We start from the raw sequence: 72,089 nt of genomic DNA on the forward strand, positions 1-72,089 counted from the left end.
TTCAAATTTTAAACAACAAATTATTATATCTTTTATATGGGTACTAAATTGGTCCATTAGTTTTGGACGTAATTCTGTTTTAGTCCTTAACATTTAAAGTATTTTATTTAAATCCAAAAAAGTTTTATTTAGCTTCAATTTAATCTCATCGGAGGTCAAAGATAAATAATTAATGAAATGTTCTACATGACAGCAGTATAAGAACAAAGTCGATAATCTAAAGAATAAGTACAAGCTCCAGAGGCACAAAATCTACCGTGGATGTATCAATACATTTATTTATCATTTTACAAGCTCCAAAGGCACAAAATCGACTTTGTTCTTATACTGCTGTCATGTAGGACATTTTGTTAATTATTTATCTTTGACCTCCCCTGTTGGATTAAATTGAAGCTAAATGAAACTTTTTTTATTCAAATAGGACACTTTAAACTTTAAGGACCAAAACAGGATTACGTCCAAACGTAGAAGACTAATTTAGTACTTTACCCTAAAATATTTTAAATATTTTTATTTAATAAATAAAAAAATATATTAAAAACTTAATTTTTTTATATTTTAAAAAAAAAATTCAAAATTTATTATATTAATACGTCTCCTTAGGAAGACACAAGCTAGATTTATATATATAAATATCAAATCTCATATTAATTACCATGTGAGCTGGAAAATTAAATTACTTAAGTGTTAAATAGCTTAAAAACTCAATCATATTAAATATACACTAAAATTATTTATTAAAAATAAATTATATGATACATATATTTATATATATTTAGATAAAAATATATGATCGTTAATTTGAGTGTACAATAATATTTTTATTAAAAAATATATAAAACTATATAAACATTTTATTGGATGATAGTATATGAAAGATAACAATAATTGAATAATTCAGAATATAATAAAAAATACTAACATTACTCATCAAGTTTTCAAATAGACTCGTGTATGTTATAATGTTGTAGCAAAGGAAGATAGACATTTCGGTTAACCCAATGATACGTCATACGTTAATAATTTAAATATATATATATATATATTTGAAAAATAATTAACAAAATCAGTCTAAAAAAAGTCCAAAATTATTTTATTTTATATTTTTCAATTAGTATTAGAATAATTTAATAATATTAAATATAATAGATTGTAATCATAAATATTGTATATATAAAATTATAAATATTAAATTTAATAAAATATTTTTAAGTCAATAATTATATTTTTAATATTACCGAATATTTTATCAGTCTTTTCGTTAAAATTTTCTCTCTTTTTCTCTCTCCCCTCTCCTCTTTATCTTTATATATGTTCTATCTTTGCAAGCAAGTTAAGATGATTGAGGCAACATTGGTGATCTTATCCATCCGAAAGAGGAACAAAAATAATAGTGATTAATTGGATACTTGCTTTGAAAGGGGACTATTTAATTTGTTATTCTTCAATAATAATTAATTAGTAATATATATGTTGTGCCTCCCGTGACTATTAAAATTTACAAGTTTGTTGAACCGAAATTTAGAATAAAAACGTAGGGTTTGAGGAGCTGAAAATTGAAAGAAAAAGGGATCACCAATTAGTTAGGACTGCAGGGGAAGAATACGATAAAATTAATGAGACAACTTGTGTGTCCACTAGCCACCTTGTCCAATCAAATAAACCTAAAATTTCTCCTCATGGCTGATGCCATGTGAGGTCCCTATCTTTTTCTTTTTCTATTTTTTTTTTAATTTTAATTAGTTGATAAAAAATGATACTATACTTGAGCTACATAGTTGTTTGTTTAATAACTTAATCTTTCATTTCGTTTAATTAGTCAAACCCTCACATGTGAAGCTGCTTAGTTAATTGTGTCTTTTGGGATAAGCTTCAAATTAAAGTTAATCTTCTTCACCCAACATCATCACTATTTTTTATCATGGGTGTGTTTGATAATCCAATATAAGATGAGTCCTAACAATATATATATATATATATATATATATATATATATATATATATATATATGTATATATATATATATAATAATAATAATAATAATAATAATAATAATAAAACTATAACAATAATAATAAAGTAATAATAATAATCATAATAATTTCAAGGTATTGAATTTGCTATATTTACTTAAAAATAATAATACTAATAATAATTTTTAGTCACTAACAATATAACTTAAAGTAACATTATTGCACCAAATTTAGATAAATTTCTCTTGTTTCTTCTACTTGATTTTTGTATTAAAAATGGTTATAAGAAGTTGAGAAAAATAAAAAAAATTATATTATTAAAATTGAAAATTTATAAATTAAAAAATAGCATAAATATATATTTTTTATTATAACCTGTACATACCCAACTTTATGTTATCAGATAATGAAAATCCAAAAAAGATGAGAAATCACGGTAGAAAGGTGTGACTGTGAATAATTAATTAATTTGATTTTGGCACTTTAGTAAATTTTTTAATAGAAGTTTTTATGTAATAATTATGATAATGGATAATTACGTAGTATGATTTGATTTAGTGACGGATCCAGAAAATTTTCATAGTAGGGGCAAAATATATATAATATGATAATAATTTTTATAATAAAAATATTATGTTTACATAAAAAATTAGTTATCAAATTATTTACTATAAATTTGTCTCTAAATACATATATCATTTAACTTATTTTTAATGTGTATTTTATATTTTAAAATTTGTATTTTAAGATTTATTTTGTATAAGTGATTATTTTATGTATACGTAGTATAATTGTTGTTATAATTATATTTTGTTATTGTAAAATATGATTAATTTTCAAAATATCTAATTACAAATTAAAATACTAAAATAGTAATTTAAATAATAACATATAATTTAAAATTTAATTTTTTATATTTCATATTTTAAAACTTGACAATATAATTAAAATGTCTTTTTTTTATATGTCGTTAAACAATCATTTAAAATTCAACTTTCATACAATTAGCTCTTGATGATATTCATAGGTGAAAAAGCTTATTTAATTAGTGTAGTTATTATGAAAAAAACTAAAGCTAATTTAAAAAAAAAAAATACAAATGGATAGATAATATTCTTTCGAGTCAATTTTTAAGAAAGAACATCAATCTTATTTAAATTTAAAACTTGATCATTATAATAGACATCTAATATGAAGTTCTCAAATTGGCTATCAAGTGTCGAAAGTTGAATAAAAAAATTATTGTGGAATCAAATTTAATAATTTAATGGGAGCAAATAAATATTATTATTATATATTACTCAATAAAATTTTAAATTGTAGTGGGGGCGCCTGCCCCAATACTCTAAGGATTTAAAATAAAGTATTTTTTAGGGAATTAAGTTTTAAATTTGTTTTAAATATTTAAAATATTTTATTTTTGTTTTAAATATTTTATTTCGTTTTATTTTTAGTTTTTTGGTCGAAATTAATTTTTTTCAAACATATATTTTTCTCATATAAAATTCTTTTAAGTAGCGACAAACATTATAATTGTAGTGATTATAATAGTATTTGTAGTAATTTAGGAGTAAAAATGATAGAAAATAAAAAATAAGACTAATAATAAAAAAAATATTTAAAACAAAAATTTTAATTTAAACTAAATAAAAAATAAAAAAATAAAATATTTAGTATAAAAATAAAATATTTTAAATATTAAAGATAAAATTAAAATTTGACAAAAATATTAAGGACTCAAATAATATTTTACTTATCTATTTATTTGTAATGTAAAATTGTTTCGTATTCTCCTAAATAAAATAAAATAAAAATTTAAATTCCTTTAATATATCTAAGAATAAACTTTTATTTTTGTTTATGAAAATTTTGAATATTAATAAATGTACTGTAATAAATAAACAAAATTAAATACCTAAAAATATAAATTTTTATGTGATTAAAGTAAATAAAGATTAGTTTTATTCATAAATAAATTTATCTAAATTTTTATGATTAAAAATAATGAATTTGAATCTTTTACCTTTTAAATTTTCAATTGAAAAAAATATAAAATGTAATTATTTATTTTCAAATATTTTTTTTATATTTTTTTTATCTTATAAAATAAACGGTGAGAATCTGAAAGATGAGACTTTATTTTTTAAAATAAAATTTAAAATTTAAAAGATTTAAATCTAAAAATAATTTATTTAATTTTTGTTGAATAAGATTAATTTCGTTCATTTATGGATATTACTTATGCACCCTATTCTTGTAGAATTTTTTAAATGAGTATAGTTCTACTAAAATAGGTTGGATAAGTACTAAGTTATATAGTTCTATTGAATATTAAAAGAAAAAGAAAGGGAAAAATGGAAATTAAACGAATAAATAAATAAAATGGGAAAAAAGAAGAGAAAGAGGGCGCAATAAATGTGCGTAAGTGAAGAACACATGGTTCCCCGTGACACCTCAATTCCTTTTATACTCTTTTCTCCTCGCTCCTCCCTCCTCCCTCCTCCCTCTCCCCATTCTTAATTTCTTATTCAGTTCCCACTTCTCACTTCTTCCGCTTCTCATATATACATTCATACTTCCCCCTTCGTTATTCTCAAACCAAGAACAACTTCCATGGCATCCCTCGAATCAATTATAAACGCTCCGGAACCTTCCACCAATAACCCCGAAACTACCTCACCCGATTCTGATTCCAATCCCAACAAACGCCGCAAAATCGGACACCGCACTGTCGCCGCCGATGCCTCTCTCAATCATCTCCATTGGACATCCCAATCCGAGCAGCAGATCTACTCCATCAACCTCCTCCGCACCCTCCGCCACGTCCTCCGCCGCAACCCTTCCCCCTCCACCACCGCATCAAAGCCCCGCCAGGTCCGCTACGCCGCCGACAGAGTCCTCGCCGCCGCCGCCAAGGGCAGAACGCGCTGGAGCCGGGCCATCCTCTCATCTCCGCCGCCCTTCAATAACCGCCGGATGCTCCACAAGAAGGCCCCCGCCGCCAGGAAGAAGGTCACCGGATTGAGAAGTATGCGTAACGGAACGGAAAAGAAGAAGTTACCGGCCGTTCAGAGAAAAGCGCGCGTTCTTAGCCGGTTGGTTCCCGGTTGCCGGAAGCTCTCTTTCCCTAACCTTCTAGAAGAAGCCACTGATTATATCTCCGCCTTGGAGATGCAAGTGCGCGCCATGACCGCTCTCGCCGAGTTACTCGCTGGTGGTGGCTCGCCGAGTGGACTCGCCGGTGAATCGTTAAGTTGACCATCCCAGTTCTTTTTAGATCAATCAGATGCCTTGGCCATATCGTGCCAGGTGTTTCTTGATTTTTTTATTTTTTTATTTTAGTTTTTGTTAGTGTTATCATATTGGCTTCTTTTTTTCATTTTTAATTTTACTCTTTATTTTTTTTCTTTTTGATTCATGTATTCTATATAATCGTGTACATGCCATTTGCCGCTGTTTCTTTTTTTTTCTCCTCCTTTTTTTGTCCACTATCACCATTTTTCTTTCCTTTTAACTCTTATTTTTTTTTATTTTTTAAAATTTTTTTTATTGAATTGATTAATGTGAACGTGCTAGTGTGCTGCCGCCTACCGCAGTACTACCTAACTGCCATGGGTTGATTCTTTTCTTAATTATTTTTACGAAATAAATAAAATAAATAACTTAATAATCTTTTATCCTAGAGAAGTAGAGAACAAACGTGTTAGTTTCTATTTCTCAAATTAATTGTTAATTTTACTTTTTACATAATTGTTTATTTCAGAAGAAAAGAATATATTAGAATTGCTTGTATTTTTTTTGAAAAACCATATTTACATCGATCGAAGCTGGTTGTTTACATCTTGGTGAAGAAAATATTATTTCAGTTAACAAGAAATTAAACGACAATATTTGTTGCTTCCGAAACTTGAAAACTAATTTCCACACTTCAGGAAAATACTAGAATTTCACTAAAAAAAAAAAAAAACCATCTTTGACGGGAAAAAACGGTGCTTTTGACTGTTCGTCCACCTTAAATCAATGTCACTTTCAGCCTTTCATCGTTTGAAGCTTGAAGTTATAAATTGTGAATGATAATTGATTCTTCACCCTGTATCACTATAAAACATCACTAATACGCTAGTTTCCTTGGGATTTGGAATGCTTAGAAGTTACAAACTTAATTAAAAGGTAATCCACTGAAAATATCACAAAAGATTGACTGCTTCGTAAAAATGTTTTAAAATATTAAAATGACAAAAACATTTTAAGAAAATTTTAAAAACATGAAAAATTAAATATTAAATATTAATTTCTAAACTGTTTAGAAATTAAACTTTGGTATTTTTTTTATTTTTAAAATTTAGTAATTTTTACAAAATATTTTTATCTCTTAATTTTTTTTAATGAAAGATCGACACGTTTTAAGTATAAATAAAGGTATATGGCAAAAAAAATATTATATAATCAGTAAATATTATTATTTTAAATCAGTATTTAATTAATAATAATTTATATCTATATTTATAGATATTTATATATAAAAAATATATAATTTATACATATATTTATCAAAATTTGTATTTTTACTAAATATTTATTTATTTAAAATAATTTGATATTTATACAAGCTAAATTCGGACTAAAATTGCTAAAAATGACTAGCCTCGAAATTTTCTGACAAAAAATAAAAATTAAAAAAATTATATAAAATGAGAAGATTGTTAAAATAAAAAATAAAAAATTAATTATTATTAATTTTATACTTTTTATTATATATAAAATATATTATCTTTATTTAAAAATTATTAATTTTTTTTACTTTTCCAAATTTTTCATTTTAAAGGAATTAGATTCTTTTGCAATAATTATCTTACCCTTATTGCAAAAACATGTTTCGACTTTGAAAATATGTAGGGCCACTGTTAATAAAGTTAAGAACTGCGAAAGCCAAAAATGAAGGGAATGGCTGATTAGGCTATCAAGCACTGTAAGTGTTTCTTTGTTTCTCCACACACACTTCAATTTGATTGATTTGTGCCGCATCCATTGTAGTTGTCTCATCTAATGCTCTAAAATTTAGAGCTTCCTGGGTGAAAATTGTTTTTAAGCCAATATATATACTGATGAATAGTTGAACATACTTACAGAATAAGTATAAAATATAATAACTTACATATAAAATATATTCATTTATATTTGTAAAAACTGATAAAATATAAAAAAATTAATATATCAATTAATTATCAGGCAAAAGTTATTAAGCATATGAAATTTCAATTGAAGAAAAGAAAATGTGTCCAACCGCTACTTGTATCTATGGTTCATTTTACTCAAATTAGGGATAACACTATTCAAATGATTTGTCCAAATATGTATATATGCCATGTAAAAAATAATAAATTCCTACTGTTGGATTAACTAAAACAATGTGATTGTGATTCTTTATTAACCTCGTTAATCAAAGAAAAATATAGTAAAATCAGAAAAGAGAATAAAATCAGCACCCGCATGCTTTCGGCTAGCAATGATATTTCGTGAACAGAATAGAGAAGCAGTGACGACGTACGGTCCTGACGAGATCACATTCCAACTGAAGTAATTCACCCACCGAATTATTTATACAAATAAAATTTGACCACATGCGTCCTACTTCACAGTCAAAATTGGCACCCGCTATTTAACTTAAAAACAAATACTAAACTAACTTAATCACACACAAAAAAGTAAAATGTGGTGCTTAACCACCTGACATTATCCCATCATCCCATTCTCATTGCTACTCCACTTTAGTATCATATTTAGCGCGACACACAACAAAATTATGTTAAAAGAAAAAGATAGGAGTTCGATTCTTATCAAATTTATTATACATATAAAATAATTTTTTGAGGAATGCTAGGGCCAGTAATTTTTGTGATTTGTAGCCATCAATGATGGTTTTAATGGTGTGAGATTGGTGTGGAATTTCATCCAATGGTTCACTTTTCTTTACTGGTTACATGCTAGCCAAAATTTAACAAAGTTGCTGGCCTCCTAGACTTTTCCATAATTTTTAATCATATACTATAATATATCAATAATTATACTATTTGAGTTATAACTCGTTGGCATGTTTTGTTCTCAACTTATTACATATCTAATTGCTAATCTTATCCGAATGGCTTAGATTGGATTGAGTATCCGCGAATAAAATTAATATTGCCAGGTTTGTTTATAACAAATAACAACCATTATTGAACCACAATTTAAAATATTAAACCCTACTTCAAATTATAAGGGTGCATGCAACCAGTTAAAAAAGAACCCCACATATTAAAAAGTTATTGAAAGAGGCAAATGTTTTCAAAACAACATGAGGAGAGACTGATGAGGCTCATAAAAACATCATGTGCATTGGAGGACCCTACAAGTATGAAGTGCACTCAGCCTTAGCACATTGCTTTGCATGTGAGTGTGTGAGTGTGGAAGAAAGAGTTTCACATGGCATTCGCATTTTGAAAGGACTATAAGAGAAGAGCAAGGTGCTCTCATTCATTAGTAGTGGCTTGTTTGATTTTCATTGCACACCTGCATCCACTACCACCACAATATTGTTTATTGCCCTTTAATTCATTCTTTTTTTTTTTTCTAGTAAATAAACATTTTGATACTTAAAAATTTTAAATTTGACAAAACAACTTTGAATTAAATAAATAAATTTGTAGTTCTCAAAATATATTTGACAAAATACACCAACACTCATTTCTTAAGATTTTGTAATTAAAAATGTGAAAATCTTATTTTTTTGATAAATTTTAGTAAAGCATATTATATTATTTTATAATATTTTTAAAATGTATTTTTAAGCCACATGTTATCAATTCTTATATATATATATATCAAGAATAATTGTCACCAAAAAAAATATATCAAGAATCATGAGTTTGTTTCATTAATTGAATAGTAATTATACTTGACCAAATCCAAATTTTTCAGGTACTTAAATAGTGATGATTCAGCTCTTATTCTTTATTTGTTTGTCTCAGAAACAGACAGTTTGAGGGTCAGAGAGAGAGAGACAAAGAGTCTTGGTTTGGGACCCCAAGGGCTAAGCCCTTGCCCCCATTAGCGACTTTTAAGGGATGCCCTTTTCCTAATTAAAGGCTGACACGTGTGCAACCTTGATGACACAACTGTCAACTTTCCAGATGACTAGATCGTGACATGCCTCTGCCCATGTGGCAATCCCAGTTACCCTAATAAATCAATCTTGTTAATTCTCATCCATTCTAAATCAGATCAACTATTGATTTAATTCTTAATATTTAGGTTAAATTTTAATTTTTTAATATTTAAAATATTTTATTTTTAAATATTTTTATTTATTTTATTATTTTAGTCAAAATTTAAATTTTTCAAAATTATTTTTACTTCCATTATGAATCTCTTTTAAATAGAGACAAAAATGATAATTTTAGTGATCATAATAATTATAGTGATTTGAGATTAAAAATAATAGAAAAATTAAAAAATTTGAAAATAATAATAAAAAATGGTATTTTAAAAAATTTTAATTTTGACCGAAAAAAAATAAAAAAAAATTTTAAATGTTAAAGATGAAAGTAAGATTTGATCAAAATACTAGGAATTTTAAATTTTTATTTAATAATATTTGTTTTCTCATTATAATTATGTATTTGGATTAAAATTATTAATATAAAAAATAATAATTTCAAAATAATTTTTTCAAATTAGTAAGAAGTAATTTTAATTAAACCTTAGAAAATTACGTTTCAATTTAACAGTTAAACAAAATGCAACTGAATAGATGGTTAATAAGAAGGGACCACCTCCACATGTATCTTATATCATATCATATCTAATGTGTATTTGTTGGCTTGCTCCCTCCTTATTACTTCCACGGCATCACATTATTTGTGGGCTTTCGTTTTATTCTTTTTCAATCCCATTAGTAACCACATTTCACATGCATCCATGTGCTTCCATTTAAGAAGCCGTATCTTATTTCCTTTCTTTCTCCCTTTTCTTCTCTCTGTTGCCCCATTCCTTTCGGTATTTTCTTCATCTTTATCTTCCTTTCTTACTTTTCCTGACCAATGCTTGGCTCAAACTATAGTGGCCAAATAAAAGTCTCGTATCACTAATTTATATGTGACCTACCTCAAGGACAAATGCTACCTATTACTTATTTCTTTGGGGCTAAATTTTTTCCAGGAAATAAGATGAGTGATATTTTTTGGTGAACAGCAATTAAAAAAAAAGAAAAAAAAAAAACAAGAAGATAATAAAAAAAATAATCCAAAGTTTTGTATTAAGTATTAACTGAGGAAGTAATAGTCAAATCACTTCTACAAACTCAAGCCTCTCTTTTTGCGAGTTAATCTGCAGTTTTATTGGAATCTCTTGATATAAATTCTGATTCATTACTTTATAACTCGGTTTTTATTGTGTATTATGAGTTATAACTCGACTTTATTTGCCTTCATTCTAAGTTTATAACGGACAATTTTAATAACCATTATTCTGACTTAATGACCAACGGTCATAACATCAACTCTATTCATCACCCTATGCCTATAAAGACACCAATTTCTATATCTCATAGGGGTCAGACACATGACAAGTTCTATTTCATGTTTAACATTCTATATTCAAAAAATTATTATATACCTCTTAAATACTTACTGATTTGAGCGTCGGAGTGCCTTTTGTAAGTATCCACCCTCTGTGTTCTTCTTGCCGAAGTATACATCTTTTGGAGATGAAGAGACAAGTTCAATTTCCTCTAAAGCGAGATATACTTTGGAAGTTCATCCATACAAGAGCAAGTTCAAACCTTACTTTTCAGTCTGTTCTCATCTTCAAATGAAAGATCTTTTTAACAATCTCTTTTTCACGATGTTGATCAGGTAATCTCCACCCAGATACTAAGTCATACGCCTTGGGACAGTCAGACTCACGCACCACGAGCTTGACTCTAGATTCAGCAGCATGATGTAATCATTTCAATATGGTCCAAAGTTCTGCTGGATGACATTGTCACCATCAATTCAGCCTGTACCTCCCATCACCCAGTTGCCAGAATTATTGCGCAAACGCCATCCAAAATCAGCATTTCCAATAAACAATTTTACACTACCATCGCAATTAAGCTTAATTGCACCAGGTTCAGGGACTCTCCAATTAGAAAGTTTCATGTTAAATATTGAGTGGACTTCCAAGATCATAGCAACATTAAACACAACACTTTATGTTCGAGCTCTAAATGCGATCTTATCATAAAAGCTAAAAGGACCATAGAAAAGACCACTATTTCTGTCTTGCCAAATAGGCCACACCGTAGTCGCAAAGATATAGCCACTGTCATTTTTGAGACCTTGCTTGAACAAATTGAGCAGATCCTGGTAAAAAAAAATTGACATCTGAAAATCCCATATAACCCAATACCCGCTTCATCGCACTACAGCCTCGAAGGCAATGAATAATTGTCTCTAGAAGATGGTTACATCTAGTGCAAATATTAGAAGTAGAGAGATTTTGTCGAAAGCACAGTTGCTGAGTCAGCAGAAAAGATTGGAGACAAAGCCACACCAAAAATATCACTTTTTCTGGTATGTGAATTTTTCATAGCCAGGCCCAATTAATATCATCATCTCAATTAAATTTCTTTTATAGCAACCAATCATATCCAAATTTAGCTAAATATAAATTGGAAGAAGAATTTGTCCACATCCAACCTGAATCACTATTCATAGCACAAAAGAAAAAATAACTCAATAATAGGAATAAAAGAATAAATTTTTTCCAAATACCAAGAATCATTCTCATATATATCCTTGATTCTCATGTCTGATTCAACAATTTTTTAAAATTTCACTTTAGCACTCATTAGACCTGATTGCATCCAATTATCAAACCAGAAAGATTTATTACATGAGCTAACTTTTCATGCAAAATTATTACTGAAAATAGCTGCAACATGAGCAATTGCCTTCCAAATGTGAGACGAAGAACCATTGACAGTAGCCTTGAAAACATTTCTATTTTTGAAGTACTTGTGAAGCATGAGATGGACCCATAATTTAACATAGTTATTTGCTAATTGCTAAACTAGTTTCACCAATAACGAGTAATTCACTAAGCGAAAGTCCCTAATTGCAAGGCCTTTATATTTCTTTGGAGTAGTTAAAGTCCTCCAAAAACCTAAATGTAACCCCCAACTAGTAACACTACTATTTCAGATAAACTTTCAAATGGTCGCATCAATATTCGAACACACAGAGCTCAGAAAAAGACTTACTTGAATTCTATGGATAAGAATAGAAGATAAAACAGATTTAGCTAGGCAAACCTTACTAGTTCTATTGAGGAATCTCCCTTTTCAAGAAGTAAGTCTATTCCGAATCTTGTCCATCACATTATTGAAATCCACTCTAATAACTCTAGCATGCGTGAGAGGCACCCCAAGATATTTTTTCAATGAGTTAGAAAATCGGATAGATAAAATACTTGTAAACAGATCCTTCCATTGCCTGAAAACATTAAAAGAACATATGGCTCGAGATTTTGATAGACAATTTTCAAAACTCGGCAAGTGTATCGAATCGTATCAAGTAATACTACGGTGTGTGGATATTGTAACACCCTAACACACAGAACCTTATGCTTAAGTCGTAAAGCAGAGGTGACGAGGTATTACGACCTCTAAAAGAAAATACTTAAATAAATATAGCTGAAAATAATTTTATAACGAGGAGCCTTGAAGAATAAGCTAATCAAAAGCGAAAATAGAAAAGCGTATCACACTCGTGCGTATAAGCATAAACAGAATGGACAAGATCAATGAAAGCTAGAAAACGTAATGTATATATTAGAGTTCCAAAACACAGATATCAAGCTCCAGACTCGAGCTGCGAAGCTAAGGCCGGCCATAGTATATAATTATATATTTATATACAACCCAAAATAAAACTCAAACTACAAAATAAACACCTGTATCTCCAAGTCAACCTCTAAGAGGGACAAAATACAAAATATACATGTGGAGATTTTATAAACATATATACATAGCCTAAAACAAAATATGACAGTCCAAAAGATAGTTCTTCGCTTGTAAGGAGGGTCTCTAGATGCTCAACGAGGTGTCTCTCGACCTGCATCTGAAAAACAACAAAATATATATGGAATGAGAACCAGAGGTTCTCAGTATGGTAAAGGTGTCCACATAGATAATATATAAGGTCCCAGGAAAGTCAGAGGCGATCCTAGAACTCCGACACTCAGGTTTAAAACTTAAAGTTTATAAATGGAAAACCATAAACAGGATAGCTGTCTAAGGTTCTTATTTCTAATTCCTTTCTAACTTAAGCCCTAACTTCTGCCTTCCTCCAATCCTCCAAAACTCCGGTGCACAGACAAGTAGGATACAGATATAGCAAGTAGCAAATATAGCAGGTAAGCATAATAATCACATAGGCAAGCCCAATTAATGCATACTCAAACACAAGTAGGATACAGATATAGCAAGTAGCAAATATAGCAGGTAAGCATAATAATCACATAGGCAAGCCCAATTAATGCATACTCAAACAAAACACGCATATGCATATGATGTATGTCTACCCTATGGCCGATGAGTCTCATCTGTCGGTTATAAAGTCAAACCCGACATATCCGGTAGCTAACCCGGACACTGTCTCTATGTTGCGCATCAATACCATTAGAGGGGATACGTGCCCTGTCACCGTTAGAGGGATTATGTGCCCTGTCACCATTAGAGGGATTAGGTGCCCTATCACCCTTACAACCAGAGAGAAAACACAGATAAACTTGTCATCAATCATCCTCAACCATGTCTCATTTATTATATTTATTCAAATTTAATCATAATCTTCATACCTCTCATTCCGTCTACCAAAAATCCCAACTTAAACATAATTCCTTCTTTCTGATTAATTCAAACTCAAAACGTAATCCTTTTCTTAATAACTCAAAATCAAATTATAAAATCCTTAAAAATCTAAACCTTTCTAAATAACCACTTCCAAAGAGGTCTCATATTTTCATAAAAATTTCAACAGTATCTCCTCTAAAACTTGGACTTTTGCCACTCCTTAAGGGTTCCAATCACCAAATCAAACACCTCTCAGTTATTCAAATCATTCATAATATCAAATTATTTCAAAATCAAATCAATTCTAATATTAAATCTTTTTCCAAAACTAACCTACCCCAATATCAAACCGTTTACGAAATTGAATCACACATCACATACCATATCCCCAATCCATCAATAATTCATTCAGTTCATTCCTATCTTAAGGTTTTCTAGCCTAAGTTTTCACGTGATATTAAATATTAACTACGAGAAACCAAAACCATACCTTAGCCGATTCCTCTCTAAGCTCGGAACACCTCAAAAACCTCTCCTTTCACAAGCTCCAAGCCTCCAAACGTCAATTCTTCAAATCTAACTACTCAGATTTCGTTCCAAACCGCCCAATTAAACTCCAAATCAACTAGAACACAATCTATTTCACACAATATCACTATAATCATCATAGAGTTCACTAATTCAATGATTCACAAGGGTTTAACCATTTCTTACCTTACCCACAGATCTATTGGACAAAACCCAGTGATTATTCGCTGCTAGAGTTCACCTAAATCATAAAAATAATTCAATTTCTCAATACTCAAACCCTAAAATCACGAAATTAGGGAGAGGTAGAACTGGAAGAGAAACGAAAATTTCTTACCACTTTGTTGCGATAAAATTGAAGAGAATTCTAAGATGAACACGTAGTCACTGATGACTCGTCAATCGGAGTTTCGGATTGAAAGTTACGAGCGACGGAAGTTTACGGTGAATACCGTCTCCGTATTCCCAAATCACGCTCTCTCCTTTTTTTCCCTCTCTGTGCAGTCCTGATTGTCGAGAAGAATGGGAAAAGGGTTTTATATAAGTGGGCATTGGGTTCTTGGGCCCGGTTTGGGTCGGTTCAACCGGTTCGGTCTGTTGGCCCGGTTTTGGACCAAAATCTTTAAAATTAGTGTCAAAATTCATATTTTAATTATATCTACTTTATTAAACTATAAAATTTAATTTCTTAATTTTGTTGATTAAAAATTAATTTATTAATTAATTATTTACTAATTACCTGGGGTTTACAGTTATTGTTCTCACGAGAATTAATAGACTGAGTAAGCATTGATTACTTGATTACTTATAATTAGACAAATCAAAAAAAAAAAAGTCAAACGTGTAAACAGAGAATAAAGTAAATAACAAGGTAACAAATGAAAACAATGATGGTGAGAGTGTTAAGATTTCAGAGATGTTCACTCTCTAGGAAAATAATCCTTGTGTTATTTATTTGAGGTATGCAGAGATCAATTCACAACAAATCATAAATAATCAAATTCTAATTCCTTAGCACCTCAATTTCTCTTTAACCTAATTAATCACTAATTCTTAGTCAATTATTTAAGAAAAGAGGTGAAGCATAATTCTAATTCATATTCACATAAAATTTAAGAGTGATCCTATGTTGAATTATATGTCACTTATTCAAGCTAGTTCTAATCCAATTGAAGGTTATGAGAATTATAAAATCACACACTTTTTAACGCACTATTCCTAGTTAAATCAAAAAGTCATGTGAAAGAGTTTTTAAGTTAATTCCAATATTAAAATTTTCAAAGTAATATTAGAATCCAAAACGGAGTTAGAATATTTTTTAACAATTCTAATCTTTAGGGATGAAGAACAAAAACTCAATCATGAAATAGATCAAAGAATAAACCTCAAAAAAAAAATAATAATAAAACACTTAAATTGATAATCTATAAAAGAGATAAACAGAACTCCTAACCTTAACAGAGGAAATTAGTTGCTCATGGTGTAAAGAAAGCCAAAAATAGAGATGGAAAATAAGCTAAGGTAACATGTGATGTCCTCCAAATAATTCTTTGGACTTATTTAAAACGTAAACAAAAACCTAAAATTCAAATTCAAACTAAATCAAACAGAATCAAATCAAATCAAATTAAATCTTTTTCTAATCAATTTTAACCAATGATGATCTTCTCTGTGTAATTAAAATTCAAAACTTGGTAGTTGCTTGGGGTGTTGGAATCATGGGCCTTGCAATTGATCTTGGACTTGGATAAATTGGTGTGACACTTGATGCTTTGGTGGGAGTGGAGTGGCATGCTAAGGCTCTTTGTAGATCACTGGAAGTTGGCCCAGAGTATGGTAGCATGGGCGTGTGATGGGCGTGTAGTAGCATGGCACGCCAAGCTCCTTGGACGTTGGCTTGTGGAGAGCGTGTCTGAGCGTGGCACAACCGCGAAGGGACTTCCTGGAGTGCTCCTTGAAGTTATGCTCGGCGTGTACACACGAAGGTTGGGGCGTGGCAGCCATGCATGAGACTTGTTGGCGTGTGGAGGGCGTGTAAGGAGGCTACACGCCTTCAATGGAGGCTAGGACATAGCCCCTTGGAGTTATGCCTGGCATGTACACACCAAGGTTGGGGTGTGGCACGCCATGCATGAGGATATGGAGGTGTGCACGAAGGCATGTGGGAGAGGAAGTGGAAGTGGCATGCCATGCTTGGATGGTCTCTGGAAGTGTTGGAGATAGTCTTGGCATGGCACGCCATGCTTGGATGGGGTTTGGAGTGTTTCTTGGAGTGTGGGGGTGTGTTTGGGCGTGTAGGAGTGTGTTTGGGCGTAGGAGGAATGGCTGGGCATGTGGGGGGGGGGGGGGGGCGTTGCATGCCTTTAAAGGGCACTTCCAGGGGGTTTGTGGTGCATGGAGAGCGTGTAGAGGGTGTGGCACGCTGGGCTTTTCGCGCTGATACTTTGAGCTCAAAGATGAGGGTCTTTCGTGTCCCAAACCAAATATTCACTTTAAATATATGCATATCATTTTGAAATTCTGGATGTTAGCTTTCTAATGTCGCGAGAACTGCCTCATATGAACCTCTATAGCTCAAGTTATGCTCACTAGAGTATGAAGAGGTTAGGATTGATAGCATCTACGAATTCTCTTTGGACTTCCTTGGGGCTTGTTTCCTTTCTTGGTTTCATGTGGTTGATGCGTGATATTTTGTCGGTATAGAATTTTCCAATAGGATTATGTCGTGAGTATAGTCTAAACCAACAAGCTATAATGCATCAAACTTTGAAAATGTGTCACCACAATTTAAAATTAATAACCGGGAGAGAATCCCGAGTCGTTCTCCCTAGGAGTTGCCCTAAGATGCACATCATTGGTTAGGAGTTCTCTTGGTAGTTTGAAGTTGAATACAGGGAAAGTAAATGAGCATGAAATAAAGCAATGAGCAATTAACAATTGAACTAAAGAAAACAAGAACTTAAGCTAGCAAGTGAATGACAATCAATCAATGTAAAATCCTTGGCTAGGGTTGAGAATTGGAATTCCTATCCTCATTGCCTCCAACAATTGTGATAAGAATTGGTTATTGCTCCACTTAGTTAACCTCTAACTATGAAGGAAAGTCAAGTAGAGATAATCAATTTGAGTCCACAAGTCCTAGTCAAATCCTAAGGAAAGACTAGAGTTAGTGTCATTCAAATCAATTAGCAATTTCCAATTATCAATCAACAAAAGGTTTTGACAATTCAAGTGTCTCCAATCACTCAATCCCCAAGCCAAGAGTGAAAATCTACTCCATAGCTATAGTTGACATTTTCTCAAACATTTGGTGAGCAATAATGAAAGACATTGTAGAATTGAGAAGAGAATTTGAATTAAAGCTATCTACTACAAGTAATTAACAACAATCAAGCAATTAACAACAATGAACATGAAATTTCTCAATGCATTAATAGAATTCAAAGTAACAAGATCCAAATCCAAGAACTACAATGCTAGAGTAACAAGAATACTAAATTGAGAGTAGAAGAGTGAGATCTACAAATTAGAACAAAATAAAATTGAATCAAATTCAGATCTAACCAAAGGATCCAAGTGAAATTGGAATTGAGAAAGCCAAAACCTAGAGAAAAGTTAGAGTTTCTCTCTCCAGAAACATAAACTCCAAAACTAGCTAAGAAAGTGTGTAATGTGTGAATCTCCCTTTCCTCCTTGGTCCCTTAGGTCTTTTTCCTCCAGAATTCAGCTCAATTTGGGCCTAGAGCTCTGTAGAAATCGCCAGCCACGATTTCACTAAAGAAGTCACGTGCCGAGCATCACGCGTTCGCATGGGTCACGTGTACGCGTCGTCTAGGTTTTTGCGATCCACGTGTACGTGTCGAGCACGCGTACGCGTCGATGAAAATTCTGCCCAACCACGCGTATGCGTCCACTTTTGCGCGCTTATCCCAGATCCAAGCTCCCACGCGTGCGCGTCGATGCCAATGCTCCAAAGCTCCATTTTCATGCTCCTTCCACTTATCCATGCTTCCTTTCTCTCTTCTAGACCATTCTTGCCCCTATAAACTCTGAAATCAGTTAACAAACAGATCACGGCATCGAATGATAATAGAGAGAGATTAAAATATAGCTTATTTAGGGCTTAGAAATCATGTTTTCAATCATCAAGTAAAATTAGGAAGGAGACACAAAACCATGCATTTTATATGGATAAGTGTGATAGAATATTGATAAAACCCCCCAAATTCTATACAAAATAAACCCTAAAATTGGGTTCATCAGTGGTGTTGCTTTCTTTTGCATGCCACCTTCATTGGTTCTTCCAGAAGCTTCTTTGGTTGTCATTTTCCTCCTTTGTTCTTACGTAAAATCTTTCAACAACTTTCTAGACAAATTAATGTTCAAAGCAACTCCAAGAAATATTGATTAAAGCACAAAAATCTCAATTAAAATAAGAAAATCACTAACTTTATTCAAAAAATTAATAAAGAAAACAACTAAAGATGCTCATGCATCACAACACCAAATTAAGATATTGCTTGTCCCTAAGCAAGAAAAGAATTATGCACAAAGAAATTTCTAATTGAAGTGAGTTGAATAATTGTTCTATGAAGTTTTGGTGAGTGGAGTGATCAAGTGACAATGGGGTAAATTCCAAATTGTGTGATCATGTATTGATTCCAGTGCTTGCTAGGCCTACAATTGAAAGTCTTAGAGTTTAGGAATTTCATTCGGATGAAATTATAGAGGTCTCTTTATAAGTTTTCACCTTGAAAGCAACTTTTCCCTTTCTTTCTTTTGTTGTAATCTTTATTTTCTTTTCTCAACTATACTTATTTTTCTTTTCTTAGCTCTTTTTAAGGGATTATTTGCATTTTCCTTTGACTCTAAATGATCTATTTCAAGGCGAATTTTCAAGATGAGTTTTCAATTAATACTCCCGAACCAGTTGGTTCAAGGTATCAGGTGATAAAGCACTCCTCAGATTTACATCATCAAGTCTTTCTCCATGACACAGCAACACCACAAGCACTTAACTAGGAAACTCTTTGAGTTTTGTTTCTTTTTTAACCTTCCTAGCCATTAGTACTCAAAGTCTTGGGCCTTTTTCTCGAATATGCAAACATAGGTACATGAGCAGTGGGTAGTATATTTACTTGATTTTGTTTTAGCGGATCGGTGAGTGACAAATTTATTTTCTTATAGGTGTTGCTGATCCTGAAGATGAGGAGTTTAGAATTAGAATAGAATACGGTTCAAGAAAATTAATCATTGCAGCAATTCGGAGTTAAACTATCTCCAGTGAAGTCGATTATGTTGTTTATGAATCTGAGCCACAGATGTTCTATGCATAGTGCAAGACTTATGGACGTGGGTGTGACTGGCTTATTCGAGGCAGCTTGATACAAAAGAAAGCCTGTTGGAAGATTCAGAGATACAACGGGAGACACATGTGTTCCATGAGAACGATATCACAGGATCACTCCAAGTTAGAATCAGACACGATTGCGGAGGCTATGAAGCCATTGGTTGAATTTGACCCATCCATAAAGGTCAAATCTATAATTACAGAAGTCCAGTCAAGATTCAACTACACTATTAATTACTGGAAGGCTTGGCTGGAAAAGCAGAATTCGATAGCCAAGGTTTTCGGTGGATAGGAAGAATCTTACCAAGCTTTGCCGTTGTGGTTCTTGACAATGGTTCAGAAGATGCCTGGTTCACAAGTCCAAATAGAAACATGATCCTTGTATAACGGGAGTTAAGAGGTGGATGGTGTTAGAATACTTTATCGGGTATTCTGGAGTTTCAATCCATGCATAAGAGCTTTCAAATATTGCAAACCGCTGGTTCAGGTTGATGGGACTCACTTATACGGAAAATATAAAGGTTGCCTTTGTAACACCCTAATATTTTTAAACTAGGTTTAAGCCTTCTTTAAATTATATTGGTCGTTGATATTCAAACCTTGCAAAATTTTTAAAACAATATGGAATTTTTATATAAAATAATTTATATATATAAAAATAGTGAATAACTAGTTTTTATTAGAATTGTTACTAGTTGAAAAATATAAGTGGGTCTAAAGGTACTAACATGAAAAATAGGCATCCTAAACTATAATGGCACAAACAATGGCAAGCTTTACTCATACCAATTAATCAATAAAAGAAACACCATAGTCAGAATCGCAATCACTTAATAAAGATAAACAAGACACATAGAAAATCTTAATTCTCTTAATTTGTATAACTATGACTAAAACAATCGCTTATTCTTCCTCGTTAATGTGAATTTGGGTAAGCACTTAAAGTTTCGTATCTACGGCCTTGATATCTCGCTCCTAATAGTGCACTTGTCTTTCCTTCTCAACTGAGCAATGTGTTACTTTGTACTGCGTCGTTCTTGAAGATGGTACGAAAAGAAGGGTGAGAAACAAAAGTTTCTCAATAGTTTATCTATATGGTGTCATCGTCTCCATCCCTAGCCACTACGAGTTTTACAATAAAAATAGTGATGATGCAATATTGTTCAGTTATTATTTTCAAAAGTCTTTGTTAGTCGAAGTGGTGTGACTTTTAGATGCTTCTCATTTACTTATGTTATGACACATGTGACACATAACGAAATGGCTATGACGTTAAAACATATAGAATGCAAACTCATCAACCTTGATTTAATTTTATGGTAGATCATAAAGCAAGGCAAAATAAATAAAACAAGAATAGTAACATTAGCATAAATAAATCCAACAGAATGAATCTGAATAAAATAAAGATCTTAAACAATATCACAAATCAAACAAAAAGAAACTTTAGATAAAAGAAGGATCTTTGAATGAAATAATAAACATAATCATAAATCAAACAAAAAGAAAAAAAAGAAGAACAATCATAATTACACTTTTCATTGTGCCTTTCGTTACTTTTTCTTGTAGCTTTTATGTAAAGTATTGAGCTCAAACTGGTATAAAAGGTGGGAGTCTATTTCTCTTATCGAACGTTCTTATCCTAAACGTTTTGGCAATCACCTTCCCTTACCGAAGGATCATCTCCATCGATCACCTTCTCTTATCGAAGGATCATATCGATATCTTGTCTTGGGGGGGGGGGGAGTCAACTTTCCTTACCGAAGGATCATTCCCTCAGTTCAATTTACAATCAAGGTTATTTAGACATACACAAGAAGGGAGTTATGCCAACAAAGATATATTTTTATATAAAATTGATGGGAGTCCCCTTCCCTTACCGAAGGTTCTTATCCTAAAATTTTACCGATCACCTTCCCTTACCGAAGGAGCATCTTGATTCGATCACCTTCCCTTACCAAAAAATCATTTCGATTATCTTGTCTTTGAGGGTCACTTTCCCTTACCGAAGGATTATACCCTCAGTTCTTTAATGCATATAAGTTGGTTATTATAATGCATAATGTGTATAAAATAAAGAGACATTGTACCATGACATGCAATGCTAACATCTATATAAAAATAAAACATTTAAGACATGACATAAAAAAAGTAGTATAACCTACCTCGAGTGAAGTTCTTATATGTATTCTGATGCTAATGGATGCGATTTGTTAGCGAAGAGAGACTTATTCTATGTCTAGACTTTGTGTATGTTTTGATATAGGTATGAATCCTTGACTGGATAGAAAGGAAATCTTCATATTTCGTAGTTGTCATAATTCAAAAAGGAATATCTTCTTGAACAATATATGAGTGGACTTTGTGAATACTTTGGCAGAAGATTTAGAGTGAGAGTAACGAAGTAAGAAGAGATATAGTTTTTCTTATAAATGAGAAAATACATGAATGACAATTTATAGAGATAATAAAAGGTAGAGAGGATAGGTTACCTAGAATATTTTGTATAGAAAAAAAGAAATATAATGAGAAAGGAAGGACTCAAATAGCTTAGATATGTACAAATTATGTTAGGAGAATCTAATTTGCGTTTAGGTAAAATCTCCAATTTGAATTGTCACTTTGTAAGCCCTATAAAGTTTTCTACGTTTGGAATTTGAAAATAGCTATTAGATGCAAATTTATAGAGAATTGAGTTAGTTTAAAATGAATCTTAAACAAAGTCAATCAAATAACCATAGCTTGAGATATTTCTGAAATACTGTTAGTATATTAGGCTGGCTCATAAGAGCGCGATTTTCTACTATGGACTTGTAATAGATTTATCTACCTAATTTAATTTGAATTTGATTTTGTACTGAACTTAAAGAATAAAGCTAGTTTTCTTATCTTTTCATGTAACTAAAGATCATTCAAATCCCATAAGTATGAAATTAGTTATGACTATATCTTGAAAGGTGGTTTATTGTCGGTTAGGAATTCACTACAGCTAGTGTTTTCATATATTTAAAATTTAAATTAGATACGTTAGTTTTTTAAATGCATTATTTTCTACTTTTTTATTTTGAATTTAAATCTTAAATCATTATCATTTTAATTGATGTGTATTTTCGGAAAACGAATTCCTAACACACAAAACTCACCGGCAAGTGCACCGGGTCGCATCAAGTAATAAAACTCACGGGAGTGAGGTCGATCCCACAGGGATGGAAGGATTGAGCAATTTTGGTTTAGTGGTTGATTTAGTCAAGCGAATCAAGAATTGATTTGAGTGGTTTGTATTCGACAGAAGCTAAATTGCATGAAATTAAAAGGGAGAGGGACAATTGCAGTAAATTAAAGAGCAGAGAAGGTAAATGTGCTGAATCTTAAAGAGCAAGAAATTAAATGGCAGAAACTTAGAACGCAAGAAATGTAAATTGCAGAATCTTAAAGTGCAAGAAATGTAAATGGCTTGAATTGTAAAGGAAATTGGGAAGTGGATTTGCAGAATTTAAACAAGAAAAAGTAAATTGCATTAATCAGACAAGTAGAAGGTGACTTGAATTGAACCGGATCTAAAATGGAAATGTAAATGAACTTGAAAAGCTTTAAATAGAGAATTTAAAATGCAAACTCCAGATCTCAGGACCCAAGAGACTAGATAACCGAGTCTAGATCTCAATGCCTTCCTAGATCCAAATGTAGAATTCAATTGCAAGAAATAGAGAAAAGTAAATAGCAGAATGGGTAGAAGAAGAGACAATGAACAGAAATTTAAATTCAATTATGCAGTAAAGAAAACAGAGAGATCTCAGGATGAGATTGAAGCAAAATTCCTTCAATTCTCCAACCCAAGATCCAATACAAATGTAATTGAAATTAAAAACAAGAAAACTAAGAGGAAGAGAATTCAATTCTCCTACTCCGAAACTCAGAAACTCCAAACAACTCAAAACCAAAAGCTCTCCAAAAACTACTCAGCAAAAGTAAAAGGAAAAGCTCTTCTAAAAATTAAATCCTAAACTATTTATACACTTTCTTCAAATGGTCTTCAAGCCTTGAATTGGGCCTTTGAACTTGATGGAATTGGGTTGATAAAAGCCTCTGTTGATTGCTCTTGGAGTTGGAGAGAAACCCATTGTGAACCGGGCCAAGAATCATAAAAGCTTGAGTAAAAGTTTGAGGCAAACTTTTACTCAAACTTTTTATACCAGCTGCCCTCATTTGCTGCTACCAACGTTTGGGCTAAAGTTTGAGTCAAACTTTAGGCCAAACGTTGGTCCCCTTGTGTATATGTGTGGCGCCAACGTTTGCCAAAAAGCTTGAGGCAAACGTTGGCGCAAGCTTTTCTCCTCCAGGGTGTGCAAGTGTGGCGCCAACGTTTGCCAAAAAGCTTGAGGCAAACGTTGGCACAAGCTTTTCTCCTCCAGGGTGTTGGTTTTGTGATGCCAACGTTTGCCAAAAAGTTTGAGGCAAACGTTGGCTCAAGCTTTTTCCCCCAGGGTGTTTTCAACTCTTCCAAAAGTTTGAGCTAAAGTTTGAGGCAAACTTTGGCTCAAGCTTTTTTCCTCTGGGGTGTTTTCAACTCTTCCAAAAGTTTGAGCTAAAGTTTGAGGCAAACTTTGGCTCAAGCTTTTTGTTCTCTCTTGCTCCTAGCCATTCCGTCTTTCTTCAACCTTCTTCAAAACTCTTTTCACCTATCATCAATCAATCAAAACAATCAAAGCTATGCCCCAAATCATGAGATTGTGTTTCTTTCATAATATATGACAATTATAGCACAAAATCTCATGAAAGTGCATTAATTCATCCATGGTTGATTGAATCAAAGGAAACATGGAAATCTACCCAATTGGCTTGCTTATGGTTTAAGAAAGTGCATAAAATCAATTGAAAACAAAAGAAAAAGAATAGTGAAAATAGCTAAGATGACTTGTCATCACAACACCAAACTTAAAGCTTGCTTGTCCCCAAGCAAGAAAAGAATTAATGAGAAGAAAGAATGAAATGGAAGAGGATGTTCATGCTAGCAGAGTATTATTGGTAGTTCATGGGGTTTTATGTGGATATGTAAACACTCACTTCTTATTGACTTTTAGGCCTAGAAAGTCTCCTTCAAGCATCAAGCAACACACTGCTATGACCTCTCATTATTCCTTTGTCCTTGACTATTATTTTTTTTATAAGCTTTAGTTCAGTGTCATGTGTAACAAGTTCATTTATTTCTTTATACTTGACACATTATTCACTATAGACACTTGGCTCACATTCCTTCTTAAAACATTGATGCCCAGCACCTCTTTGGGTTACTAAATGCCTTGTAGTTAGGTTGCTCTTGATAGTGGACTTTCAGCTGATGATCCCGGGTTAGTTAACCCAAGTCACCGAGTGTTGATGCACTCCAAAGAACTTAATAATCCAAGCAGATCCTAGTACAAAGACACCACATGCATGTATTCTAAGGTTCAAGCTATTGGTGTCTAGCTTTGTTTCTTTTTATTTTCTTTTGTTCTGTTGCCACTCTTTGGCTATTTCTTTTCTCTTTTTGTTTTTCTTTTTAACCAAGGACTTTTGTGTGATTGAGATTCATAGACAATAGGCCACTTTATACTTAGAAGGAGACATCCTAGTTCTCTTATTCACTGAAAGTGAGCTATCATACAATCACACATACATACCACCACTTACTTTTATTGTACTTCTATCTAACAGAGAACTATCTTACTTCACATTCAAACATTTCTTTTATTGAATTAAAGATGTAGGGGACAAAGCATGTTTTTTTGTTAAGTGAAAGTAAACACACAAGCACACACTTAGACTAGCTTACTTATTTTAAGAAAATTGATTCTACTTGTACTAGATGAACACTTTAGCAAGATATAAATCATGGCATCTCTCAACAGCTGAAGTTAAGTATAGATACAACCTAGTGGTTTGCAGTTCTTTTGTCCTTCTTTTTGTTGATCCCCTTTTGAGTCATGGTGCATTATGTCTTCAATTGGTAGTTAGTTCCCTGCATAATTCTCAAAAGTTGCTTGCTTCTCAAGCCCTTAGGTGACTGGTTATTATGCATGAATTGAATGCGGCTTTTGGATTTAAGTTGGTGTGGGAACACCAAACTTAGTTCCTTGCCACTTCCTCTGATGCAACAGGTCAACTATATGTAAAATCTTGTGTTCTTGCTAAAGGTTATAAAGTTGAAATTAGAGAGCAATTAAGTAATTGAATAATCTGTTTGATTGCTTGGAGCTAGTGTTGTGCAAGAAATGAGAATATGTTTTTAAATGATGTTTTGGTGGAACACCAAACTTATAATCCTTCATTCTCCTTTAAATTATTTTGGTGTATAACACCAAACTTAGCTCCTTGCAATTCATACCAAATATTCAACATTTTATTGAAAAGGCTATGAAAAGAAAACTACCTCTGGTTGGGTTGCCTCCCAACAAGCGCTCTTTTAATGTCACTAGCTTGACATCCTTCAATTCTTTTCAAGAAGGTTGTAGGCTCTGAACCTCTTTTTCCTTATCCCATTGTTCTCCCAAGTACAGCTTTGCTCTGTGACCATTTGCTGTGAATTGACTCTTTGTTGCTTCATCTAGCAATTCAATACTCCCATAAGGAAAAACCTTTGTCACCAAGTATGGGCCAGTCCACTTAGACTTAAGTTTGCCAGGGAAGATCTTAAGCCTTGAGTTATACAGGAGCACTTGCTGTCCTGGCTTGAACTCCTTCTTTGTGATCTTCTTATCATGCCACCTCTTAGCTCTTTCCTTGTATATCTTAGCACTCTCATAAGCTTCTAACCTGAATTCATCCAACTCATTTAGTTGTAACAACCTTTTCTCTTCTGCAGCTTGGGAATCAAGGTTGAGGAGTTTAGTGGCCCAAAAAGCTCTGTGTTCAAGCTCTACAGGGAGGTGGCAGGATTTGCCATACAATAGCTGAAAGGGTGACTTGCCAATAGGAGTTTTGAAAGCTGTCCTATATGCCCATAATGCATCTTCTAGCTTCCTAGCCCAATCTTTTCTTGTGCTTCCACTGTTTTCTCTAGGATCTTCTTTAATTCCCTATTTGCTAGTTCAGCCTGGCCATTAGTCTGAGGGTGGTAAGGTGTGGCTACTTTATGGATTACTCCATATTTGTGGAGAAGTTTCTCCATCTGTTTGTTGCAAAAGTGACCACCACCATCACTAACAAGACCCTTGGGCACTCCATATCTTGTAAAAATGTGCTTTTTAAGGAATTGGAGGACAATCTGTGCATCACATGTGGTTGTGGCTATGGCTTCCACCCACTTTGAGACGTACTCCACTGCTACTAAGATATATCTGAAAGAATAGGAAGGGGGAAAGGGTCCCATGAAATCAATTCCCCATAGATCAAATAATTCCAATTCCAAGATGAAGTTTTGAGGCATCTCATTCTTTTTTGTCAGCCCTCCTGCTTTCTGGCATTCATTACATTGGTGAACATACTCTCTGGCATCCTTGAAGATAGTTGGCCAATAGAAGCCACTTTGCAGTATCTTTGCAGCTGTTCTTTCTGGGCCAAAGTGTCCACCATAAGCTGAACCATGGCAGTGCCACAGGATATCCCTCATTTCACTCTCAGGGATACACCTTCTAATTACTCCATCAGAACATCTCTTGAACAGGAAGGGTTCATCCCATAAGAATTTCCTTCCCTCATTGATTAACTTCTTCACTTGTTGCTTAGAGAATTCTTGAGGTATCTTCCTTCCCACTTTGTAGTTTGCTATGTCAGCAAACCAAGGTGCTTGTTGGATCTGCAAAAGGTGCTCATCTGGGAAGCTTTCATTTACGGGCTGGGAGGCTTTTTGAATTGTTTCTTGTGGTAGCCTCGACAAATGATCAGCAACCCGGTTCTCAGTGCCCTTCCTGTCCCTTACCTCAATATCAAACTCTTGTAGGAGCAATATCCACCTGATAAGTCTTGGTTTAGCATCCTGCTTTGACATCAAATACTTAAGGGCAGCATGGTCAGTATAAACCACAATTTTGGATCCTATCAAGTATGATCTAAACTTATCAAATGTATAGACTACAGCTAACAATTCCTTTTCTGTTGTGGTGTAATTTTTTTGGGCTTCATTCAACACTTTACTTGCATAATATATGACATGATGCAAGTTTCCCTTCTTTTGTCCAAGTACAGCACCAATTGCAAGGTCACTTGCATCACACATGAGTTCAAAAGGCAGTTCCCAATCTGGGGGTATGATGATTGGTGCTATTGTGAGTCTGTTTTTTAAAGTTTCAAAGGCATGCCGGCAGTTTTCATCAAACACAAAAGGATTATCTAGCATTAATAGATTACTCAAGGGCTTGGCTATTTTTGAGAAATCCTTGATAAACCTTCTATAAAATCCTGCATGCCCCAAGAAACTTCTAACAGATTTTACATTAGCTGGTGGAGGGAGTTTTTCTATGATCTCAACCTTTGCCTTGTCAACCTCTATCCCTTTTCTTGAAACCTTATGACCAAGAACAATCCCCTCGGGTACCATGAAATGACACTTCTCCCAGTTCAAAACCAAATTAGTTTCTTGGAACCGTTTTAAGACAAGAGTTAGATGGTTCAGGCAAGTGTTGAAATTATCACCAAAAACAGAAAAGTCGTCCATGAAGACCTCTAAAATTTTTTCAACCATATCAGAGAAAATGGAAAGCATACACCTCTGAAATGTGGCTGGGGCGTTGCATCGCCCAAATGGCATCCTCCTATATGCAAAAACTCCAAATGGACATGTGAAGGCAGTCTTCTCTTGGTCCTTGGGATCTACCACAATTTGATTGTACCCAGAATACCCGTCCAAAAAGCAATAATAGGCATGGCCGGCCAATCTTTCCAGCATCTGATCAATAAATGGGAGACGGAAATGATCTTTCCTTGTGGCATCATTCAATCTTCTATAGTCTATGCACATTCTCCACCCAGTCACTGTTCTAGTAGGGATCAACTCATTCTTCTCATTAGTGATGACCGTCATTCCTCCTTTCTTTGGTACAACTTGAACCGGGCTCACCCATGAGCTGTCAGATATTGGGAAGATTATCCCTGTATTCCACAACTTCATTACTTCCTTCTGGACAACTTCCTTCATTGTGGGATTTAGCCTTCTTTGAGGTTGAACCAGTGGTTTGGAATTGTCCTTCAAGAGGATCTTATGCATACACACTGCAGGGCTGATGCCTTTCAGGTCGTCAATGGTCCATCCCAAAGCATCTTTGTGAGCTTTGAGTACATCGAGAAGTTCTCCTTCCTCCTTTTTTGTCAGGGACGAATTAATGATCACTGGGAAGCTTTCCGATGTGCCAAGGAATGCATATTTGAGATGGGTGGGTAATGGCTTCAGTTCTTGTTTTCGTACTTCTTCCTTCTTGTCTTATTTTTCATCTTGCTCAATAGAAGTCTCAGCTACTTGTTCCTCTGTTGTCCCTTGATTTCCTTCTTGCTCTTGAGGACTTTCTTCCAGCATTTCTTCCACCAAACTCTCTATCATATCCAATCTCATGTAATCCTCTTGCTCAGGAATGTGTTGCATTGACTTGAAAACGTTTATGACCATTTGTTCATTGTGGACCCTGAAGATAATTTCTCCTTTTTCTACATCAATGATGGCTCTTGCTGTGGCTAGAAATGGACTTCCCAAAATGATTGAATTATTTTCTTCCTCTTCAGTATCCAAAATCACAAAATCTGCTGGGAAAATAAACTCCCCAACCTTCACCAACAGATTCTCCACAATTCCATTGGGTGTTTTGATTGATCTGTCAGCCATGACCAACGACATCCTGGTGGGTTTAAGTTCTTCTATGGCAAGCTTTCTCATCATTGAGAGAGGCATTAAGTTGATACTGGCACCAAGGTCACAGAGAGCTCTGTTGAGAACTATTCTGCCAATGGTGTATGAGACTACAAAGCTTCCTGGATCCTTGAGTTTTGGTGGAATGCCCCTTTGAATCACAGCACTGCATTCCTCAGTGAGTAACACAGTTTCCTTCTCAAGCCAACTTCTTTTCTTGTTGATAAGCTCTTTCAAAAACTTGGCATACAGAGGCATTTGCTCAAGTGCTTCAGCCAAGGGAATATTGATCTCCAGCTTTTTGAAAGTCTCAAGGAATTTGTGAAAATGTTGGTCCTTAGTCTCTTTGCTGAACCTCTGGGGATATGGCAGTGGAGGTGTGATGTTCTTTCCTACTTGCTGCTGTCCCTGAATCACTTCTTTTGAACTGTGTGGTTGGTTGTTCTTCTCTTTGAGTTTCTCAGTGCTCTTGTTTGGCATCACAACTTGATCCTTGGCTTCATCTGCCTTTGTTTGCTTTTCATCTTCTATTGGTTTTTTGCTGCTCTTTGCTTGCTTCTTTGTAGTGTCATTGTTGCTCATCAATGTTCTCCCACTCCTTAATTGTATCGCCTTGCATTCTTCCTTAGGATTTGGGATTGTGTCACTTGGCAGTGAGCTTGAAGGTCTCTCAACAGAAATCTGCTTGGAGATTTGCCCAATCTGCCTCTCTAGGCTCTTCATGGAGGCTTCATGGTTCTTGGTTGTCATTTCCTGGTGTTTTCACATTTTGTCTATCAAAGTTTCCAAGTTAGTGAGTCTTTGAGATTCAGGTGATGCTTGTGGTGGGTTGTGAGATGTGGATGGTGGATGGTAGGCATTTTGGTTGGTGGGTTGGTTATTGGATTGGTAATGGTTAGGGTTGGGGTAGTTGTTTTGAGGTTTTCTGTAAGGGTTTTGGTTAGTTTGCTGCTGGTTATGGTTTTGGTTGTTTCTTGAAGTGTTTTGGTTTGAGTTCCTCTGCCATGGTTGTTGGTTCTGGTTGTGATTATCTCCCAACCTGAGGTTTGGGTGGTTCTTCCAGGATGGATTGTATGTGTCACCATACACTTCATTCTGTCCAGAGTTTTGGTTATGCATGTACTGCACTTGCTCCTGTTGTTGCTCTTCTTGGCTTTCTTCATTCTGCACCCACACAGTTGATGGTTGGCTTGTGTTCACAGCTGCTACTTGAAGGCTATCAATCCTTTTGGCCATTTGTTCAAACTGTTGTTGAATTTGTTGCTGCATCATTTTGTTTTGAGCTAAGATTGAGTCCACTCCTTCTAGCTCCATTACTCCTCTCCTTTGTGATGGTTGGCGTTGCCTTTGATGCACAAAGAAATACTGATTATTAGCCACCATGTCAATAAGATTTTGAGCTTCTTCTGCAGTTTTTATCAGTTGCAATGATCCTCCAGCTGAGTGATCAAGTGCTTCTTGAGCCTTTAGAGTGAGTCCTTCATAAAAGTTCTGTAGCTTGTCCCACTCAGTGAACATTTCTGGTGGACATTTTCTCAGCAGAGCCTTATATCTCTCCCATGCTTCATACAGATTTTCAGCATCCAATTGCGTGAATGTCTGCACCTCAGTCTTCAACCTGATGATCCTTTGAGGGGGGTAAAACTTGGCAAGAAACTTGCTCACCAAATCATCCCATGTGTTAATGCTTTCCTTTGGAAATGTTTCTAGCCATTGAGTGGCCTTGTCCCTGAGAGAGAATGGGAATAACAACAGCTTGTATATGTCAGGGTGCACTCCATTGCTTTTAACTGTGTCACAAATTCTCAAGAAAGTGGATAAATGTTGATTTGGATCCTCCAATGGTCCTCCCCCAAACGAGCAGTTGTTTTGGACCAATGTGATGAGTTGTGGCTTCAGTTCAAAGTTATTTGCATTGACATTAGGGGTGAGAATGCTGCTCCCACAATGTCTAGCATTTGCAAAAGTATAGGAGGCCAGTACTCTCCTCTGTTGTGGGTTATTGTTAACCCCTCCTCCTGGATTAGATGGATCTCCTTCCATCTCGTGATATTCTTCCTCAGATTCTTCCTCTCCAACAATATTTTTCCCTCTTTCAGCTCTTCTTAACCTTCTAAGAGTTCTCTGGTCAGTTTCAGATAAAACAGGAGTGGCTCTCCCTGTACCTGACATACAAACAAAACAAAAGAAACACCACCAGTAACACTTCAATCTATTGCTAGAATGAAATTTAGTTAGCTTAAGCAAAATTTCAAACAGTTAGTGGGTTAGTCCAAAGAATGAGAAACAGAAAATAAAAATGCTAGATCTAGATCTCCACTTCACTTAATCATTGTCAATCTATTTCAATCCCCGGCAACGGCGCCAAAAACTTGATGTGTATTTTCGGAAAACGAATTCCTAACACACAAAACTCACCGGCAAGTGCACCGGGTCGCATCAAGTAATAAAACTCATGGGAGTGAGGTCGATCCCACAGGGATTGAAGGATTGAGCAATTTTGGTTTAGTGGTTGATTTAGTCAAGCGAATCAAGAATTGATTTGAGTGGTTTGTATTCGACAGAAGCTAAATTGCATGAAATTAAAAGGGAGAGGGACAATTGCAGTAAATTAAAGAGCAGAGAAGGTAAATGTGCTGAATCTTAAAGAGCAAGAAATTAAATGGCAGAAACTTAGAACGCAAGAAATGTAAATTGCAGAATCTTAAAGTGCAAGAAATGTAAATGGCTTGAATTGTAAAGGAAATTGGGAAGTGGATTTGCAGAATTTAAACAAGAAAAAGTAAATTGCATTAATCAGACAAGTAGAAGGTGACTTGAATTGAACCGGATCTAAAATGGAAATGTAAATGAACTTGAAAAGCTTTAAATAGAGAATTTAAAATGCAAACTCCAGATCTCAGGACCCAAGAGACTAGATAACCGAGTCTAGATCTCAATGCCTTCCTAGATCCAAATGTAGAATTCAATTGCAAGAAATAGAGAAAAGTAAATAGCAGAATGGGTAGAAGAAGAGACAATGAACAGAAATTTAAATTCAATTATGCAGTAAAGAAAACAGAGAGATCTCAGGATGAGATTGAAGCAAAATTCCTTCAATTCTCCAACCCAAGATCCAATACAAATGTAATTGAAATTAAAAACAAGAAAACTAAGAGGAAGAGAATTCAATTCTCCTACTCCGAAACTCAGAAACTCCAAACAACTCAAAACCAAAAGCTCTCCAAAAACTACTCAGCAAAAGTAAAAGGAAAAGCTCTTCTAAAAATTAAATCCTAAACTATTTATACACTTTCTTCAAATGGTCTTCAAGCCTTGAATTGGGCCTTTGAACTTGATGGAATTGGGTTGATAAAAGCCTCTGTTGATTGCTCTTGGAGTTGGAGAGAAATCCATTGTGAACCGGGCTAAGAATCATAAAAGCTTGAGTAAAAGTTTGAGGCAAACTTTTACTCAAACTTTTTATACCAGCTGCCCTCATTTGCTGCTACCAACGTTTGGGCTAAAGTTTGAGGTCAAACTTTAGGCCAAACGTTGGTCCCCTTGTGTATATGTGTGGTGCCAACGTTTGCCAAAAAGCTTGAGGCAAACGTTGGCGCAAGCTTTTCTCCTCCAGGGTGTGCAAGTGTGGCGCCAACGTTTGCCAAAAAGCTTGAGGCAAACGTTGGCGCAAGCTTTTCTCCTCCAGGGTGTTGGTTTTGTGATGCCAACGTTTGCCAAAAAGTTTGAGGCAAACGTTGGCTCAAGCTTTTTCCCCCAGGGTGTTTTCAACTCTTCCAAAAGTTTGAGCTAAAGTTTGAGGCAAACTTTGGCTCAAGCTTTTTTCCTCTGGGGTGTTTTCAACTCTTCCAAAAGTTTGAGCTAAAGTTTGAGGCAAACTTTGGCTCAAGCTTTTTGTTCTCTCTTGCTCCTAGCCATTCCGTCTTTCTTCAACCTTCTTCAAAACTCTTTTCACCTATCATCAATCAATCAAAACAATCAAAGCTATGCCCCAAATCATGAGATTGCGTTTCTTTCATAATATATGACAATTATAGCACAAAATCTCATGAAAGTGCATTAATTCATCCATGGTTGATTGAATCAAAGGAAACATGGAAATCTTCCCAATTAGCTTGCTTATGGCTTAAGAAAGTGCATAAAATCAATTGAAAACAAAAGAAAAAGAATAGTGAAAATAGGCTAAGATGACTTGTCATCATTAATTACTTTATTTGTTATTGAATAATGAACCTGATTCAAAAAGTTGGGATGTTACATCTTCACCCCTTAAAAAAGAATTTTGTCCTCAAAATTCGTGTCTTCTAAAAACATAATAATCAACCTCATCTTACCCTAGTAGATTTTATCTACTTTTTTCCTTTCTACAGAAATATATGATAGTCCTAACATAAGTAAAATCAATCCATACATTCAAGCAAAATAAGTAAAGTTACAAAATAATTCTATTATGATCTTGAGCTAACTAAGTGCACTAAATGTGATTTAGACATTCAAGTCTAATATAATTATATAAGATAAATTTACATGACAGATAATATCATTAATTTCTTTTGTATTGAGTTATCAGTCTTCATGTATTAGATATAAACCACAAAATATATCATAATAATTCAAACAAGTAGTAAAACATAATAAGACGCTTAAAAAAATATCTTGTTGCCATATTGAAGCTTTTACTTCTCAATGCCTCATACCCCATGCAGTCTTACTTCATTCTAACCTCTCAACTAGTCTATAGTGTGCCTTTTATTTAGGTCTCTTAGCTTGACCACTAAATATTTTACAAATATCAAATTCTAATATCAGTTTAGCCTTATCCAATAATCTCTTTTAGGTCCTGTCTTTTATGTCTAAGAACAACTTTAGTTCACATTCTAACACAACTTTCTAAACTTGTCATTAGACAATTTAAATATTCTGAATTCTATCACTTGGTAACCTCAAATTTGTGCAAACTTTGTAGCACATGGTTACTGTCTCAAAATGAGATCTTCTATGATTTGTAAATCATAGTTTTCTAAGTATATCTACTTTAGAAAATAAAGAAAAATCGAGGGTCACTGTTGTCTCAACACCCCACACCCTATTTCTTTGTGACTCTATACTAATTTACTTCTTTGATAGAGACATTATAGAGACACTTAACTTCATCTTGATTTTTGTCATATGTCATTTTGAATACTGTGAAATTAATTATAAATTTAGAAGTTAGTCGCATGCGTATAATATTCCTAAAAAAATTAGTTTCACCTTTCTAAAAATTAAATATAAATTCTATAGGCCTAATAATTGAGTTAAAAATTTTTGAAAATGAATTACAGAATCTAATTTCGATAATTGTGTTACATTTAGACTAATAATTTATAAGTAAAAAAAAGTAGTATATTTATGGACACAAACAAATTCTGACTCATAATTTTTACTTCACTAAAAATATTTATTATTGTCAAATAAAATTGTACAATAATTTAAATAAGTTAAAGAAAATAAATTTATAGGATATTAACATAATTTAAATATTTTAACAAAAATTTATGTTAATATTGTTGAATACCAATTGACTTTACAAATTTTAATTTTCATCTCAAAAATTCAAAATCTATCAAAATATGGTATATAAGTTATTTGATCTATAATATAAAATCAATAAGAATTGAATAATATTTTAATAAATAGAATTAATGAAAATAGAGTAAATAATAGCTAAATAATAAAAAAAGTTTTTTTCTTAAGAATTTGATAATAATATTAAATTTATTATTAATTAAAAGATGATACTAGAAAAAGTTATTAGATGAAGAAAGATAATAATAATAATAATAATAAAATTTTAAGAAATGTATAAAAATTACAATTTAGAGAAAGAAAAGGATAATATGAAAATAGGATCTTAGATAAGATATCATTTCATTTAAAAAAAATATATATGTATTAATTTTTTTATATATAAAAAATATAAATGATTTTAGTCCTTCACTGATCTGAACTTTGTTAGATAAGTTATTTGGTTTGGAATTTTGAATTTTTTCTATCTTAAAATTTTTTAGATAATCTTATTTCCAAAAATTATAAATCTCTCTAAAGATCTTGGATAGTCCTAAATTCTGGAGACAACAAACTAGACTTATCAAGTTTACACCCAAATTTTACCCTATTTAAAAAGGTAATGTATAGAATGAAAAATTGACTACACAATTTACTGTTTTTATATTATCCTAACTAAGAATCCGGATTTACAGCCTAATCTCTAACAAGCAATAAAGATTATCAATCATCAAGCAATATTTTAACACATCAAATTCAAATATTCAAATCATATAAATCACATGTAAGGGCATAATTAGTTACATATCGCCATTCATATGCATTCACTTAAGAAGAATTAGACAAGTTGTTAAATTCAGTAGATATATAACAAATTGATATGACAAATATATTGATTTGGGTTGATAAGTGCAGGCCCAAATTGTTTTGTTGCAACCCAGGCCAATTCTATGAGACAAAATAATCTAAAACTGCTAAATGGGAATGGAATCAAAACAAGCCCAAAGCAAATCAATCCAAAGGAAAAGCGACCTTAAGCTTCTGCTAAGTTCACTTCGGGTGTTGGTAAGACAAGAGAGAAGAGTTCACTTTTTTATTCAAACACCAAAGAGAAAAAAGGAAAAGCTATCAAGAAAGCTAATGTCAAATCAAGGTAAGTAAAAACATGACAAGCAGGGTTCAGAGAAGTTAAAGGTAAGTAGTTTCTTTTAACATGTAAGTTAATTGCTTCACATTTTCTCCTCCTTCTCTGATTAAAGAGATAGTAACAGTAACATAAATGGCATAAATAAAAAGATCATGTAGTATCACATTTTTAAGGAATATAATGATAATGGAGCATATTAAATAATAGAATAGAATTTATAAAAGTGCATGTACTCTTAGCTTAAATGGCTTGTAAGGTAGTGGTAGCAATTATAGGAATAGTATCAATCAAGAAAACGCAAAGATATGCAGCTACTCCCGATTAAGAAGCCTTAAACAATAGTGGGTTTTCTCATAGGAGAACTTGGATGATGAACATAATGTATACGTGTAAAAGAAAGGAAGAATGGAATAATGCCATAAAACAAATAATCACGATAACAGGACAAGGGCATCATACAGCAACAACATAGATGATAATGATAAGATAAACATAATGCATGCCAAACATATAAAGTGAGAAAAACATAATTCCTAACTTTTTTTTGAGAATGTCTGATGTGCATTTGGCTTTGTCTTTAAGTATGAGTAGAGTGTTCCTAGATGATCTATGTTTTGACATTAACACATGCATATTTTGACCAAACAATTACAGCGATAAGCCTCAAATAAAACAATTAGGAGCGCAATAACTTTTACTAGTAGTTGATCACATATTTCAAATCTAATTTCATCACATAGAAAATATTTGATTGTATGACAGTAATTATTACTAAATGATAATAAAATTAATCTTGCAAGCATAGAATATGACCCTATGGGATTAAATTATTCTGATACAAAAAATGTAACACCCTAATATTTTTAAACTAGATTTAAGCCTTCTTTAAATTATATTGGTCATTGATATTCAAACCTTGCAAAATAAAAAAAATATATAAAATTTTTATATAAAATAATTTATATATGTAAAAATAGTGAATAACTAGTTTTTATTAGAATTATTACTAGTTGAAAAATATAAGTGGGCCTAGAGGTACTAACATGAAAAACGGGCGTCCTAAACTGTAAAGTACAAACAATGACAAGCTTTACTCATACCAAATAATGAAAAAAAAAAACATCATAGTCACAATTGCAATCACTCAATAAAGATAAACAAGACACATAAAAAATCTTAATTCTCTTAATTTGTATAACTCTGACTAAAACAATCGCCTATTCTTCTTTGTTCATGTGAATTTGGGCAAGCGATTAACGTTTCGTATCTACGTCCTTGATATCTCGCTGTACACTTGTCTTTCCTCCTCAACCGAGCAGTATGTTACTTTATACTGCGTCGTTCCTGAAGATGGTACGGAAAGAAGGGTGACAAACAAAAGTTTCTCAATAGTTTATCTATATGGTATCATCGTATCTATCCCCAACCACTCCGAGTTTTAAAATAAAAATAGTGATGATGCAATATTGTTTAGTTATGATACATGTGACACATAACGAAATGGATATGAAGTTAAAATATATAGAATACAAACTTATCAACCTTGATTTAATTTTCTTGTAGGTCATAAAGCAAGGCAAAATAATAAGACAAGAATAGTAACATTAGCATAAATAAATCAAATAGAATGAATCTGAATAAAATAAAGATCTTAAAAAATATCATAAATAAAAAAAAAGAAACTTTGGATAATAGAAGGATCTTTGAATAAAATAATAAACATAATCATAAATCAAACAAAAAGGAAAAAAAGAAGAACAATCATAATCGCACTTTTCATTGTACTTTTCATTACTTTTTCTTGTAGTTTTTATGAAAGGTATTGAACTCAAACCGGTATAAAAGGTGGGAGTCCCTTTCCCTTATCGAAGGTTCTTATCCCAAACGTTTTGGCGATCACCTTTCCTTACCAAAGGATCATATCGATATCTTGTCTTTGGGGGTTATATTTCCTTACAAAAGGATCATTTCCTCAATTCAATTTACAATCAAGGTTATTTTGACATACACAAGAAGGGAGTTATGTCAACAAAAATATATTATTATATAAAAATAATGGGAGTCCCCTTCCCTTACCGAAGGTTCTTATCCCAAAAGTTTGCCGATCACCTTCCCTTACCGAAGGTTCATTTTGATTATCTTGTCTTTGGAGGTCACCTTCTCTTACCGAAGGATCATACCCTCAGTTCTTTAATGCACATAAGTTGGTTATTATAATTCATAATGTGTATGAAATAAAGAGACGTTATACCATGACATGCAATGCTAACATCTATATAAAAATAAAACATTTAAGACATGACATAAAAAAAAGTAGTATAAAACCCCTACCTCGAGTGAAGTTCTTATATTTATTCTGATGCAAATAGATGCAATTTGTTAGCAAAGAGAGACCTATTCCATGGCTAAACTTTGTGTATTTTTTGATGTAGGTATGAATCTTTGACTGGATAGAAAGAAAATCTTCATATTTCGTTATTTGCATAATTCAAAAAAGAATATCTTCTTGAACAATATATGAGTGGACTTTGTGAATACTTTGGCAGAAGATTTAGAGTGAGAGTAAGGAAGTGAGAAGAGATAATAAAAAGTGGAGATGATAGATTACCTAGAATATTTTGTATAGTAAAAAGGGAATACAATGAGAAAGGAAGGACTCAAATAGCTCTTAGGTATGTACAGATTGTGTTAGAAGAATCTAATTTGCGTTTAGGTAAAATCTCCAATCTAAATTGTCACTTTGTAAGCTCTATAAAGTTTTCTACGTTTGGAATTTGAAAATAGCTATTAGACGCTAATTTACAGAGAATTGAGTTAGTTTGAAATGAATCTTAAACGAAGTCAATTGAACAACCACAGCTTGAGATATTTCTGAAATACTGTTAGTATATTAGGTTGGGTGATAAGAGTACGATTTTCTACTATGGACTTGTAACAGATTTATTTACCTAATTTAATTTGAAGTTGATTTTGTACTGAACTTAAAGAATATAGCTAGTTTTCTTATCTCTTCATGTAACTAAAGATCATTCAAATCCCATAAGTATGAAATTCGTTATGACTATATCTTGAAAGGTGATTTATTATCGGTTAGGAATTCACTACGGCTAATGTTTTCATATATTTAAATTTTAAATTAGATATATTAGTTTTTCAAATGCATTATTTCTTATTTTTTATTTTAAATTTAAATCTTAAATTATTACCATTTTAATTAATTAATTAGTTATTGAATAATGAACTTGATTGAAAAAGTTAGGATTTTACAACCTTTTGGTTGATGGGACTCAGCCGGCTCAAGCTGGTGTCAGAGAATGGGCGCCAGCTACGACATACGCTCCCACCCCAAGCAAACAACAAATCAGTTGGGCCATTATCTCCTTACAATCGTACCATGTTGCACGACACAGTGACCTGTAAAGTTGCGCGAAACAAACTGACCCCCAACTGTAATTGCCGATCTGATAAGAATTCTAGAGCAGTGGTAGATACTTCGTGTGGGCATACGTTGTCGACTTATTCGCGAAGTGGGTGGTACCCAACAGATAAAAGATGTTACACCTAACATAGCTCTTGGAGGAACTGCTCACTTGAGGTTCGCTGCCGAATATCATGAGGCTCTGGGCGACCAAGAAATCGTGACTGCTATCGGTCCAACCAGTCACAACCTCTCTGTCGATCAGTAGGCTAAATAAGTGTAACACGTCCTCCAGTGTCATTGCAACCTCACCCACTAGCTTTACAAACGTATATATCTCTAGCCGCCACTTTTCCACAAGAGCAGCTAGCATCGCGGAAAGTCCTCTAATCACTCTAAATCTTGAGAGCTGGTAGAATCCGATAGTTTGTAAGGCAACCTCCAGATGTTACGTTTCTGGCTGGTCAAGCTTACGGGACAAAAGATTCCTATTAGCCTAGTAAAGTTCAACCACAAAAGAAATTAATTTAATAAATAACAAAAAGAATAAATTAATAACAAAAAATAAAATAAATAATAATTACAAAAATTCAAATTTCTTATTATTTCACATTCATATTTCTTATTAATTTCATTAATAAAATTATTTTATTTATTAAAACATAAAATGAAGTGAAAATAACATTAAAACACAAAACAACATATAATTATCTGTTATTCAATACCAAAGTATATCTTTATAATCATATTGATTATTACTTCTAAAATACTAATGTTGAAGCATAAAATGAAATAAATGATAACAATATAAAATAACAAAAAGAATTAATTTAATAAATAGTAAAAAGAATAAATGAATAACAAAAAATAAAATAAATAATAATTACAAAAATTTAAATTTTTTATTATCCACATTCATATTTCTTATTAATTTCATTAATAAAATCATTTTATTTATTAAACCATAAAATGAAGTAAAAATAACATCAAAACACAAAATAATATATAATTATATGTTATTCAATACCAAAGTATATCTTTATAATCATATTGATTATTAATTATAAAATACTAATGTTGAAACAGAAAATAAAATAAATAATAACAACATAAAATAACAAAAAGAATTAATTTAATAAGTAGTAAAATGAATAAATTAATAACAAAAAATAAAATAAATAATAATTAGAAAAATTCAAATTTCTTATTATTCACATTCATATTTCTTATTAATTTTATTAATAAAATCATTTTATTTATTAAAAAATAAAATGAAGTAAAAATAACATTAAAATTCAATACTAAAATATATCTTTATAATCATATTGATTATTAATTTTAAAATACTAATGTTGAAACAGAAAATAAAATAAATAATAACAACATAAAATTCGAATTTTTTATATAAATATTTTAGTTATTTTTCAAATTAATAACTAAAAATTTATATAACATAACAATAACCACAATATATATTATAATAGAAAATAAAAAAAATATGTGTCTTATTTATTTCGAAAATAAAAAAATAGCTTAACATTAATTTTGAAAAAAATTATTATTACTTATATTATGTATTCATATTAAGATTTAACAGTACATTTAGACAAAAGTTATTCAAATAAACAGTGACAAACTATTAAACTAATGTTAACTAAATAAATACTAATAAATTAACTGAAAATAATAAATTTATATAGTTAAGATGTTTCAAATAGTTGATATAATCTTCTACAGACATATAATTACGTACCATTTTAGATATTCTAATCCTACTCTCATCAACTCTTATTAATCACTCCTCACACAATAAATAAAACAAAATAAAAGAAAATTTTCAGTGTTGCTGGCTTGATGAGCTGAGAATGTATGGTGTATGGTGATAGTGAAAGGAAACTTAAATGATAAGCAGCCCAACCCCACTCCTCCTCCGATTTTATACATCAGACGTGGGTCTAAAGCTATAAATATCACCGGTTCCCAGAACAAGGTTGCCTCTTGCACGGAGACAGAACAACACATTACCTGTATGTTGCATAGCCGACACGTAGCCGAAGGAGCTTACCACGCACCCTACGTGCGTGTTGTGTAATACGGAACTTGCATGTTGCCTGAAAACAAGACACGTGGCGAATCTTTATTGAAAATTTCTCTGTTCCGTCAATACAGAACCTGTGTGTTGAGCAACATGTAACCTGCATGTTAAACAATATTTTTGACAACTCCACGTCCTTGTAAAACACCCAAAACACTAATATTTAAATAAAACATCACTTTTTTTTCTATATCTAAAATAATTTCTGACATATTAGTTAAACTCTTTTGAATTTTACTCGTAAATTAAAGCACGATAAACAAAAATAAAATTTTCTTAATATTCGCACCAACTTTTGTTAATCATAAGCGTCCTTGCACCTTCCCGTAGATGGAATAATCCTATAAAAATAGGCAGGAATTTTTATTTCATGTCAAAACGTGTTCTTTCGTATAGGGGAGAACCATGTTTCAGTTTTTACACAATTCAGATAGAAGGTAGTGTGGTCCATTTTATTAGCTAGTAACATAGTTATTCACTTTGTACGGTGCGAAATCGGGACATGTTCTCCATCAATGCCTATAAATTAAAAAACTTGTTTAATTTATGTCTCTTTGAAAATTGGCGCTAAACTCCATCATGGTAAATGGGGACCATTTAGCTTCTATCTTGAATCCATGTTTGAATTAGTTTCATTTTTTTTCAAAAATAAAATGAAAAAACAGCTTATTACCTTAATAATGTCATCATTATATTTTTGATATCACGGTTCCAAAATCTTGAATTGTGTTTCAAGCAGTTCACTTTTAATTTGGTGCACATGATGTTCTTCAAAGAAAGTGAAGTAATCATGTGCTTAAGGAGCTTTGGAGCCTTAGAGGATAAAGCACGATGAACGAAGCACGGACGCTAAGTTGTCGTGTCTCATGAACACATTTTAGTTATAATATTTATTCGATATATTTAAACGTATTTAAATATCACGACATGTGTCTAATTTTATTCTTAATATATTTTTTTTAAATGAGTTTATAAATAATATATATTATTATTTATTAAAACAAAAAATAAATATTTTATATAATTAAAAAATATTAAAAATAAAAATAATTTATATTATAATATTAATAAAATATTAAAATAAAATTATAATATATTTAAACAATACTTTTATTTTATATATACTATATTTCTGTGTTTTATAAAAATTTAAAATTTGTGTATCTGTATATATTTTATGTCGTATCATATTTTATATTTGTATAACATAAGTAAAGCATCATAATTTTGGGATTAACCCATGTATTTGGTTGTCTCTGACGACTCATTAAAACATATCACAGTGATAAAATTTCCTTATTCCATTAACGAGATTTTATAATTTTTTCTACTCATAGTTTTTAATTCTTTGAAATATTGGAAATGTTTCTAAGTGTTCTCTTAAGGGGCCTTTGTTTCAACTTTAAATATATGAGAAAATTCTACTTCTCTCTTATGAGAGATATTAAAATGATATTTGTGTTCTCTCTATTTATAAAATATATATTTTTTTCTTATAATTTTTAAAATTTTTTTTCTTTAACCTATTTTAAATTTTTTGTGTTAACTAATGTTAATTTTATTCTTTTTTTAAAAAAAGATAATTTTTTTTACAAAAATATCCTTTAAATTTTTTTTATTTTTTTGTTATTAAATTTTGCTTACTAAAATACTCTTTAATACATGATTTTTTATTGATTAAATTATATTTTTATCAAAATATTCTTTAAAAAATTTAATAATTAAATTATTTTTTCAATGATACCCTTCAATAAATTTTTTTATTATTAAATTGTGCTTTTACCAAAATTTTCGTTAACAATTATTTTTATATTTTACTATTAATTTTTTGATATCAATATATATTATTTTAACATTAAAGAAAAAAAATCTTGATAAGTTTATTTTTCGATTTCAATATATATTAATTTTTATACATATTAATGGTGGTAAGATTTTTTTATTTAATGTTAAAATAATATATATTAATATCAAAAATTAATAGTAAAATATAACAATAATTGTTAACGAAAATTTTGGTAAATTCATAATTTAATAATTAAAAAATTATTCAACGGTATCTTAGAAAAACATAATTTAGTTCTTAATTTTTTTAAAAATTTTTGGTAAAAATACAATTTAATCAATAAAAAAATAATTTATTAAAAAATATTTTGGTAAGCAAAATTTAATGACAAAACAATAAAATTTTTGCTAAAGAGTATTTTTTGTAAAAATTAATTTATTTTTCTTGAAAAATGGATAAAGTTAATATTAGTTAACACAAAAAGATTTAAAATGAATTAAAGAGAAAGTTTTTTAAAAGTTATAAGGGAGAAGAATGTACATTTTATAAATGGCGGAGAGGGGAACGTTATTTTAGCATCTTTTAAAGGGGAGTAAAATTTTCTCTAAATATATTTAATTTCTAAGAATATTACGCTCGGGAATATTACATCTGGATATTATAATTTTTTTTACTATTACAAATTGTTGGAAATTATTTTTAATATTTTCAAGAATAAATTAAGAATAAATTACTAATGTATTTGTTTTATTATAAGTTAGAATTAATTAAAACAAATGTCCATTTATTTATGTTAATTGATAGTTCATAGTACCAATTTTTATTTGATTATATTAAAAATATTGAAAATGTAATTAATTTTGTTAAAAAATAAATTTTAAATTTCTTATTTTACGTTTATGTATGAAAGATATTAGTAGTGTGTGGATAGTATATTAACAACTAACAAAGATAGAGAGGCAGATTAGCAAAGTGCACAAGTTGTCTTTGTAATGTAGTGCTTTAGTAGCAAAAAATAATCCCAGAAAACATAAAAAAATATGTCTTAATGCATGTTCTGTTTAGGTATTAAGAGAAAGGTACAAGAATGCTATGGCCTAATACAACATGTTTTTATCTCTATTTCTTATTTCAAACAAGATATAAACACAATTTATGTTTTTATTCTTATGAGTGATACTCCTAATTATTCAACAGGTCTGTGTAGTAACTTTTGCTTCAAACAAATTCATGCGTAACAAAAAATTATTGGTCCATGATATTTTAGAATATTAGTCTCTAATAATATACAAAGACAAATTAGCCTCTTATTTTCTAAAAAAATTCAGAGAATTACCCCTAAATCACACTATTTTCAAAAAAAAAAATTAAAGATTAACCTGTCTCTTTTTAAAAAAAATATCAAAAATATTTTACTTTATTTTATTATTATAGACTAGTATTTTAAAAAAATGGTAACTAATTTATCAATTTTTTTATTAAAAATAATATATCTAAAAAAATATTAGAAATTAATATGACGTATTACCATTTTTATATTTCTATTTTTACTTTTATATTTTAAAATAAAAAATCCTAAATCTTAATGAATTCGTATCTGATTATTCTTATAGCTCTCATTGTAGCCTCTTTAATTTTAGAAAAAATATATTTTTACCCATGAGATGTCAATGCTGACAAAACTACTCACATGAGCTCAAAATGAATTTTTTACCCATGAATACGGACACCGGATTCGATGGTCCCAAAATGTTTAGACCATTAAATGGTCCCATTACAAAATATGTTTTTTTAAGTTTTTTAATAACTGCTAAAACTTATCTAATTTTAATTACAAATTAATCTTTTATATATTATTTAATTATAAAATCTATTTTTTATTTTATAAATTATTATTTTGTCATTCATCTATCATTTTTATTAATAATAAAAAAATAATAACGAATTAGATCTTCCATTAATCGTAATAATCTTTTTGGTGATCCTAATCGATTAAAATTTTATCTTTGATCCATTACATCCATATAGGGTTGTGAAATCGTGTTTCTTAGAAAATCAATCGATTGGATTCACAAAACAATCGATTAGATTTTAAGTTTCCCATAATTCAATTGATTGGAATTCAGGTTTCCACAAAACAATCGATTGAATGTTGGACGATAGTATAGTTTTCCAAAATATCAATCGATTGTAACTTTTACACAATCGATTTAATGATGCTTAGAATGTGGATTTTTTCTAATTCGATCTATTGTTCATATTACCCAATCGATTGAAGGATTCAAAGCAATATGAGTCTCACAATTCAATCGATTGGTTGTGTTACCCAATCGATTTAAGTCTTCAAAGCAATATGAATTTGCACAATGTAATAGATTGGTTGTGTTATACAATCGATTGAATTGTGCACTACATTATATGTTATGCTGTTCCCAATTTTTCTGCTCGTGTTTATAAATTATTATTTTATTATTCATCTATCTTATCTTTAAAATTTTATCTTTAATTTTTAAGTTTTTATTTTGATTTAGATACTCTAATATTATCTTTTCTTTAATATTAAGATTATAAATTGATGAATAATCTATCATCAATTACTCAATACTATAATTGAAATCGTTTATCAATCTCCTTGATTATCAAAATTTTCATTGTTTTTGTTCCAGTTATCCATCTACTTAATATCCAATTTTTCTTCATTTTTTATCCATCTCTTTAATATCCAATATTTGTTCATCATTAATTGATAATCACAGTTGTAGCAATCAGCAAAGATCCAATCAATTTCTTCATTGTAGTGTTCAAAAAATAATCCACTGTTTTGATTACAAAATTGAGGTAAGTGAAAAGAATCTCTAATTTTGCAATTCTTCGTTTCGATTCTTTATTTGTGAAATTGATTGTGTAATGAAAAATGTTTTTTTTTTATCTTTTAGTAATTCACAGACATTGAGGAATACTAAAAAGTAAATAAATTTTATTTTTTATTATTAATTAGCTAGCAATATTTAAAAGTATGGACTTAAAATGTATTATTGGATTATAATACTAAAAGAATTTATATAACTTATATTTTTGTTTTGTCATTGTGAGTTCCACTATAATGAAACTTATATTCCATAGTAAATCGAATTAGATGAATTCGATTTATGGAATAGGTTGAGCGTCATAGCAAATCGAATCAATTAGCATTTGATCAAATATCTAAATCGAAGCAATAATTAGCTACGAATTATATCACGAGTATTCACCTTAGAAAAAAAAGGTATTAGATATTACTCAAAAAATAATAATATTTTAAATATTAAATATTTAACTACCAAGTCTAGCAATTCAAACACTTCCATTGGATACATTTATTTGTGCTTCTTATAAAAAAAATTAAAAAACAGCAGCAGTTTTTCAACGCTTTTTCTTTTTTTAATTTTCTTTTAGAATAAAAAAATGTAGTAGTATGTAGATTGTTATTAAATGACTGTTTTGTGCTCTCTCTCAACTTTTGTAGATTGTGAAACTTAATGGTTAAATCTTAATTAGTGTCACCAAATGTAGCAAGATGGTTATGTAGTATAGATTAGTGTCAATGATGAGAACAAAGAAAAAAAACACTAATTATACAAAGTTTTATTTAGTATTTGCAAGTAATTTTGCGAGTTCATTAAGAACAATAATTTTGTATGTCTAGCCACTTAATTTATAATATTTATTTTAATTTTTTTATTATTTATTGGTGAAGAGGACTACTCAACTTGAAGAAGCTGAGGATGAAGCTACAAAAATGCAGAAGAGGAGATCGGTAGAATTCTTAGATAGAAATGAAAGAAATACAAAGTTTGTTATGTTAAATAAAATATTTCTCATTTTTCTCTCATTTAATTTTTTTATTCTTCTCCTATTTTTACTTCTAATTTTTATTATAACAGGTAATCAAAATATCAAGAAATACATACTAATAATGTTAGGATTTGAGGAGAAAATTATTTGAATGTGATGATTAAATCCAATTGTCTTAGTAAACTTATAATCTGCAACTATTTTTTATGTTTGAACATTTAACATAAACCACTGTAATAAATACTAGATTTTAATTTGCTAGTTTACATTGACAATTCCAGTCGCATTTGCAGAAAGAATATTATACCTACGGTAAATAGATTTCATTTAATCCCTATTAGTTGAAATCTCTTCTGATTTTGGACCTCAATAAATTAAAAATACGCCTTACAAATATAAATAAGAGGATTTGAGAAAAAAAAAATTTTTATTGCTCGAAAGATCCTTTATCAAACTAGTTCAAATCTTGAATATATGGAAACATATAAATAGAATGCAAACAAACAAAAAAAAATGAAAAAAATCTTTTTTTCAAAACATTAATTGTATAAAATAAAATATAATTTATAAGACATAATATTTGTATGACATTGTTGTTGAAATAATAAATGAAAATGACATTACTTCATCATAAAAATATGAGTTCTTTTAAACTAAGATATTTATATAGTGCATAGAATTAGAGAAAAATTGTAAAGCCACCAAGGAGAAAATATCTATTTAAAAAGTCATTGAAAAATAACTAAAGAAGTACATCCATCAAACCTAACAAATAAATACTCAATAACTAAAGTATTATAATTTATTTAGATTATTAATATTATCTTTACATCTCATGGTTTGTGTGCATATTCCAAAATTCATTGTCCGACACTATAATTCGTGACTTCTTCTAGTTGATCCGACTCTTGAGTAAATGCACAGCGGTTATCATGCGAATATCATGATCCTCAAGCTGCAATTTAATTATTATAAATTAGTACCACAAAATAGAGTATAAATATTAGAGATTTATTTTGGCTGCTCACCTTATTATTACCCTTTGGTTTAAACTCAAAAGTCATATCTATCCACTTCATTACCCAAATTTGCCTGTCTTGACGCTGTCTCATCTCAGCAAAATGTCCCTCAATGTATAATCTTATACTTCGCAATTCATCCATCAAATTTCGCATTGTTGGCGAAGGAGGCGGTGGTGGTGAGGATTCTTGGGATTGTGCTTGCACCTCAAGGTCTTGTGGTTGTCCTTATACCTGAGGTTATTGGACATCCGGATCTCTTCCCATCTGTCTTAGAGTGCTGTCATCAATTTTAACTACATTACTCAAGACGATACTTTTCTCTTCACTCAAGTCAATTTCAAGCCATTTGAAAATCTTGGTCCATTGGCAAGAATTTCCTAAACCAACACTTGATTTTTCTCTCTTCATTTCAAACATATGATGAACCATAAAATAAGGCCAGTTTATCTCCTTTCCGGTCACCATAGCCCAAAGCACTAGAATATCTTCGTTAAACAAGATTTCATGATTATGTTTTCTTGAAATCAACACGTATGAAAACAAATACATCAACATACGCTGCTTATTACCCAAACCACGGCGACTTATATTACCTCTAGCATCCATGTGTGGATCCTCATACTATAGACTCTACAAACCAATCAATCTTTCATATTCACCCCATTCCTCATCTGCCGTAATACCCCCAGTAAATTTTGCCCCGTTATAAACTAAATTCCATTGTTCAGCTAATTGTTCCAAAGTAACTCTATAATGCCCTGACCCTAAATCAAACTCAATCAGTGACATTACTTGCTCATCCTCTTCATCACTTTCAGGAACAACATAATTTAATTTAAAGTACTATAAACAGCCCTAAACAAGTGAGGATAATATTCATCCATAGTTTGTACAAAATCAATCAAGTGTTGTGTTTGCAAAGCATTCCAGACCAAATTATAATGTCTACCATGAATGAAATTGGCTGTTATGTACCTAGGAGGAACAATCGCCCTAGACTTGAACTGCTCCACACAGTTGTTCAATGCCTTCGGAGACGACAACCACCTTGCCATGTAATGGGATGAAGCAACTAGTCTGGCGGATGCAGAATTTTCACCCTCAACCCTAGCTCTCTTTACATTTTTAGTTCTTGCCATTTTGGGATATTGGTTCTTTGGGTTTTGTAGGGATTTGAATGGGGATTAATAATATGTATGTAGTTTGGAGTGGGTATTGATGGGATTAGAAAAGATGAAGAGAGAAGTTTTCTGAATTTAGAGAGAAAAGAGAGGTTATGCAGAAATGTTGTTATATTTAAAAAAAAGGAGGGATACCAACCGATTGAATGTAGAAAAAATATTATTCATGACACATTTCAATCGATTGTATTGTCAGACCAATAGATTGAATTCGAAAATAGCATTAATCACGTAAAAACTTCAATCGATTATATTATCATACCAATTGATTAAATTTTGATATATCATTCTAATAGCGTAAGTCATTCGATTGGGTAACACAACCAATCGATTGAATTGTGAGACCTCATATTGCTTTGAAGACTTCAATCGATTGGGTAACACGAACAATCGATTAAATAAGAAAAAGCCCACATGTCTTGCAAAATTCAATCGATTGTGTATCAATTCCAATCGATTAAGTTATGGAAAACCTGAAATTCAATCGATTGATTTTCTAAGAAACATGATTTCACAACCCTATACGGATGTAATGGATCAAAGATAAGATTTTAATCGATTAGGATTGCCAAAAATATTATTACGATTAATGGAAGATCTAATTCATTATTATTTTTGTTTTTGATTATTAATGAACATGATAAATGAATGATAAAATAATAATTTATAATATAAAAATAGATTTTATAATTAAATAATATATAAAGATTAATTTATAATTAAAATTAGATAAGGACGATTTAGTAATTATTAAAAAACTTAAAAAACATGTTTTGTTATGGAACTATTTAATGGTCCAAATGTTCTAAGACCGTTGAATCCTTTGCCATGAATGTGTGGTTCTGTTTGTCCAAAGTACTCAAATGTCAAATACTCATTAGAAATGTGAAGCTACAATTCAACGTGGCACTTTAAGTGAATAGGTGGCTTATTAGAGGTATTGTGACATGTCAATGGTTATTGTTATTATTATAACACCATCTTTTTCTATTTGCTCTTAATTTGTTTCCAAATTGAAAACCCTAAAATGTCAAGAGGACTATAGATCTATCTCTCATGCTTCAAATGGAAGCTTTGTCGGAGATGGGTCTTTATCTCTTATGGAGAACGAAGAGAAAAATCTGTTTGAGAAATGTTTTTGTGGGTAGTGCATTGTGTTGCCCTAATTTAAAACTTTGACAGAACTTTGACATATTTTGTGAGGTGATTTATTTGCTGTCCTCAATGGAAGGTAAAAGATGTTTGTTTACTAAGTTATATTATTGATGATGTGTTGTAAAATCTTTTTTATTCCTCTTTTGTTGTATTGTAGAAAATATACTGCAAATATCTTATATAGGTGAACGAGATTGATAGAGGTTAGGAGGATTTGGCAAGAGCCCTAGTTAAAAGAAACAATGATAACTATTTCTGTATGCATGAGAATAATGTCGTTGTATCAGAAGATGATGAGCCTAACATGAAGATGATACTAAAGATGAAAAAAATTTGAGGTGAAATTAGAGTTGTTTGGGTGTAAATTGTAACTATCTTTTGTTTACTATTATCCTTAAGTTTCAATATATTTCAAGTAATCATGATGTAGTTCTTACATGTTGGACTTGTACACTATTTGTCATAAGAATCTATTTGAATTTAACTCTATTTTGATTTTGATGCCTCTGTGTGTTTATTCATTGTAAACTTGTTCATATGCATTCTTGAAGAATGGCCAAAGTTACTGTTAAGTAACAATTTCAAATATAAATTGTTGGAATAGGATTCTTCAACCTCAATATCATTTATGTTAAATCATTAAGAAAGAGAGTTAAGAGTAGAGAAGTATACCTAAATTTGTGAGTATAATTGAGAGAGTTTGATTCTTTAATCTTCCTCAACCAAAGCTTTTTATATCACTGATAGGGTTGAATCGCAACTCCTCTGATGAAAAAAGAGTTACTGAGACGACTTAGATGTGTTGGGTGTAACACCCTCACTATTAGAATGTCACGCTTCCGGTTGCACCACTCTGATAGCAAGAGGTATTACGACGACTTCATGTATTTAATAATAAAATATGAGCCTTTGACTCGAAGCCGTGTCGCTATTTTATTTGAAAAACTGGAAAAGAATACTTTTACAATAAAACAAACAAGCATATACATAAACAAAACTTCTTACTCAAGTAACTTAGACATATTATATACATACAAATCATATAACTCCTATCCCTCTTACAAAAATTATAATATTAATGGCGAGGGAAGAATAATAATAACTAAACTAATACATCTATATTGCATAAGTTAAACTAAAGAAAAAAACTCTTCATAAGCTTTTTCGTCCGTTTCCTGAAAAGAGAAGTCTTTAGGGGGGGTGAGAACATGATCCTCGAAAGGATTCTTAGTAGAGGATTTTTAAGAATTGTCATAAGAAGATATTGTAATTAAAACTATTTTTAAAACATAATGATTATCAACTTATTATTTAAATCTAAAATTCGTATTTCTCTTACAAAAGTTCCATGTAAAATAACATTTTAACCAAAACTTATCACTAATCCAGTCAATCATGGCCTCTGGCCCAAACATAATCAAATGTCGGCCTCTGGCCCAAATAAAAATAATTCATCATCGAAACTCAATCTCAACAGAATCAATCACAAACACAAACAAATCCAAGGCAAACACATAAACAGAATAATTACAGTAAGTATTACAGTTACCAGTTAAACAGAAGTCATCAAATAAGCAAACTAAAGCACTTAAGCACACCCAAACAAGGCACACAAATGCAACACAATGCATGGCTATCCCTAACTCTGGTAATGAGCTCTTTTTTCGGTTTCAACCCGCACCCGACACAATCTAACTTGCAAGTCAGATAAGGCATTCCAGCGGCATAACCTCTGCAAGGTTCCAAGCCTTTGCTGGTGCTGATTCTCTAGCTGAAGTATGCCGAACATGACCTCTGTAAGTACTTGCAGGTGCTAATTCTCCAGCTGAAGCATGTGGCCCTTTCTCCTAGAAGCCATTCCATATACACGGGCCTTCCTGCACAATCATTCACACATAAAGCCCACGACTTAACATTTTCACATCAGTACCTTAACTATTTACTTTCTGTCACCCTCTCATGACCTTTTAATCATTTCATAAATCACACGTGCCATGTTCTCTTTTCTCTTTTTTCTTCTCCTTAACAAACCGAACTCAAATCATAACTTAAAACAAAATCTCTCCTCAAAAGATTGAATTTAAAACATTATACTTTTCTTAGTAAATCAATTTGAAAACAAGACTCTTTCCGTAATAAATCGAAAACAAATAATATTCTTAAATCAGATTTGCTTTTAAATAACGCTTTAAACAAAGTCTTAGAGTTTTATAAAAATTTTGGCAGCATTTCCTTTAAAATGGGACTTTTGCCACGCTTTAAGGGTCCCAACCAAAACATTTCTCAACCTTTTTCAACCATTTCTAATAACTTAAACTAATTCCAATATCAGAAATCATCTTCAAACTCAATTCATGACCAACAATTCAAACCAATTTCCAATCTTAAAATAATTTCCAATAAATCAACAATGTCCATTCCTAATATCCCAAATCGTTTCAAATGCCGATTCATTTTTCAATATCCAATTAACCCCAAACCAAGAAAATTATTTTACATAGTATTTAATCAAACCAACTTTCCAACTCAATAATTAGAAACAGTCACAATTCAATCATCATCATAATAACCTTAAACCAAATACAAAACCCAACTAAGCATCTTCAATCAATCAATAATCCATTTAAACTAGCATTTACATTCATTTCAGGCAACTCAGTTTAATTCATAAAACTTGCGAAATCATAAAAATATATTTTTCATATTAATATTGACTTAAAACAATTCTTAGTAGTAAATTAAGTTTAAGAAATTGCCCCTACCTAAGCTCGTTGAAACCCGCAAAACCAAACGCGTAAACAAACCATTTTCTCTCAGCCCGCACTCAGTGGCAGCCGCAACCACAGCTCCACTATATCCGCAGCCACAACAGCAACTTGAAATCACCAACATTCAATAATCGAGATTCGACCTTAAGGAATTAACGTTGCAAGAACCTCAGCGTAAGTTAACAGAATAGTGACTAAAAGGGATTTTCGGAACAGAAACGCTTACTGTAGCTAAGAAGAAACAACTGAGCCAGGTAGCGGCAGATCCAGTGGAGGCTCCGGTAGCCAGAGGCGCGGCTACGCAACCTCCAGCAGCGGTAGTGGCGAATGGTGGCGCTTTTCTTCCCTTGTGTGTCCCTGATTCGCACATCATCTCTCTCCCCTGAACGGCGATGTATAGCGGTGACAGAGGCGCGGATGGCGGTGACAGGCTTCCTCTCGACGATGGCTCCTTCAACAGTGGTGAGACGCAGCGGTGGCGGTGCGGAAAAGAGGCAGAAATGTGCAAGTGAGGTGAGGACGGAGCTTCCTTCCTCTTCCTCGTCGATCTCTATTTCTCTTCTGCTCCTCGGCGACCTGATTCTTGACGGTGACGCGACGGCGAGCTTCAGGGCGTGGCGCGGTGCGATGGCGGTGCGGCAACCAACTTAGCTAGCGACTCCTCCCCCCTCTCTCTCTTTTTTGCTGGTTCTCTCTTTGTCCTTGCCCTCCGTTTCTCTCTTTCCTTCTTTCTTTTCTTTCTTTCTTTCTCAGCTTCTGCATGTATGTGTGCATATGGGGTTGGGGGCGGTGAGTGATGAGTCGCGGTGAGGTTAGGGTTAGATTTAGGGCAAAATTAGGGTTTTGTGAATGAAATTGGGGATTTTGGATAGTTTAGTAATTTTAATAAAATTAGGGTAATAGAGTAATTGAAAACTAATTTTAATCCAACACTAATATTTATAAAAATACTATTTAATTATCAACTTAAAAGTTTATTTTCAAATAAATACTCTAATTCAATAATTAGAGATAATCAAATTAATTTCTTTTAAAATTATAAAATAAACTTTAATTATTTAAATTAAAGCATATAAATCGTCTATTATTATTATTATTATTATTATTATTATTATTATTATTATTATTATTATTATTATTATTATTATTATTATTATTATTATTATTATTATTATTAAAGCTTTCAAAATCAATAATAAGAAAGTACTAAAAATTTCTGAAAATATATTGTCGAATAAATAAAATAAATCATTAAATAACAATATTTAGTTTTTGAAAATTCGAGGTCTTACATTGGGGACCAAAACCCTGAAGTCACTATTTATATTTAAGTGTGATCCCATTAAACTCTAAAGTCTAAATAAAATAGTATCTCTGGTTTTATTCTCATTTAATTCCAAATTAAAAGTAATAATGACTTATTTAATCACAATAATTGAGATGACCGTTATATAAGTCATATAATGCTAAATAGTTAATTTGTGATTATTATTAATATATGTATTGTCCAAAAATAGTTTAGAAAATAATATCTTCCTAACAATCTCTCACTTGGACTATATATATATATATATATTCTAAGATAATCACATTTTATAAACCTTATGTGCCCATCTGAATACTATTTCCCTGATTACTTTAATAATCTATTCCGTTTCATATATCAATTATGGAATTGTCGAACCATGATATTCACCATACTAATGTACTCAACGATATAGATCAAATTTGGATAAGGACATTTAGAAATTACATGCGAAAATGATCTTATGCATGCCTATTTTTAACTAGTCCAGTTTCAATAAACTTTATGAGATCATGAGTCAGAGTGAAAATAAAATTGAATACTTTATTTATGCAGAAATACTTATATTCGTAAATTTGTCTAAACCATATGAGTATCCAAATGGACACTCCTACTGAATGATATGACACCTATATGAATAATATCCACATGAAAGACCTTGTGTGTTTATTTATACTAACTAAATATGCATGCATTTGTGGAGTTTGTGCTAACTTGCTCACCAGATACTTAAACACTCTAAACTCTCTTGTTGAACAATAATTTAAAATAGTACACTACTAGCACATTATCACAAAATAGCTCAAGTGGTCTTTTAAATATAAGTCCATAATTCGTGACAAGTGTTTGTAGTTACCTGATTGAATGTTTTCAAAAAGTATTTTATATTCAAGTACTTTAATAGAAAGAGTAACAAGTGTTTTCTCAGCACTTTTAAAAAAACTCTTTCAATGAGTATATGAATATACCTACAGTGAACCAAAATTACCTTGACATTCAACAAAGTCAGAATCAGAATACCAAATGATCTCTAACTTTATTTTCTGATTTCATCTATGTAAACATATAATGTTTTGTTTTAACAAAATTTTATTGATTATACTATTTAGTAATTTATCTTAACTTACTCAAATTTCTGCCAAAGATATCAATATATGAATAATTGTATGTGTATAGACTCAGTACTATCAAACTACTGCCGAAGCATAAAAAGACTTATGCACTTTTGAACTTTATAACTTTCTTAAGGTACCTAATGAGACTATACTTGTCTTCCTTAGAATTGAGTATATAACCTTATTTATAATTCTGTATGCCACTAAAATACAAGAATAGTAAAGATATACTTTCTCCCATTGAATTGTTATGCAATCATCAACATTTTTCTCAAAAAACAATATAAGATAATAATTTGATGAAATATGAAATACTAATGATAGAAAGTTTTCTTGAGTTTTTTATAAATGGAATTCTTTATCTTGCAATCCACATATTTATTTGTATTTTGCGACACAAAAGTTTTGCATAACAATTGCCTCATCAACATTCCTATTGAGAAATAATTTTCTATATCGATCTACTGTAGTTCAATATCTAATATACCATCAATGCTATTATAGTCATAAATAAGTATTTTCATAAAACTAAAAGTAAAATCGTATTGTATATAATGCCTTACTTTTAGGTAGAGTCCTTTACGATAAAACATACTTTATATCTCCAACCCATTTAGTCCATTTGATTTCAAATACCAATAACTAATACCATCAAGTAATTAATAAGATGAGTCTCAAATATTGTCGTCTTTTATGAATTTAAACTTTTTAATCATAGCACTAATATATAATATCCCATATAAAATGAGATATTTTTTTAATAGATATACCAAATGATATTTGTTTTTGAGGTATTCAGTTTGTCTTTAAGATATATAATCTATTGACTATATTCTTTCCAAACGCAATATCCTCAAAGAATTATCAACTTTCTATCTCCAAAATTATTTTAATTGTGGGATCACAAAAAAAATAAATACCCAAAAAGATATAAAATTATACAAAATTTAAAAAATTACAATTTTCAATGTTCCTTTCCAGAGTGATTCTAGTAACAAAGTATGAGTAGTCATACTTTACTTAAATGATATAGAATTAAGATATCATCGAATAGAAACAATAGTTGAAGTAAATTTAAAGTTATTTCAAAAGAAAAATACTTGTATCAAAATATATATTTAAATTTGTAAACAAAATATAAATTACCTATTTCTAGTTGAACAAAAATAACTGAATTTATTAACATAGAAATAGGAATTAACTTATAAAAAAACATATATACTATATTTTCTTCCAAATTGAAATAACTCTTTAGCAGTAATATAATAATACTAATAATAATACAAACTTACTATCTCAACTCCTACTAAGTTGTCATTGCCCAAAAAAATATATTACATCATTCAGCATTATTCAACTTTATAGAATTCTTTATAAAGAGCTTACGTGAATAGAACAACCAAAATCTACTCACCAAATATGTCTCATCATTGAAACAAATCAAGTTCTCAATCAAAACAAATAGAGACGTGTCAATCTTTATATACTAAACGTGATATTTAATATGGTCTCCTTTCTAGTGTTTTGAGTACTTACAAAAGAAACAACTGAATCCTTTATTTATTTATGTTGTTTTTTTCGAGATATACCATATGCAGTTTCTTTACCTTATTACTTTTCAAATCTATATACTTAAAGAATACTTGCTAAGTAAGTATTTTTAGTCTTTTCTTGTTTTAATCTTTTTGACTACAAGAAAAACGTGAGTATCATCGGCTTTACCGTCGAATTTAGTGTCGTAGAGTAGCGTCAGCTTTACCGACAGATTTACCGACAGGTTAGGCATCAAATTTGTCATGTCAAATTATTTCTGGCGGATTTATGAATCTGATGGTAAAGCCGCTGGCAATAATTGGAGGGGAAACAAAAAAATTGGCGCGTCCTCTAAGATCGGATTTATCGGTGGAAAAATCGACGGCAAATCCACTTAATGAAACGCTTCGTTTTGGCAACCCGCAATACGTTACCATCGGATTTTTCTGACGGTAAAGCCGATAGTAACTATGGTGTAAATTTGAAGCGCGAGCCCTCTTCCCCCTCATTCAAATTTGTCTCTCTCTCTCTCTCTCTCTCTCTCTCTCTCTCTCTAACCCTCTCGCCTCCCATTCTTTCTCAACCCCTCTGATTTCCTGGCAGCCCCCTCCTTTCCAGGAGCCACTCCTCATCATTTTCACCGTCACCATTGTAGTTGTCGGGTTCTAAATGAGCTGCTACCGCTGCTGCTGCTGCCGCCGCCAATGCTGTTGTTTCTGCTGTCGTCTATGCCGCTGCCGTCTATGCTGCTTCTTCTTCTCAGCTCTGGGGTGCTCTTCTTCAGGTAATCCTTATGAACTTAGGATTTTTTGAAATTCTGATTTGTTGGTATAATTTATAAGGTTTATTTGCTGTTTTGAAACTTCGGATTATTGTTGATTATTTAGTTTTAAGCTTAGGTTACTGAACTTGTTTTGAACTTAGGATTTTCTAAAAATCTGAACTTAGGGTACTGAACTTGTTTAGTTTTAATTTTAATTAGAACATGTTCTGATTTGTGTTCCTTATTTAGTTTTGAACTTAGGGTACTGAACTTGTTTTAAACTTAGTGTTTTCTAAAATTTTGAACTTAGGGTACTAAATTTGTTTAGTTTCAATTTTTAATTAGAACATGTTCTTATTTCTGTTCCTTATTTAGTTCTGAACATAGGGTACAAAATTTTTTTTGAACTTAGGGTTTTCTACGATTTTGAACTTAGGATACTGAGCTTGTTTAGCTTCAATTTTAAATTGAACATGTTCTTATTTGTGTTCCTTATTTAGTTTTGATTTGTTCCAATTCTAAAACATTTTTTGATTATTGTTAATTTGTTATGAACTAGTTATTATAATTTATAAGGTTGATTTGTTGTTCTGAATTTTTGATTATTATTAATTTGTGTTGATTATTGTTGATTTATTCTCTTTGTTTGGTTTTGATTAAAGACTCCAATAATAAGTCACATTGATTTTCAATATGTTAGAGTGAAAATGACAGTAAATTAAAGAAAAATAAAAATGAGATCATTTTAAATGACTTATGGATGAGTTTTTATTTGTATATAGACAAAATTATATATGTTGAAATATGCACTTCAATAGAAAATGTGAAGTTGGAATATGCACTTAGCTCTTTTGCTTTATTTGATTTCAATAGAAAATGTATTTTTTTAACTAAGTTTAACATAGTTTATTTTGATTAAGCATTTTGAAAGAGGTTGTAAATATGTTTAGTACATTTTTAATATGTATGCTCTTTGTAGATATGACGACAGGTAGAAGTGTTGCGGATCAGCCTAATGGTTGTAGTTGTGGTCGTGGTAGAAGGGAGTTTATACCGGTACTCCTGGGAATTCTAGATCCTCTCATGGTCCCTAACCCCAACTACGTCCCTGTGTCTACGGCAATGACGCCGCCTTCATCCGCTCAGCAGCCCATTGTCTCGATGACACTGCCTCGAGCGACGGACACCACTGCGTTGGAATCCTCCCACAGAAGCTAGTCAGCTGATGCCCCTCCACCATCTCCCATCGTACGGATGACGATCTACTTTAAGTCTTTTATATGCTGAAATTGTTTGATAACTCATGATTAGTGATTCTTGATTATTGACTCTAGTTTTAGTGGATTTAGGATTCTAGGTTTGAACTACTGAAAGTGTTTGATATATCGTGATTAGTGATTCTTGATAATTAATTTTAGTTTTAGTGGATTTAGGATTGTTGGTTTAGATTGCTGAAAGTGTTTGATATATCCTGATTATTGATTCTAGTTTAGCAGATTTATGGATGATGCTTCTTGATTATTGTCGGTTGTTCATTGATTGTTGACAATTGATATTGTTTAAGTTAATTTTTGATGGATAGAGTTTGTGGCGCATTCCAGTTATAGATGAAACTCTGCAAAATTTCCAAAAAAATCTCTATATATTATGGTTATTTGCTTCTAAAGATTTAATTTATATTACCATATAGTTTTTTTGTGAATTGTTGATAGGTTTGCGCCAAACAACAATACATGTATTCCGGAGATGATCAACGTCAGCAAGATGATGTACGACCATCTATGACCAAGCTACAAGAAGATCCCCTCTGAGACCAGAAAGCGATGGTTTTAGAAGTGGGCGGTAAAAACTTAATATAGTCAAACCTTTTTAGCTAGTTTATATCTTCTATTTTGTCTAATATGAAATATTTTGATTAACTAATTTTAAAGTTTTTTTGTACGGCTGAACTTTATATGGGACAAGGAGTATGATGTCTTCATCAGGAAGATATATGACCATCGTATGGGTAGCTAATGCGTGAGCATCTTCTTTATAGTTTATATTTACCTTAGATACAAATTAATTGAGTATTAATTTAATTCTAGTGTTTTAAACTTTTTCATATGCTGCTTTGAGTCGCTTTAGTATTTTGATTATTTCAGGTGAATTTCAGATCAGTTTGGCAGAGTTCGCATGCAAGAAAAGAAAAGAGTTTGGAAGCTGCCAAGCTGGCACTAAACGCAGACCTGGACGTTTAGCGCCAGCAACTCAGAAATGCGTGGAAGACTGATGAGCGGATAATTTATACGCTTTTTGGCATTGTTTTTAGTATGCTTTTAGTAGGATCTAGTCACTTTTAGGGATGTTTTCATTAGTTTTTATGTTAAATTCACATTTCTGGACTTTACTATGAGTTTGTGTGTTTTTCTATGATTTCAGGTATTTTCTGGCTGAAATTGAGGGACTTGAGCAGAAATCAGATTCAGAGGTTGAAAAAGGACTGCTGATGCTGTTGGATTCTGACCTCCCTGCACTCAAAATGGATTTTCTGGAGCTACAAAACTCGAAATGGCGCGCTTCTAATTGCGTTGAAAAGTAGACATCCAGGGCTTTCCAGAAATATATAATAGTCCATACTTTGGCCAAGAATAGATGACGTAAACTGGCGTTCAACGCCAGATTTCTACCCAAATCTGGCGTCCAGCGCCAAAAAAGGAGCCAAAACCAGAGTTGAACGCCCAAACTGGCACAAAAGCTGGCGTTCAACTCCAAGGAGGACCTCTACACGTTTAACAATCAAAGCCCAGCCCAAGCACACACCAAGTGGGCTCCGGAAGTAGATTTATGCATCAATTACTTACTCATGTAAACCCTAGTAGCTAGTTTATTATAAATAGGACCTTTTACTATTGTATTTGGCATCCTGGATCTTTGGATCATCTTAGGATCTTAGGATCATCTTTGAACGCATTGTTCTTAGACCATGGGGGCTGACCACACGGCCATGCCTGGACCTTTCACTTATGTATTTTTAACGGTAGAGTTTCTACACTCCATAGATTAAGGTGTGGAGCTCTGCTGTTCCTCAAAGATTAATGCAAGTACTACTGTTTTCTATTCAATTCATCTTATTTCGCTTCTAAGATATCTATTTGCACCCAAGAACATGATGAAGGTGATGATTATGTGTGACGCTCATCACCATTCTCCCCTATGAACGCGTGCCTGACAAACACTTCCGTTCTACATGAAATAAGCTAGAATGAATATCTCTTAGATCTCCCAACCAGAATCTTCGTGGTGTAAGCTAGAATGATGGCGGCATTCAAGAGAATCCGGAAGGTCTAAACCTTGTCTGTGGTATTCCGAGTAGGATTCAATGATTGAATGACTGTGACGAGCTCCTAACTCGCGATTGCAGGGCGTTAGTGACAGACGCAAAAGGATAGTAAATCCTATCCAGCATGATCGAGAACCGACAGATGAATAGCCGTGCCGTGACAGGGTGCGTGAGCATATTATTCACTGAGAGGATAAGATGAAGCCATTGACAAGGGTGATGCCTCCAGATGATTAGCCGTGCCGTGACAGGGCATTGGATCATTTTCCCGAGAGATGACCGAAAGTAGCCATTGACAGTGGTGATGTATCACATAAAGCCAGCCATGGAAAGAAGTAAGACCGATTGGATGAAGATAGCAGGAAAGCAGAGGTTCAGAGGAACGAAAAGCATCTCCATTCGCTTATCTGAAATTCCTACCAATGAATTACATAAGTATCTCTATCCCTATTTTATTATATCATATTTGAAAACACCATTATTACTTTATATCTGCCTGACTGAGATTTACAAGGTGACCATAGCTTGCTTCATACCAACAATCTCCGTGGGATTCGACCCTTACTCACGTAAGGTATTACTTGGACGACCCAGTGCACTTGCTGGTTAGTTGTATCGAAATTGTGACAAATTATGAATGTGTAATCATGATTACGCGTACCAAGTAGCTCACGTGCCAGGTATTGTTTGAACCTGGATATCACAATTTCGTGCACCAAGCTTTTGGCGCCGTTGCCGGGGATTGTTCGAGTTTGGACAACTGACGGCTCATCTTGTTGTTCAGATTAGGTAATTTTCTTTTCGTTTTCTTTTCAAAAAAAAAATTTTTCAAAAATATTTTCAAAATTTTCTCATCTGTTTTCGAAAAAAAAAATATAAAAATAAAAATGTTTTCAAAAATTTTAATCAAGATTTTTAAGAATGAATTCTAGTGTTTCATGAAGCATGTAAAGCCTGGCTGGCTGTAAAGCCATGTCTAAATGTATTTGGACTGAGGCTTGCAATTTGTTATCAAGAGCAATATACTCTCGTGTTACATGCTAAAGCTTGGCTGGCCATTGGCCATGTCTAGTGTTTTGGACTGGAGCTTTCATTGAAAGCTTGGCTGGCTAGTGAGCCATGTCTAATTCCTGGACTGAAGCTTTAGATTAACATGGCAAGATTCCTGGAATTCATATTAAAAATTTTGGAATCCTTATTTTTCTTTTTCAATTAATTTTTGAAAAATACCAAAAAAAATTAGAAAATCATTAAAATCAAAAAAAATATTTTGTGTTTCTTGTTTGAGTCTTGAGTCATATCATAAGTTTGGTTTCACTTGCATATGCATCCTGCATTTTTTCGAAAATATCATGCATTCATAGTGTTCTTCATGATCTTCAAGTTGTTCTTGGTAAGTCTTCTTGTTTGATCTTGATGATTTTTTGTTTTGTGTCTTTTCATGTTTATCATATGCATTCTTGAATTCTTAGTGTCTAAGCATTAAAGAATTCTAAGTTTGGTGTCTTGCATGTTTTCTTTGCATTAAAAATTTTTCAAAAATATGTTCTTGATGTTCATCATGTTCTTCATAGTGTTCTTGGTGTTCATCTTGACATTCATAGCATTCTTGCATGCATTCATTGTTTTGATCTAAAAATTTCATGCATTGCATCTTTTTAGTGTTTTTCTCTTGCATCATAAAAATTCAAAAATAAAAAAAAATATCTTTCCCTTTTTCTCTCATCAAATTCGAAAATTTGGATTGAATTTTTCAAAAATTTTTAAAATCAAATTGTTTCTCATGAGTCAAATCAAATTTTCAATTTGAAAATCTTATCTTTTTCAAAATCTTTTTCAAAAATCAAATCTTTTTCAAAATTCTTAGTTATTTTCGAAAATTCCAAAAATATTTTTCAAAAATCTTTTTCTTATTTTTATATCAAATTTTTGAAAATAACACAATCAATTAATGTTTTGATTCAAAAATTTGAAGTTTGTTACTTGCTTGTTAAGAAAGATTCAAACTTTAAGTTCTAGAATCATATCTTGTGATTTCTTATGAATCAAGTCATTAATTGAGATTTTAAAAATCAAATCTTTTTCAAAACTAACTTCAATCATATCTTTTCAAAAGTATCTTCTCATCTTATCTTTTTCAAAATATCTTTTCTAACTTCCTAACTTCTTATCTTTTCAAAATTTGTTTCAACTAACTAACTAACTTTTTGTTTGTTTCTTAACTTTTTCAAAACTACCTAACTAACTCTCTCTCTCTAATTTTCGAAAATATCTTCCCTCTTTTTCAAAAATTTCTTTTTTATTAACTAATTAATTTTATTTATTATTTTTGATTTCAAAAAAAAAAAAAATTCGAAAATTACAAACATTTTTCAAAAACAATTTTCAAAAATCACTAACTCTTTTTCAAAAATATTTTCGAAAATTCTCCCTCTCCCATCTCATTCTATTTATTCATTCATATCCTAACATCTCATCTCACATATCTAGCCTCCTCACAGTTGTGTTTCTTCCATTATATTACATTCTTTGTCTCCCCCTCTTCTTCTACTCACACAGGGATCCCTATACTGTGGTATAAAGGATCTCTATTATTACTATTATTTTTTTGTGCCTTCTTCTTTGTCATATGAGCAGGAGCAAGGATAAGAACATTCTTGTGGAAGCAGATCTAGAACCTGAAAGGACTCTGAAGAGAAAATTAAGAGAAGCTAAATTACAACAATCCAGAGATAACTTTTCAGAAATTTTCAAACAGGAAGAGGAGATGGCAGCCGAAAATAATAATAATGTAAGGAAGATGCTTGGTGACTTTACTGCACCTAATTCCAATTTACATGGAAGAAGCATCTCCATTCCTGCCATTGGAGCAAACAACTTTGAGCTGAAACCTCAATTAGTTTCTCTGATGCAGCAGAACTGCAAGTTTCATGGACTTCCATCTGAAGATCCTTTTCAGTTCTTAACTGAATTCTTGCAGATATGTGATACTGTTAAGACTAATGGAGTAGATCCTGAAGTCTACAGGCTCATGCTTTTCCCTTTTGCTGTAAGAGACAGAGCTAGATTATGGTTGGATTCTCAACCCAAAGACAGCCTGAACTCTTGGGATAAGCTGGTCACGGCTTTCTTAGCTAAGTACTTTCCTCCTCAAAAGCTGAGCAAGCTTAGAGCTGATGTTCAAACCTTCAGACAGAAAGAAGGTGAATCCCTCTATGAAGCTTGGGAAAGATACAAACAGTTGACCAAAAAATATCCTTCTGACATGCTTTCAGAATCCTGGATATATTCTATGATGGTTTATCTGAGCTATCAAAGATGTCACTTGACACTTCTGTAGGTGGATCCATTCACCTAAAGAAAACGCCTGCAGAAGCTCAAGAACTCATTGACATGGTTGCTAATAACCAGTTCATGTACACTTCTGAAAGAAATCCTGTGAGTAATGGGACGCCTATGAAGAAGGGAGTTCTTGAAGTTGATACTCTGAATGCCATATTGGCTCAGAATAAAATATTGACTCAGCAAGTCAATATGATCTCTCAGAGTCTGCATGGAATGCAAGCTGCATCCAACAGTACTCAAAAGGCATCTTCTGAAGAAGAAGCTTATGATCCTGAAAACCCTGCAATAGCAGAGGTAAATTACTTAGGTGAACCTTATGGAAACACCTATAATTCAACATGGAGAAATCATCCAAATTTCTCATGGAAGGATCAAAAGCCCCAACAAGGCTTTAATAATGGTGGAAGAAACAGGTTTAGCAATAGCAAGCCTTTTCCATCATCAACTCAGCAACAGACAGAGAACTCTGAACAAAATGCTTCTAATTTAGCAAATCTAGTCTCTGATCTATCTAAGGCCACTGTGAGTTTCATGAATAAAACCAGGTCTTCCATTAGAAATTTGGAAGCACAAGTGGGCCAGCTGAGTAAAAGGATCACTGAAATCCCTCCTAGTACTCTCCCAAGCAATACAGAAGAGAATCCAAAAGGAGAGTGCAAGGCAATTGACATAAGCAAAATGGCCGAACCCAATGAGGGAGAGGAGGACGTGAATCCCAAGGAGGAAGACCTTCTGGGACGTCCAGTGAACAATAAGGAGCTTCCATCTGAGGAACCAAAGGAATTTGAGACTCATCTAGAGACCATAGAGATTCCATTGAACCTCCTTGTGCCCTTCATGAGCTCTGATGAGTATTCCTCTTTTGAAGAGAATGAAGATGTTACTGAAGAGCAAACTGCCAAGTTTCTTGGTGCAATCATGAAGCTGAATGCCAAATTATTTGGCATTGATACTTGGGAAGTTGAACCTCCCTTGTTCATCAATGAACTAAGTGATCTGGATCAACTGACATTACCTCAGAAGAGACAGGATCCTGGAAAGTTCATAATACCCTGCACCATAGGCACCATGATCTTTAAGGCTCTGTGTGACCTTGGTTCAGGGATAAACCTCATGCCCCTCTCTGTAATAGAGAAACTGGGAATCTATGGGGTGCAAGCTACTAAAATCTCACTAGAGATGGCAGACAGCTCAAGAAAACAGGCTTATGGACAAGTAGAGGACGTGTTAGTAAAGGTTGAAGGCCTTTACATCCCTGCTGATTTCATAGTCCTGGATACTGGAAAGGAAGAGGATGAATCCATCATCCTAGGAAGACCTTTCCTGGCCACAGCAAGAGCTGTGATTGATGTTGACAGAGGTGAAATATTCCTTCAATGGAATGAGAACTCCCTTGTGTTTAAAACTCAACGATCTCCCTCTGCAACCATGGAGAGAAAGCAAAAAAAACTTCTCTCCAAGCAGAGTCAACCAGAGCCCCCACAGTCAAACTCTAAGTTTGCTGTTGGGAGGCCACAACCAAACTCTAAGTTTGGTGTTGAACTCCCATATCCAAACTCTAAGTTTGGTGTTGGGGAGTCTCAACAAAGCTCTGCACATCTGTGAGGCTCCATGAAAGCCCACTGTCAAGCTATTGACATTAAAGAAGCACTTGTTGGGAGGCAACCCAATGTCTATCTAATTCTTATTTTTTGTTTTTCATGTTTTCTTAGGTTCATGATCATGTGGAGTCACAAAATAAATATAAAAATTGAAAACGGAATCAAAAATAGCAGAAGAAAAATCACACCCTGGAGGAGCATCTGTCTGGCGTTCAGCGCCAGAACAGAGCATGGTTCTGGCGCTGAACGCCCAAAATGGGCAGCTTCTGGGCGCTGAACGCCAGAACAGGCATGGTTCTGGCGTTCAACGCCAGAAATGGCACACAAATGGGCGTTGAACGCCCAAAATGGCCACCAACCTGGCGCTGAACGCCCAGAGTTGGGTACAAAGGCATTTTTACATGTCTAATTGGTGCAGGGATGTAAATGCCTTGACACCTCAGGATCTGTGGACCCCACAGGATCATCTTAGGATCTATGAACCCCACAGGATCATCTCAGGATCTGTGAACCCCACAGGATCCCCACATACCTCCACTCACTCTCTTCCCTCGTCTCAATCATCCTCTACTCCCAATAAACACTCTTCCCTATTAACCATTTACCACTCACATCCATACACCCACTTACCTTCAAAATTCAACATCTCTTCCCCACCCAATCCCACCCATATGGCCGAATACACACCTCCCTCCATCTCCCCCATATCTTCTTTTTCTTCTTCTATTCCTTCTTCTTTTGCTCGAGGGCGAGCAACATTCTAAGTTTGGTGTGGTAAAAGCATAGCTTTTTTATTTTTTCCATAACCATTGATGGCACCTAAGGCCAGAGAAACCTCTAGAAAGAGGAAAGGGAAGACAAAAGCTTCCATCAAGGGTCTATAGCTCAGTGGTAGAACATTTGACTGCAAATCATGAGATCCCTGAGATACCTCAGGGGATACATTTTCTTCCACACAATTATTGGAAGCAACTATGGGTGGAACATCAAGAGCACTCCATCATGCTTCATGAAATAAGAGAAGATCAAAAAGCAATGAGGGAGGAGCAACAAAGACAAGGAAGAGACATAGAAGAGCTCAGGGACATCATTGGTTCCTCAAGAAGGAAATGCCACCATCACTAAGGTGGATTCATTCCTTGTTCTTATTTCTTCTGTTTTTCGTTTTCTATGTTGTGTGCTTATCCATGTTTGTGTCTTCGTTATATGATCATTAGTAGTTAGTAACTTTGTCTTAAAGATATGAATGTCCTATGAATCCATCACCTCTCTTAAAAGAAAAATGTTTTAATTCAAAAGAACAAGAAGTACATGAGTTTCGAATTTATCCTTGAACTTAGCTTAATTATATTGATGTGGTGACAATGCTTCTTGTTTTCTGAATGTATGCTTGAACAGTGCATATGTCTTTTGAAGTTGTTGTTTAAGAATGTTAAATATGTTGGCTCTTGAAAGAATGATGACTAGGAGACATGTTATTTGATAATCTGAAAAATCATAAAAATGATTCTTGAAGCAAGAAAAAGCAGCAAAGAACAAAGCTTGCAGAAAAAAAAAATAGGCAAAAAAAAAATATATAGAAAGAAAAAGAAAAAGCAAACAGAAAAAGCCAAAAGCTCTTAAAACCAAGAGGCAAGAGCAAAAAGCCAATAACCCTTAAAACCAAAAGGCAAGGGCAAATAAAAAGGATCCCAAGGCTTTGAGCATCAGTGGATAGGAGGGCCTAAAGGAATAAAATCCTGGTCTAAGCGGCTAAACCAAGCTGTCCCTAACCATGTGCTTGTGGCGTGTATGTGTCAAGTGAAAACTTGAGACTGAGCGGTTAAAGTCAAGGTCCAAAGAAAAAAAAGAGTGTGCTTAAGAACCCTGGACACCTCTAATTGGGGACTTTAGCAAAGCTGAGTCACAATCTGAAAAGGTTCACCCAATTATGTGTCTGTGGCATTTATGTATCCGGTGGTAATACTGGAAAACAAAGTGCTTAGGGCCACGGCCAAGACTCATAAAGAAGCTGTGTTCAAGAATCATCATACTGAACTAGGAGAGTCAATAACACTATTCGAAATCTGAAGTTCCTATAGATGCCAATCATTCTGAACCTCAATGGATAAAGTGAGATGCCAAAACTATTCAAGAGACAAAAAGCTATAAGTCCCGCTCATATGATTGAAGCTCTGTTTCACTGATAGTTTGGAATTTATAGTATATTCTCTTCTTTTTATCCTATTTGATTTTCAGTTGCTTGGAGACAAGCAACAATTTAAGTTTGGTGTTGTGATGAGCGGATAATTTATACGCTTTTTGGCATTGTTTTTAGTATGCTTTTAGTAGGATCTAGTCACTTTTAGGGATGTTTTCATTAGTTTTTATGTTAAATTCACATTTCTGGACTTTACTATGAGTTTGTGTGTTTTTCTGTGATTTCAGGTATTTTCTGGCTGAAATTGAGGAACTTGAGCAGAAATCAGATTTAGAGGTTGAAAAAGGACTGCTGATGCTGTTGGATTCTGACCTCCCTGCACTCAAAATGGATTTTCTGGAGCTACAAAACTCGAAATGGCGCGCTTCAAATTGCGTTGGAAAGTAGACATCCAGGGCTTTCCAGAAATATATAATAATCCATACTTTGGCCAAGAATAGACGACGTAAACTGGCGTTCAACGCCAGCTTTCTACCCAAATCTGGCGTCCAGCGCCAAAAAAGGAGCCAAAACCAGAGTTGAACGCCCAAACTAGCACAAAAGCTGGCGTTCAACTCCAAGGAGGACCTCTACACGTGTAACAATCAAAGCCCAGCCCAAGCACACACCAAGTGGGTCCCGGAAGTGGATTTATGCATCAATTACTTACTCATGTAAACCCTAGTAGCTAGTTTATTATAAATAGGACCTTTTACTATTGTATTTGGCATCCTGGATCTTTGGATCATCTTAGGATCTTAGGATCATCTTTGAACGCATTGTTCTTAGACCATGGGGGCTGGCCACACGGCCATGCCTGGACCTTTCACTTATGTATTTTTAACGGTAGAGTTTCTACACTCCATAGATTAAGGTGTGGAGCTCTGCTGTTCCTCAAAGATTAATGCAAGTACTACTGTTTTCTATTCAATTCATCTTATTTCGCTTCTAAGATATCTATTCGCACCCAAGAACGTGATGAAGGTGATGATTATGTGTGACGCTCATCACCATTCTCCCCTATGAACGCGTGCCTGACAAACACTTCCGTTCTACATGAAATAAGCTAGAATGAATATCTCTTAGATCTCCCAACCAGAATCTTCGTGGCGTAAGCTAGAATAATGGCGGCATTCAAGAGAATCCGGTAGGTCTAAACCTTGTCTGTGGTATTCCGAGTAGGATTCAATGATTGAATGACTGTGACGAGCTCCTAACTCGCGATTGCAGGGCGTTAGTGACAGACGCAAAAGGATAGTAAATCCTATTCCAGCATGATCGAGAACCGACAGATGAATAGCCGTGCTGTGACAGGGTGCGTGAGCATATTATTCACTGAGAGGATAAGATGAAGCCATTGACAAGGGTGATGCCTCCAGACGATTAGCCGTGCCGTGACAGGGCATTGGATCATTTTCCCGAGAGATGACCGAAAGTAGCCATTGACAGTGGTGATGTATCACATAAAGCCAGCCATGGAAAGAAGTAAGACCGATTGGATGAAGATAGCAGGAAAGCAGAGGTTCAGAGGAACGAAAAGCATCTCCATTCGCTTATCTAAAATTCCTACCAATGAATTACATAAGTATCTCTATCCCTATTTTATTATATCATATTTGAAAACACCATTATTACTTTATATCTGCCTGACTGAGATTTACAAGGTGACCATAGCTTGCTTCATACCAACAATCTCCGTGGGATTCGACCCTTACTCACGTAAGGTATTACTTGGACGACCCAGTGCACTTGCTGGTTAGTTGTATCGAAGTTGTGACAAATTATGAATGTGTAATCACGATTACGCGTACCAAGTAGCTCACGTGCCAGGTATTGTTTGAACCTGGATATCACAATTTTGTGCACCAAGCTTTTGGCGCCGTTGCCGGGGATTGTTCGAGTTTGGACAACTGACGGCTCATCTTGTTGCTCAGATTAGGTAATTTTCTTTTCGTTTTCTTTTCAAAAAAAAATTTTTGGCGCCGTTGCTGGGGATTGACTGTGATTGACCACTAACCGTTGTCTGATTGCTTAGATTAGGCATTTTTAGCTTTTGATTTTTTTATTATTTGTTTTGTTGTTCAAATTTTTGAAAATTTAAGCTTTAGTTTAGCTAAAGTTTTTCCTTAATTTCTGAAATTAAGTTTGGTGTCCCCCTTAGTAATTTTATTTTATTTTCCTGATCATTTTTCCTTCCATTATTTTCGATTTGAGTGGTCTCTTTTTCTGTGTGATTTTTGAATTGTCAGTATTATTTATTTAGTTCATTTTATTTTATTTCTGTTACATAGGATACCCCACTGGAAATTCTCTTTGTTTTTTATCTGTTTATGAGCAGGAATAGAGACAAAGAACCCCTTCTAGACTTTGATCTTGAGATTGAAATGACTGCAAGAAGACGTCTACAGCAAGCTAGAGCTTACAGAGCTGTTGAAAATCTCAGAAATAACTCTCAGAAGGAAGCTGAAGAGTCTACTATGGAGGTCAACAATAACAACAATGCAGTTAATGCTAATGTTGTTAATCCTCCTAATATGCTTGCACAACCTATGAGAATACTTGGCTCTTATACTGCTCCTAGCCCAGATTTCTATGGGAATAGCTTTGTTGTACCCCCTTGTTGTTGCAAACAACTTTGAGATAAAGCCTCAGTTGATTTCTCTAGTGCAGCAAAATTGCCAGTTTTACGGACTCCTACAGGAAGATCCCAACTTCTTTATTCCTAATTTCCTGCAGATATGTGACACTGTAAAGACTAATGGCACTACAAGAATTTGACAAATTAGTGATGTATTTTTGCCAAAAATATTTTTTGTCACTAATTCGTCACTAACTTGCAAAAAATTAGAGACGCACTAGCGACAAAATTAATCAGCGATCGCAAAATATCTGAACTTGAGAAAATAGATTGATTAGCGAGAGATTCACAAGTTTGTTTCTCGCAAATTAACTTTTGTAGCTAAAAAAAGCGGAGAAAAGTTTCTCACTAATTTGTCACAAATTAATCTGCGTGTGACAATGTTCTAGCAAATCAGTCACTTAGGTGTTCATCGAATAAAAATAAAGTAGCGAGGAATATTATTGTCACTATTCCATCGCAAGTGTTTGATATACAATTAGCGAGAAACAATTTGCAAACTAGTTCATCGCTAAGTAAACTTTGTGTAAAAAGGCTAATTAGTGAGGAACAATATTACTAGCTAATCCGTCACAAAGACTTGAAATGCATTTTTGCGATGGACAATTTCCTAGCTAATTTGTCACTAAAATTTTTATTTTTTAGCGAACAACTAGTTTCTCGCTAATTTGTCACATAATATTGTAAAAATTCAAAATTAGGGTAGCGACAGAAAACAGTCATCGCTAACTCGTCGCAACGGATAAATCATTCAGCTAGGGAAGTGTTCCTTGCTAATTAGTCTCTAAAATGGA

The 72,089-nt window shown here is 32.5% G+C and overlaps 2 protein-coding genes and 1 non-coding gene across 3 annotated transcripts; 1 reads left to right on the plus strand and 2 right to left on the minus strand.

The window, feature by feature from the left end:
• The first annotated feature begins 4,341 nt into the window (after positions 1-4,341).
• On the plus strand, positions 4,342-5,449 carry LOC107616619 (transcription factor bHLH149). The gene has a single exon (XM_016318574.3). It carries the CDS (start codon positions 4,587-4,589, stop codon positions 5,229-5,231), a length of 645 nt encoding a protein of 214 aa, XP_016174060.2. The 5' UTR covers positions 4,342-4,586; the 3' UTR covers positions 5,232-5,449.
• Positions 5,450-19,837: 14,388 nt separating this feature from the next.
• Positions 19,838-49,528, minus strand: LOC148544187 (uncharacterized). Its single transcript, XM_088498889.1, has 5 exons — positions 49,365-49,528; positions 49,028-49,200; positions 30,741-31,705; positions 20,031-20,073; positions 19,838-19,917 (listed from the first exon to the last, which is right to left on the minus strand). The coding sequence occupies exons 1-5, from the start codon at positions 49,526-49,528 to the stop codon at positions 19,838-19,840; spliced, it is 1,425 nt and encodes a 474-aa protein (XP_088355015.1).
• Positions 49,529-64,695: 15,167 nt separating this feature from the next.
• LOC148544188 (small nucleolar RNA R71) lies at positions 64,696-64,803 on the minus strand. The gene has a single exon (XR_015900950.1). It is a non-coding gene; the product is annotated as a small nucleolar RNA R71 (small nucleolar RNA).
• Positions 64,804-72,089: the final 7,286 nt, after the last annotated feature.

Source organism: Arachis ipaensis, chromosome B9, assembly GCF_059453495.1.
Source record: "Arachis ipaensis isolate K30076 ecotype BB chromosome B9, ASM5945349v1, whole genome shotgun sequence".
NCBI classification, from domain to species: Eukaryota; Viridiplantae; Streptophyta; class Magnoliopsida; order Fabales; family Fabaceae; genus Arachis; species Arachis ipaensis.

What these genes read in the sequence shown, in the direction of transcription:
- LOC107616619 (XM_016318574.3), top strand. Translation starts at nt 4,587, where the DNA reads ATGGCATCCCTCGAATCAATTATAAACGCTCCGGAACCTTCCACCAAT.
- LOC148544187 (XM_088498889.1), bottom strand. Translation starts at nt 49,528, where the DNA reads ATGGCAAGAACTAAAAATGTAAAGAGAGCTAGGGTTGAGGGTGAAAAT. An exon ending in TGAATATGAAAGATTGATTG is followed by an intron (nt 31,706 to 49,027) that starts GTTTGTAGAGTC and finishes TTTGTATGTCAG; the next exon opens with GTACAGGGAGAGCCACTCCT. An exon ending in ATAGCCTTCAAGTAGCAGCT is followed by an intron (nt 20,074 to 30,740) that starts GTGAACACAAGC and finishes CTTGTGAACCAG; the next exon opens with GCATCTTCTGAACCATTGTC.